A 69,429-nucleotide genomic window follows, 5' to 3' on the forward strand; every position below is an offset into this window, starting at 1 on the left:
ATTCCCTCCAATGTGGACATCAAATACCCTCCAGTCCTTTGCCTCTGAACTGCACTCAATTCGCATCCTCATACGTACCTCACGTACAGACCTGTTGGAGAGTGGAGAAATTGGGTTGTCAGGCATCCTTCTCTTTAATTCCTCCGAGAATGCCAGACTGCTCTCCAGCAGGGATGCCCCTATTTATACCTGTGCCAGATGACCTGTTCTTTCATATACTTCTCCAGAACTCGATGTTCCAAGACCACCTAATTTTGGCCAATCTAGTGAATGTGAAAAATTTGCTTTATGTACCGATGTAGATTAGTTTAGCTTCCCTGGGCGTCTTTATTCTTCCTTTCCACCCAGAATTATTACAAACACGTGCAGCCGTGTGTGTGTGTGTGTGTGTGTGTGTGTGTGTGTGTGTGTGTGTGAGGCTTTGAATACTAACCCATTCAAGCATTAAAACTTTAGTTCCTGTCACAGTCAAAAAGGGATCATAATAGTACCTCTCTCTTAGATTGTTAAAGGGATTTGACGATATGATAATCACCATGGTTATTTGGTGTTTCCTCTCTGGCAGGCATTGTGCTAGGAGATTTACATGTAGTAACCTATTCATTCCTCCCCAAAAAAATCCCTACGAGGCCCATCTGCTGTTATCATCCCCATTTTACAGATAAGAAACCTGAGACGTGGGAGAAGTAGACTGTAAGAAGCAGAGCTGGGATTCAAACCCAGGCAGACAAGCTCATTAACCACCTCACAGCCTCTCACTGAGACATAAAGGAAAAGCACCTACAGCTTAATGATTTCTCTATGTAATCAGCTGTAATAACCAGCAGGACAATCCAGGGCGGCTTGGGCTACGTTTGCTGATGACCTCAGTCAATCTGATCATGGGTTTATCTAGTGGGACAATTTATTTTTATTTTTTTTTAAGATTTTATTTATTTATTTGACAGAGAGAGATCACAAGTAGACAGAGAGGTAGGCAGAGAGAGAGAGAGAGAGAGGGAAACAGGTTCCCTGTTGAGCAGAGAGCCTGATGCGGGGCTTGATTCCAGGACCCTGAGATCATGACCTGAGCCAAAGGCAGAGGCTTTAACCCACTGAGCCACCCAGGCGCCCCTCTATTGGGGACATTTTATGAGCATAATAATTATAGCACCTCACATTAAAAAAAAATCATGTTAGAAGCTTCTGGGTGGCTCAGTGGGTTAAGCATCTGTCTGTGGCTCAGGTTGTGATCTCAGGGTCTTGGGATCGAGTCCTACATGGGGCTCCCTGCTCAGCAGGGAACCTGCTTCTCCCCTTCCCTCTGCCTGCCACTCCCCCTGCTTGTGCTCTTTCTCTCTCTCTCAATCTCTTTCTGTCAAATAAATAAACAAAATCTTTTAAAAAATTTAAAAAATATCATGTTAAGGTGTGGGAAACCTGGACCTGCCTGGGCCTCTGTTTCCCTATCTGTAAACAGATAGGACTGAACAAGACCCTGGTCCCTGTCCTTTTCATAGCCCTTCTATTTCCCAAATCAAAGCACTTCTAGCCATTAAGTTGTCCTCCTTTCTAGCACTCCCTGGGCACCAGGTCTCGTTCCCAGCTTTTATGTGAATGAGACCAGTGGGCAGTTCTTACCCAGCTCTCTGCCTACTCTGTGCCTGCACCGGCTCAATGTGGCTGGACACAAACACACGCTATGTGATCACCTGCCTAGGGATGGCCTGGAAGCCCTCATCTTGTCCATTCACTCTCTCACGTTCCTGGAATAACTACACTCCTTATTCTCACCCTAGACCCTGCTTCATTCTCAGAGAGAGAAGAGAAGCCATCAAACTGTTCCCAGGACAGCTACCTCCTACCTGCACCTGAGACCCTATTCTCTGCCTTCCTTCCTATTAGATACAGAGACACTCTCAGTGGACACTAGATCCCATCCTCTCTTGTCTGCTCAGGGACATAAATTAACCAATTCTTCTCTCTCTCCTGCACCATCCGTTGTCTGCTCTCTTCTAGATTGCTCTCATTGGCATAAAACACGTGTTATTACAAATATGCTTTATTAACCTCATCTAACTATAGCTCCAGTGTTTTGCTGTTCTTTATGGAATTATAGCAAAACCCTAAAAGAGAGAGCGAGAGAGAGAGAGAGAGATCTGTACTAATATCTCACCCCAGCCAGGATTTGGCTTCACAACTTGGCCAAATCAACTCTCGAGGTTACCAGTGACCTCCATGTGGCTCAACCCGACAGTCCAGTGACCTGCCCTCATGCCGCTTGTCTTCTCACTGATAACCACACCCTCTTCCTAGGTTTATTTTCTTCCCTTGGTTCCCAAGACCCTACACATTCATGATTTCCATCCTATCTCAGTGTCTGCTCCTTCTCTGTGGTTTCTTTGTGAGCTGGGGGTGGGGAGGGAGAGAGAGAGGAGGAAGGAGACAAAGAATGCCAAGCAGGCTTCACACCTAGCACAGATCCCCACGTCGGGCTCGATCTCACGACCTGGAGACCATTACCTGATCCGAGCCAAAGTCAAGAGTCAGATGCCTAACCAACTGAGCCACCCAAGTGCCCCGTCTTTAAACACTGGGGCTCAGCACTTGGTCTTCTTCTCTTGTTCTCCCAAATTTATAGATCTCTCTAGGCTGGACCTCACCCCAGAATTCAGACTCATATATTCACTTAGCTTCTCAACACTTCCACTTGGAAGTCCGTGGGGTACTCCATCGCGTCCAAAACCAAACTCCTGATCCCTTTCTCCCTGCCCCCCACCTGCTAGTCATCCAATCTCAATAAATGGAAACTTCATCTTCGCAGCTCCTCAGATCAAAAAGCCTCACAGTCATTTTGACTCGTTTCTTTATCTCCCTCCTGACACCCAATCCATCAGCGAATTCTGTCAGCTCTACCTCCGGAACATGTGCAGATTCTAACCACATCTCCCACCTCCACTGCTACCACCCTCATAAAAGCCACCATCATCTCTCATTTGAATGTTTTTTTTTAATCTTTTGTTTAAAAATATTAACCATTTTAAAGGGCACAAGCCAGAGGCATCTAGTACATTCACAGTGTTGTGAAAGCATTATCTCCATTTAGTTCCAAAACACTTTCATCATCCCCAAAGGAGACCTCACACCCATCAAACAGTGACTCCCCCATTCCCACCCCTACCCCCACCCCCAGTTCTTGGCTCCACTAATCTGCTTTTGTCTCTACGGATTTGCCTACTCTGGACATTTCATATGAACAGAGTCACGCAATGTGTGACCTTTGTGTCTGGCTTCTTTCACTCAGCATGTTTTCCAGGTTCCTCCATGTGGTAGTATGGACCAATACTCCATTCCTTTTTATGGCTGAATAATATTCCATGCCATAGATATATCATACCTTGTTTATCCACTCATCTATGGATAGACATTTGAGTTGTTGCCACCTTTTAGCTATTTTGAATGGGATGCTGCGAACATTCATGTCAAATATTTGTTTGAACACTGGTGTTCCATACTCTGAGGTCAACATCAAGGAGTCGAATTGCTGGGTCAGACGGTAACCCTATGTTTAACTTTTTGAGGAACTGCCAAAATATTTTCCATAGGTGGCACTATTTTATTTCACTCTAATTGTTCTAATAGCTGATTCTTTTTTTTTTTTTTTAAGATTTTATTTATTTATTTACTTGACAGAGAGAGAGCACAAGCAGGCAGAGAGGCAGGCAGAGGCAGAGAGAGAAGCAGGCTCCCCACTGAGCAAGGAGCCTGATGCGGGGCTTGATCCCAGGACCCTGAGATCGTGACCCGAGCCGAAGGCAGCAGCTTAACCCACTGAGCCACCCAGGCACCCCTGATTCTTTTTTTAACAAAAGATTTATTGATTTATTTGAGAGAGAGTGAGAGAGATAGGAGGAGGGGCAGAGGAAGAGGGAGAGAGAAACTCAGGCAGGCTCCATGCTGAGAGCAGAGCCCAATTCAGGGCTCAATCTCATGACCCATGAGATCATGACCTGAGCCACAACCAAGAGTTGGACGCTCAACCGACTGTGCCACCCAGGTGCCCCTTCACAGCCTATTCTTAACACAGCCACCAGCCTCACCAATTAACACATGAGTAAAAAAGTGTCCCTGCTGCCCTCAACCTTCAGTGGGTCCCATTTCAGAACAAAACCCAGAGACCTCACGGTGGCTTCCAACATCCTACATGACTTGGCCCCTGGCTCCCTCCCAGGTGTCTTATTCCACACTCCCATTCAGTATTGACTTCCTCCCTGATTTTTTTTTTTCTTAAGTAAACTCAACCCCCAACATGGGGCTCAAACTCATGACCCCGAGATCAAGAGCCACATGCTCTACCAAAAAGCCAGCCAGGTGCCCCTCCTCACTGTTCTTGAAATGCATCAGGCAGGCTCCAACCTCCAGGCTTTTGCACTCACTGTTTGCTTTTCTTGGAATGTTCTACCCCTGTACCCGCAAGGCTGGTTCCTTAGCTTTCTCCAGGTCTCTCTTCTAAGTCACCTTCTCTGGGGCACCTCTGGCTGCCTTATCCCCTTCACTCTGCTTTATTTTCTCCATAACATCTACCACAATCTGACATATATATACATTTGTTTATATTTTAATTCTTTGTTTCCCTTTCATGAAGCATGGACTTTTTCTCCTTATTCACTGATGTACCTACCCCCAACACCCAGAAAAGTGCCCGGAGCATAGGAGATGCTCAGTAAATGCTTGATGAATGAAGGAATGAATCGAACTCCATTTATGAATGAAGAAAGCAAAGCTTGAGGAAGAGGCGTGACTTATGGAAGCTTCCACAGCTGGTGAGAGGATGTTTTGGGATTCCTTTTTTTTTTTTCTTCCCCAATGTGTCTTGGATTCTAATCCAAGGTGGGGGGGTTGGCGCACAACCAGTTGGTGGCAATGGCAGGATTGGCCCTTAAGCTTTGGGGCAAGATGTTTTGTAATAGCCTTTGGCACACAATGGACACTTAAGTGCACGATGACGTGTTCAGGACGCGTTGATAGCCAAGCTCATGCCAGCTTCAGGGCCCTGATTTGCAAAGATCCTTCAGTGTGTTCCTAAGGTCCGAGGTCTTCATCACATTTGCAAAAGGAGGATATTTTAAATGCAATTGGTGAAGACTACTGTCTTTGCAATTTTACTTCCCCCCTCTTGCACTTCTCTTTACCGTGGGTGGTGGCAGAGTAGCATTTGTGGGATCTAGCGGAGGGGAAAGTGAGTTGAGGATACATTTAGGTTGGGTTTCATGGGATATGGGGACTTTCAGATATACTTAAATGGCCTAACTAGCAGTCCTGCTTTAGGAATGGATTCCAGGAATGCTCCTACTGTGACTGGAGTAGGTACAAGGCCCATAGTCTATTGTGGCATGACCCTATGCTCCATAGGCCTACTCCACAAGCACCTGTGGAGGTGAGTTAGTAATTAAAAGGACTGAGTGAGGGGTGCCTGGATGGCTCAGTTGGTTGTCTGCCTTTGACTCAGGTGATGATCCTATGATCCTAGGGTCCTCGGATCAAGTCCCACATTGGGCTCTCTGCTCAGCAGGTGAGTCTGCTTTTCTCTCTGCCTGTGCCCCTCCTGCCCGCCCCCCCACCCCGCCCCCACGCTCATTCTCTCTCTCTCTCAAATAAATAAAATCTTAAAAAAAAAAAAAAAGATTGAGCCAGAAGCTAGTCCACAAAAAACATTTTCCAAAACATAGCTAATGTGAGCTAAGCTTTGTGAAAGCTTTTACCAGTTTCCAAAATGTTTTGATGACATCACCAATTCTGACTTGTGAGGGTGAAACTTCTTCTAAACTATGGGGACTAAAAAAAAAAGTTCCACCAAGCGCATACTAGAGGAAAGTTCATTTACTTTTCTCTTCTCTCTGCAGACTAGGACATTATGAAATAAGTATATCCAGCCAAAAAAGTAGGCGACTACCACAAGAGGTGTGTCAGGCAGTAAATTAATAAAAACATTACGTTATCTTTGGGGATTTTGCAATGCTTGTGGTATTTGTCAGCTCTCTTAAATATGTAATTTGTTATTATTTCATATTCTAAGTTTTCACGTTCATACCCAACATTTTTTTTTAAGGTTTTATTTATTTATTAGAGAGAGCGCGAGCACTAGCACAAGCAGAGGTAAGGGCAGAGGGAGAAGCGGACTCCCACGTGATCAGGGAGCCCGATGGGGGGGTTAGAACTCAAGATCCTGGGACCATGACCTGAGCTGAAGGGAGACGCTTAACCTACTGAACCACCCAGGCACCCCTCGTACCCCAATTTTGTGCTAGTAATTTTGTGTTTCTTTTCTTCAGGAACGCCCCCTTCCCCTACTCTTCCACCAAACTCCGCAAGTTCTATCAGCCCCGTTAATGACTCATTGGCTCAGAATAGAAATACGTTCCCAAACTGTGCGATCCCTGGGCAGTGGCTGTACCTCTTTGCGATTGTTTCCTTAATAGCAAAATGGGGATGACAGCAGCCCCTACACCGCAGTTGTTGTTAAGTTTCAATAAGCCAAGGCCTGCAAAGCGCTTAATGCTGGCTTGGAACGGAGTGAGCAACGATAAACCCCTGCCCCACTTTACGCAAAGAATTCTCCGCAGCTCCCCGACGACCCGCCTCGGAGACCCTCCAGTGCGCCTGTGCTCCCAACTCTCCTCCAGCCCGCCCCTCCTCGTGGGCGCGTCTAGACCGCGCAGGGGGTGATGGGCGGAGTCAAGGGCCTACTTCCTGGATTTCCTGCCCCCTCCGAGGAACAACCCTCTTTGCATGACTGGCAGTAGGAATTAGCCAGTAATGATTGGAGCGAAGACCGAGGACTGGGCCCATTTAGGAATCTCTCATCCGAGTTGACCAATGGCAAACTTTGGAGGGTGGGTTCGTCTCTGAGGCGGGACACGGAGTGACGGGCGTTTGTTTTGACTAATGAGAACTCGGCTGCGAGTGAGCCAGGGCCAGTCAGAAGCGAGAAGGCCGGATCCTGGGGCGGGGCTGGAGCTTCGGCAGTTGGGCCGCTCGCGAGGAGGGGTGTCTGTGGAGAAGGTGAGAGGCGGCGAGAGTGGCGGGTGCGCGGGCCAGGGTGGCGATCCTGGGGGGAGGGGATGCTTTGGGGGAGGGTGGGCTGCGGCGGGCAGCTTGACCCCGCAGTGTAGGAATCGGGAGGGGGTGACGTTTAACACGGGTAGGCGCTTTGACGAGGGTTTGTGAGGCAGAGGGCAGCGCCTGAGTTGGGGGGGGTCATGTTTTGTTTCTCACAGGAGGGTATTTAATGGGAAAGGTGTAAAGCTGGAGACAGCAGGTGGTCAAATACAGAAATTCTCTTATAATATAGCCTTGTGATTTAATGGGGGTGGGGGGGTTTGAGGCGAGGGGTTATTTTACCGCGGTGTGGAGGAGCGGAGGTCCTTGAGATGAGTTACAAGCCTTGATTTGGGTGCAGGGCAGGTGAAGCTACGCGGAGGGAGAGGATGAACGAGGACTTCGAGGATGGAGGTGTGCTTTGGCGAGGTGTGAAGTCATATGATACATGGAGCGTTTATCTAGGGCTTAGTATATGCCAGGTTTTGTATGAATGACTCTTAAACTTCCTAACACCCCTGCCGGTGGGATCTGGAGTTGGGTTGCCTGAGTTTAAATGCTGGCTTTGCCACTGGCCCTGCCGCTGAATGTCAGGGTGGCTTCGGGCAAATTCTTTAACCCTATGTGCCTCAGCTTTAGCATCGTTAGAATGACTTCATCTCTTCTCTGTACCACTCACCTACTGTCCTCACCCAGTCTCTTGGCCTCACATGCTGTTTATATAATGATAACTCCCAGGTGCCTGTCTGCAGTCTGGATCTCTCCTCTGAACTCCAGACTCATTTGTCCAATGGCGACTCTTCTCTACTTGGAAGTCCAACTGACATCCATGCTTTAAAAAACCTTGTCCCAAACCAAACCTGTAGCTTCCCCTTTCAACCTCCAAACCCTGCTGATGGCACTTCCATTCTTCCAGGTACTCAGGGCAAAAACCTTGGAGTTGTCCTTGACTCTGTTTTTCCCTTGCCTGCGTGTCATCTGCCAATCAGCAAATCTCATGCGTCTATCTTCAGAACACTTCCAGAATCCAGCCCTATCTCACCACCTCCCTTGCTACTGCTCTGATTCATGCCATCACCTGCCCTTACCTGGTCTGTTGCAGTGGCCTCCTCGCTGGGCTCCTTGCCTCTCACCTGGAGCCCACAGTCGGGGGTTCCTGTTGAAACAAAAATCAGATCATGTTGCTCCCTGGTCCAGGCACTGCCACACTTGCTTCTACTTTGCACAGTACAAGACCTTGCCAAGCCCACAGGACACCACCTGATTCGGCTCTCCTTCCAGCCTGCCCTCAGACGACTGCCATTCTCCCTCATTGACACTGCTTCAGCTACCCTGGCCTCCTTGTTCTTCTGACATAGCAAATACATTCCCAGCTGGGGAATGTCCTTGCTGTGCCCTCTGTCTGGACAGTGTTCCGTCTAGATGTCTACATGGCTTCTTCCTCACTTCCTTCAGGTCTCTGTTCAAATGTCGTATCCACAGACCGGCCCTCGCTGACCACCCAAGCTAAAATAGCTCCTGTTACTCCCTGGCCTCTTACCACCTGGTTTTGGTTTTCTTCAGTTAAACACCACTTACCCAACTTATATTAGGGTTTGTTTATATCCCCTGGCTTCTTAGATTCCCAACCCCCACTAGAGTGTTGACTCAATGAGAATATAGTCCCTGGAAGGGCCCATAGGGCCCTAAAAAAGTGTTACTTGTATTATATCATCATCATCACCATTTCTTGGTGGGGAGGAGAGACTCCCTGTGGTATAGGGCAGGGTTGTTGAGCTGGGAGAGTCTTGTGTGGGGTGGTGGGGTCAGGATGGGATAATAAACTGGGCAGACTGTGGTATCCAGGGGCAGAAGCTCTCAGATCTCAGTGCTGGGGGAGCTTGTAGAAAATGCAGATTCCTACCCCCCCCCCCGAAGTTCTACTTCTGTAGATTTGGGATCATGCCCAAGATCCTGCATTTTTAAATTTTTTTTTTTAAGATTTTATTTATTTATTTGACAGAGAGAGATCACAAGTAGGCAGAGAGGCAGGCAGAGAGAGAGAGAGAGAGGAGGAAGCAGGCTCCCCGCCGAGCAGAGAGCCCGATGCGGGGCTCGATCCCAAGACCCTGGAATCATGACCTGAGCCGAAGGCAGAGGCTTTAACCCACTGAGCCACCCAGGCGCCCCTGCATTTTTTAATTTTTAATTTTTATCAAGCACCCGCGTTCATGCTGAACGTCTGCAGTCCTCACTTGAAGTAACAGACCAGTTTGGAGCTTGGACTGGAGCTCTTTCATCATTAAACTCCCCCTCTGGGGCTACCCCTCCACTGGGCAGTGCTGGGGACACTGGTGATTGAGACAGTTCCTTACCTAGCCTGGGAGTCAGAGAGGGCATGTGACAGGAATGGACATTGGAGCTGGGACCTGGTGACACAGCAATGAACTGAGGGCAGAGGCCCTTGTCTGTATATCCAGTGCCTAGAACCCCATTTCTTGGCCTGTCGCATAAATTCACAAGTAGTCCTCAATCTGTGCCAGGCCCAGGGTGCTGAAGGTACAAGAACGATCACAATGGCTCTGCCTTTTTGGGCTTCTGGTCTGTCAACTAATCGTCAGCTAGTTGCACAGATGGTGGACAGTTGACCGGGTGCCAGGCACTGTTTGAAACTCCGTCCATGTATTAATTACTCTAATCCCCACAATCATCCTATGTGAGATGGGAGCTCTTATCATCTCCACTTTACTGATGGGAGAAGGCCCAGAGAGGCGAAGTGCCTTGCCCTGGTCCATATTGTGGGTAAGTGGAGGAGCAGGAGCTGAACTCAGGAGTCCCTCTCCTGCAGTGTGTGTCATGCTTAAGGTACCAGGCCACACGTAAGGATTGGTGCCTGGAGGGAAAGGAGCAGAGAATTATGGGAGGAAACAGAAGCGTAGCTGGGTGATGGGGAGGGGAACCAATGTGCCAGCCCCAGAAGCGTAGCTGGGTGATGGGGAGGGGAACCAATGTGCCAGCCCCTCACTGCAGGGTTCTAGGCAAACTTCAGTTTCATCCTTTGTGAAATGGAGGATGGTTACAGCATCTACCTGAGAGCAGAATTAAGGACTAGTCACTGATGGGTGCGTGTAGTCCTCATCTAAGGCAAAAAGCGTTTGAGGAATAGTAGGGGAGCGTATTTGGATATTCAGGGGGCAGGGGGAGGAGTGGGCTGCAGAGTGCACTATGGAGGGGCAGGTTGTGGGGAGTTCTTAAAGGCTTTCGTGTTTATATATTCCAGGGGGACAGGGTGGAAGGCTCTTGTCTGTATTCTGGGGGAGTGCAGGGTGAAGGGAGGGGGATTCTAGCCAGCTAAAACTCACCTGGCGGGGAGTGGTCACTCAGGCCAAGCCAGTGTGTGTATGAGAGGTGTTGGGGGGCATATACTGTATAGGACAGGCCAGCTAGGTCCTGGGCAGGCCGGAATATGTGATGTTGGCAGAAGACGGTGCTGCAGACAGTGCGAAATAGCCATCGGGATTGGGGGCTAACAGAGGTGGGGATTTGTCCGTGTTCTGTGTGGGAGATGGTGATGTGGATTTGTTTTGGGGGAACCCAGCTTGGAAGATTCTCAGCTTCCACCCTAGGGCGACGACTGTGAACTGTGAAATCGGAGATATCCCGGGAGCGCTATTGGGTGGAGGAGGAGCCAGGGACAGTGATGTAACCCTGGAAACCGAGAGGGGAGTCACCTTAGTGAAAGATGAGAGGGAAAGGCCCCAGGGTCGGAAAGCTGAGTGTGCTTGTGCGTGTGTGCTTGCGTGCGTGTGCGTACGTGTATGCGCGTGTGCGCTGAAGCCATGATGTCACGAGGCCCGAGAAATGGGGTCAGGTGTGTGGGCCAGAGTGGGGTGCTGGGGTGTGCACGCAGAACGCTCAAGGTTGAAGGGCTGACGTCACGGGTTGGCGAGGGCGGGGCCTCGAATGCAGGGTCTGGAAGCTGAGGCGAAGAGCTAGGAGAGTCTTGGGACTGGAACCAAACCAGCAACCAGGATGGGCCACTGGTCACAGAGCAAGGACGGAGGATGCAGGTAGAAGGACACGGTGGGGAGATTGGAAGGGGAGAGGGGAGCGGGGCCTGGGGAACCCCCCCAAATTGGGGGGGGAGCGGGGAGGGGTGTTCTGGGAAGGCTCTCCAGGGAAGAGAGGTGGAAAATATTAGGGAGGGGGAAGGGTTTACATAGAATTGGGGAGGGAACAGAATCCAGGTGAAATGTGGGGATAATCTAAGACAGGCTGAAAATGGAGTAGGTCCCCACTGTGGAGTAGGACATTGGGCAAATATGCAGAATCCAGGTGGAAAAATAGGAGGGAGCAAAATTTAGGTAGAATATGGGGAAACCCCTGGAGAACATGGGGGCTGGTGTACGGAGAAGGGGAATGCCCCCCCCCCCCCCAATCTGGGAGAGCAGAATGGCAGTAAGGGACTTGGGGAAGGGAGTGGAGAGGGCTGGTTTCACGAATGTGGTAGAAGGGGTGAGGCTGAGATATGGAGGGAAGGAGGGAGGTTCTGCAGCGGGGAGGGGAGGGAAGTCAGCATCTCCAGGCCCTCTGGGGCATGAGCGACGGGGAGCTGGCAGGGGTGTGGGTTTATTTCATCAGCAATTGTTGGGCGCTCACAAGCAGCAGAGAAGAACGGATGAGGGGAGGGGAGCGGGCGAAGTTTGTGGAAGTGTGGGAGGCAGGTGTGTGTAAGGGGATAGTGGAATTCAGCGAAAATATTCAGGGGCTTAATATCTGGGGACTGAGGTGGAGGCGGATGACATCAGGGCAGTTGGATACGGAAGGGCCCTGTGGTTTAGTGAAGGGCTGCTATTCTCTGGAAGAGAATGGGGAGCTTATGCGGGGGAGTGGGGAAGGAGGAGAGCAGGGGTGGGTTGGTGGTGGAGATGGGGTGGGACGGGCCCCTTTATCCCTCTGTCACCCCCCGGAGTTGGGTACCACGAGTTGGGTGGTGAATTGGGAAAGTGAAGCTGTGCGGCTTCTCAGGCGTTCTGCGGGTACCTCCAACGCCTTGGTAACCAGAACGGCGCAACCATTGATTGGCCCTCGGAGCTGGAGGGGCGGGGTCGGGGGGCGAGGTCTAGGACACCCGGTGGGGCGGGGTCAGCGCTGCCTGGCACCCGCACTGAGGACCAGGGGATGCAGGATGTATTGAAACGTGTAGCCATTTGTTGGCCCATAGGTCAGAGATTATTAACCCCACCTCTACGCCTCCAGGGAATGTGAGAGTGGCTAATTGGGAGAATGGCTTATTGTGAGAGTGGATTTGCAAGGGGAAGAGGTCTCTTCCAAAGAGGAGAGACCCCTCCCCCGAATAAATTTAAGAGCTTAGGCCTAGAGACAGAGGAGCCTACCAGAATGTCTGGGGCTTTGTTGGTTGTCCTTGGGCTTTTGAGAAAGGGTATCTGTAGATGGGCCTCGGGGTGGTGTTCTGGGAGCCCCTGAAATTACTTGCAAAGTGTTATGGGTCTATTCATTTATCTGGGGAGGGTTCAGAGATCTCATTAGACTATCAAAGGTGCAAATACTCTTAAAAGGTTAAAAACCACTGATTTATTAGAGTTTTGGGGCTCATCGTTTTCTGGCCTCACAATATTATATTTTCTGTATCAGCCTTTAGGAGGAGTTCTTGGGGAAAGTGTGAGGAGCAAAGGATGTGGGGGAGAGAAGGAGACCAGGCTTTGGAGAGATCCCCATGATCTGGGTTGGGGCAGCCCTGGGGAGCTCTGTTCTGGGGGCAGCTGTGGGACTCCGCTGAGCCTCAATTTCCCCATCTGTCCACCAGCAAGAAAAATGGGCTTGCCTTGTTTCTGTACTGCCTTTCAAGACACAACAGCAACAAATAATGATGATGATGATGCCAGTATGTGTATGAGTGATTGCTTTGTGTCGGACATTGCTCAGTTTGTCCAAGGATTTTAACTTGATTAACTCTTTTAATCCTTACACCAGCCCAAGGAGATGAGCACTGTCCTCCTTCTGTGGGTTTGCAAAGGCCTGTGTGAGCGCCATCTGGCCCATTAGATCTCATCTCTGTCCCTCCCTCATGCTGACCTCGCTGTTCTTGGAATATATCAGGAACATCCCACCTTGGAGCTCTTGCCTGGCTGTTCCCTTTGCCTGATACTCTTCTCCGAGATAATAACCGATCGCCTTACCCCTCTCCAGGCCTCTGCTCAGAGAGGCCTTCCCTGGCTACCTTAGCTAAAAGAACAACCCTCACCCCCAGCATCTCCTTTTTCCACTACTTCCCCTCCCTTTTTCAGACATCTTTATACCTCTGACTGTTGCTGCCCTCTTGAGAGTGGGGCATAATCTGGTTTGTCATCATATCCCCAGCACCCAGGATGGCATGTACTTTAAAGATAAGGAATCTGGCACCAAGAGAGTTAAGGTAACTTGCCTGCTTATGTGCACATAGCTGAAGCTACACGTGAACTCAGGCAGCCCGGGCCTCTCATTCTGCACCAGCCCCTAAAATCCAGCCTGAAGGCAGAGATCTGCCTCTCTCTTCTACCTCATAGAACTAACAGCGAGTGGTAACCCATTGGCTAAGAGAAGGGACTTAGGCTTAGAACAGACCAATTAATAAAGTTGATTATGAGTTCACTAGACATGATTTAAGTGTGTCATTGATAATATACAGTCCTGCTGTTCTCTCGACTTGAACCACTTTTCGCTAGATAGCCCTATGCCCATAGGTTACCTCCTCAGGGAGGCCGGCCCTGACGCCTGACTTAAAATCTGCCCTTCCTGACCTCAGTACTCTCTGTCCCCCTTTGCAGCTTGATTTTTCTCCATAAATGTTTGAATGAATGAATGACTAATATATAATGAGTATGAGGATTAATAAATTAATAATAGTATTAATCATGGTTCTCTTGTCAGAAACCATGTATTCTGTTAGCTAGCACGTGTTGGGTATGGACACAGTTCTACATGCTTTTATGTGTATTGTCCAGTTTAATCCTCATGACGGCTCTATGAGGTCGATGCCATTATTATACCCATTTTCCAGATGAGGACAATGAGGCACAGAGAGGGAGTCTTTTTCCTAAGGTGCCGAAGCTCGTGAATGGCAGAGCCAGGATATGAATTCTGGCCTTCCAGCTTCGGAGCCCCTCTGGGTCTCTGTCTCATCCCTCTCCCCAGTGACACTGGCCATGGACCAGCCAGCTGGCCTGCAGGTGGACTACATCTTCCGGGGTGTGGAGCATGCCGTGCGGGTGGTGGTGTCTGGGCAGGTGCTGGAGCTGGAAGTGGAGGACCGGATGACGGCTGACCAGTGGCGGGGCGAGTTCGATGCCAGCTGTGAGTGTGCCTGCCTGGGGTGGGTTCACCTGTCCTTCCTCAGGATCACCTTCTCCCTGAAGATGAGGCCAACCAGGAGCCTGCCCATCTGCCTCTTCTACCTGACCAGAGACTCTCTAACGTGGGGAGGGGGTGGAGGGCTCATCCCTCCGGCCAGAGGCACGGGAGGTGGAGAAAGTTGAAAAGCTTGGATGTATTGCTCTTGGGCTGGGCAAGTGGTCAGACTTCAGGAAGGACTTTTCTCTCTACCCAGTCATCGAAGATCTGACTCACAAGACGGGGAACTTCAAACAGTTCAACATCTTCTGTAACATGCTAGAGTCGGCTCTCACCCAGGTAGGGGCCAGGGCTGGGGGCCAGGGGAGGTTTCTATTTTCTCTTTCCCTGGGGAGGTAGATACCCAACTGGTATACGCAAGACCCTCTACCTTGTCTTGCCTTAAAGGGAGAGGGCTATCTTTTTCATTCCCAAATGTAAGTTATAGATACTGTAATGTAGAAAATTCATGTCACAGAGAAATGTAAAGAAGAAAGTAAAAATCATGTCACAAAGAAATGTAAGGAAGAAAGTAAAAATCACTTTACTCCAAATACTCATTCCTGATGATATTTTATTAATATTTTGGTGAAAATCATTCCAGCCATTTCTCTGTTTTTTTGTTTACTTGTGAAAGTGTGTGTATGTGTGTGTATTTGTAGATGTATAATTTTATATAGTGGATATACTTCCCAAAGTATTCTTTAACCTGTTTTTAAAAGTTTCAACAATATTTCATAAACATTTGGTCATATCAGTGAATATAAGTATTCATTCATGTCATTTTTACTGAGTATCTATAGTGTGCCAGGCACTGTGATAGACATTGGGATATAGCAGTGAACAGAAGAGACAAAATTCCTGTCCTTATGAAGCTGACATTCTAGTGGGAGAAACAAAAAGTTGAAAAAATATATAATGACAAATAGTTAAAAGTATTAATAGGAAAAAAAAAGCGGGCTGGAAGTTAGAGTGGTAGGGATGCTACATAGACATCATTTTAAAACTATGAGCTACATTATTTCTCTGATTATAGAGAGAATTTGCACTCGTAAAATTATGACAGTGAAATAGTGTGTGAGTTAGAAAGTGACAGTCTCTTATAATCCCGTCTATCCCCTACTTTAGACTGTTAACATTTTAGCATGTGTAGGCAGTGTAGCATAATGGCCAAACATGAATTCTGAACTCATACTCATCACTGATACTTACTAGCTGGGAGCCTTGGGCCAGTTACTTCCCCTCCAAGCCTTAGTTTTCTTTTTTCTTTTCTTTTTCCTTTCTTTACCTTTCCTTCCCTTTCCTTTCCTTTCCTTTCCTTTCCTTTCCTTTCCTTTCCTTTTCTTTTTTTCCCCTTTTTCTTTTTTTTTTCCGAGAGAGAGAGAGAGAGAGAGTGTGTACAAACGGGCAGGGGGGTGGGCAGTGGGAGAGAAAGGATTGTAAGCAGGCTCCACACTCAGTGCGGAGCCCAATGTAGGGCTCAATTCAGATCATGACCTGAGCTGAAGTCAAGAGTCAGATGCTTAACTGACTGAGCTGCCTGGGCACCCCATGCCTTAATTTTCTTAACTATAATGTGGGGATAACAGTAGTCCCTATTTCACAATGTGGTGAAGATTAAATGACCTCTTTATAAAAAGCTTAGAATGGTGTCTGGCTCGTAAGTGTTTTACAGATACTGTCTTTTTATTTTATTTTATTTTATTTTAAAGATTTTATTTATTTCTTTGACAGAGATCACAGGTAGCAGAGAGGGAGGGGGAAGCAGGCTCCCTGCTGAGCAGAGAGCCTGATGTGGGGTTTGATCCCAGGACTCTGGGATCATGACCTGAGCCGAAGGCAGAGGCTTAACCCACTGAGCCACCCAGGCACTCTGATACTGTTTTTATTATTGTCATCAATTTCTGAGTTTGTTATCCTTATTAGTGGTTGCTTAGTATTCCATTATACCTAGGTGGCATGATTTATTTAACCCAATGGTTCTCAAGATTTTTGGTGTCATGATCTCTTTATGCTCTTAAAAATTGTTGAGGGGCGCCTGGGTGGCTCAGTCATTAAGCATCTGCCTTCAGCTCAGGTCATAATCCCAGGGTCCTGGGATCAAGTTACATGTTGGGCTCCTTGCTCCATGGGAAGCCTGCTTCTCCCTCTCCTGCTCCCCCTGCTGTGTCTCTCTCTCTCAAATAAATAAATAAAATCTTTAAAAAAAATTATTGAGGGGACGCCTGGGTGGCTCAGTGGGTTAAGCCGCTGCCTTTGGCTCAGGTCATGATCCCAGGGTCCTGGGATCGAGTCCCACATCGGGCTCCTTGCTCGGCAGGGAGCCTGCTTCTCCCTCTGCCTCTGCCTGCCTCTCTGTCTGCCTGTGCTCGCTCGCTCTCTCTCCCTCTGTCCCTGACAAATAAATAAATAAAATCTTTAAAAAAAATAAAAATAAAATAAAAAAAATAAAAAAAATTATTGAGGACATCAAAGAGCTTTTGTTTATGCAGGCTTTACCTATTAATATTTGCTATATTATAGATTAAGTTGTCTTATAAATTAAAACTGAGAATAACTTAAAGATATTTATGAATTCACTTAAAAATCACCAAATAAACCAGTTATATATTAAAGAACATTGTAATGAAAAATACATTTTCTTTTTTTTTTTTTTTAAGATTTTATTGATTTATTTGACAGATCACAAGGAGGCAGAGAGGCAGGCAGAGAGAGTGGGGGGAAGCCAGCTCCCCACCAAGCAGAGAGCTTGACGTGGGGCTTGATCCCAGGACCCTGAGGTCATGACCTGAGCCGAAGGCAGAAGCTTAACCCACTGAGCTACCCAGGCGCCCCAGAAAAATACATTATTTTTTAAAATATTTTATTTATTTGAGAGAGAAAGAGTGAGGGAACATGAGAGGGGGAAGGTCAGAGGGAGAAGCAGACCCCCTGCTGAGCAGGGTGTCTGATGTGGGACTCGATTCCTGGACTCCAGGATCATGACCTGAGCCGAAGGCAGTCGCTCAACCAACTGAGCCACCCAGGCACCCCCAAAATACATTTTCTAAAACAAAATAAATTAGTGGGAAATACAGCATTATTTTACATTTCTGCAAATATCTTTAATGTCTTGCTTAATAGAAAACTAGATCCTTTTTTTTTTAAAAAGATTTTTACTTATTTGACATGCGCGTGTGGACACGCGCGCACACACACACACACACACACACACACAGATGAGAGTACAAGCAAGGGGAGCCACAGGGCGAGGGAGAGGGAGGAAGCAGGCAGGGAGCCTGAGGTGGGGCTCAATCCCAGGACTCAGAGATTATGACCTGAGCCAAAACCAGACACTTACCCGACTGAGCCACTCAGGCACCTCCAAAACTTCTTATATGTGCTTTTGCATTCAGTCTGTTGTGATTTGTTTTGGTTGAAGTATATGCAGAAAAATCTCCATCACATAGCTATGTAGTTGGAAAAGGGAGCCCCTTAATCAGGGAATTGTGCAAATCCTTCTTTGCTAACATACTAAAAGTGGGCAGGTGGTAATTTCTTAAAGATTTGTTGCAGTGTGGAGTCTAAAAGCCTATCCATGAACATGACCATGTTACATTAAAATCTATGGATGTATCTTGAACTTTACTTGGCTCTTTTACCCATCTTATGATGTCATGCGATGGTCATTTAGAAACTGTGGTTCACTGAGTTATATAGATCTTCCAAATGTTGACACATTTTTTTATACAGTATCAGGAAGTCACATTTGTTAATATCCTCCCTGATCTCACCAGGGAAGTCTTTCAACATCAAGAAGCTATCAAGCACCCAGTGTCAGATCCAAGTTTTCCAAAATTCTAATTTTTGCTGTGAAGTTTGAATTTTACCATTGGCAACAAATACCGGTAGCTGTTTTTCTTGAAGTGACAAGCTGACTTTGTTCATTTTTGAGAAAATGCCTGCCAGACACCGAAGTCTGAATAACCGTAGTTATGTCTGTCAGTCGTTGTTTCAAATAAAAATAGTTTTCCATGAAAAAGTGGCTAATTTAGACCCAGGCTCGATTACAGAAGTATTCTTCCTGACACAACTGTCATACTTTGGAATGCCACAGAATGTGTGCTTCCCATCGTGTTACAGAGTAGTAAAATGCCATGTTCTCCAGGATGGAGATTCAATAAAATTAATGATTTTTACTGCTTCACCAAGAACATTCTAGATTTGGGGCGCCAGGGTGGCTCAGTTGGTTAAGTGTCTGCCTTCAGCTCAGATCATGATCCCGGGGTCCTGGGATCGAGCTCCACATTGGGCTCCAGCCCCACATTGGGCTCTCTGCTCAGCGGGGAACCTGCCTCTCCCTCGCTATCTGCCTGCTGCTCCCCGTGCTTGTGCAGTCTCTCTCTGTGTCAAATAAATAAACAAAATCTTAAAACAAAAAAAGAAGAACATTCTAGGTTTGATTTCCTGTGTTATGTTCGTTCCTTTCTTCTTCCTTCCTGGCCCCCCACTGGGACTACGGGGCAACAGAGAATACAGTGACTATTACTACATTGATGCCGTTGGCTTGATTTGTGCTGATGGGCACCATTGCTTTTACCCACGATTTGTTTTGCACCATTGGTATAAATGTCAGAAAAGCAAAAAAAGGTACATGACATCTTAGTATTATTATGGAAATTGTTTTGACCTCATCGATTCCCTGAAAGGGTCTTAGGGACCCCCAGGGGTCTTCAGGCAGTGCTTGGAGAGCCACAGCACTAAGCTGTCTCCCATGGGTGAGCATTTAGGTTCTTTCCTGTTTCTCCCTCTGACATCCTTGTGCCAGCCCTAAGGCAGGGCCATCTTGATCATCCTCCTCAGTGTAGGAAAAGCCCAGCGAGCCCAAAGAATGGATGGGGTGTGGCCCGGGTAGGTGGGTTGTGTGCTCTGGGTATGGCCCTGTCGGGTCTCCCAGCATTTCCTCCCGTCCTCGTCCTCTTCCAACAGAGCAGTGAGTCGGTCACCCTTGACCTACTGACCTACACAGATCTGGAGTCCCTGCGGAATCGCAAGATGGGGGGCCGCCCAGGCCCCTTGGCCTCCAGATCTGCCCAGCTCAACTCCAAGCGCTACCTGATCCTCATCTACTCTGTGGAGTTTGACAGGTGGGGATAAGGGACTGGCTCTAGGCTCAGGCTGGCGGGCAGGTGGGGATGTGGTTAGAACTCAGGAACCCCTGAGGGCAAGGGCGGGGGGGGGTGTTGCCTTTGGAATCTTCAGGGTTGAGATTTGTATCATTTAATATTGTGTTGGGCTATAAATAGCAGAATAACTATTATTAGTGCTTGAAACAAAAAGTTTCATTAGGGACTCAGGCTCCCACTGTTTTGTTTTGTTTCCTTTTGTCATCCCTGATGTGTTGACTTTTTGACCTCCAGACTTACCTCTTCATGGTCACAAAATGGCTGCTGGCCCTCCAGGCACTTATTCTATATCAAAGCAAGAGGAAGAGAATGGGGCTGTACTTGTTATGGCATCTACCATTTTTATCAGGAAAGCAAAAGTGTTTTTAGAAGATGCCCAACAGATTTCCTATAATATTTGGCCAGAAATGGTCTTGAATACCTGGCCACAAGCCGTCACATGCAGGGGATGCTAGAATAATAAGCTTGCTTTTTTAGCCTGTATATTGGGAGGAAGCAAGGCAGAAGGGTGCCAGAAATGGCCCTTGGGAGCCAGGGGATGGTGTCTGCTGCATCTGATAATAGCTTCTGGATTTTCTAGCGGGAGGTTGTCAGTCCCAGATGCATAGCATCTGGTGGGGCAGTAGATTGAGGTGACTTACCTTTCCTCAGCCAAGAGGTGATGCAGGTGGGGCCATTTAGAATCTACCCCTGTGGAATCTGAATTAGGACTGTGCTTGGTGGCAGGTTCACCCCATCAGCAGTGAATGACAGGGAAGTCAGCTCAGACTCCACAGGCCTGTCGGTGCCAGTGGTTCCAAGACTGCTAGATAAGGGAGTCTGCTGCCCGGCAGGTGGGCGCGGGAGCAGGGAGCGGCCTTGAAGCTGCATTGGGAACTTAAGCCTCTAGGAATGTGAGGTTTTTGCAATTGGGGGTTTTCATACTCGAAGGCTCTCGGGTTCTGGTAGTTGCCCTCAGGTGGGTTCTTGGCCTCTGAGCTGCCACGGTTCTAATCCTCCCCAGGATTCACTACCCGCTGCCCCTCCCGTACCAGGGCAAGCCAGACCCTGTGGTCCTGCAGGGCATCATCCGCTCACTGAAGGAGGAGCTGGGCCGCCTTCGAGGGCTGGACGGCCCGGATACTCGGGACACGCGGGAGACGGAGATCTGGCACCTGAGGGAGCAGTGAGTCTGGGAGGGGAGGGTGGCTGGGGCTGGGTGGGCGCCGCAGGGCCCTGTGCTCCGTGCTACCGGGAGGGTGGTGGGCCCTCATTCACCAGGTACTTATTCTGAGCCCCTCCTCTGTGCCTGCCTCGTGCCGGGTGGTGCTGGGAACACAGCAATGACAGAGACAGTCCTGGCCCTGCCCTCCTGGGACTCCCAGTCCAGTGAGGGGAGATAGCTCTGTCTGCAGACAGTTATGATTCACAGTGGGTGGAACGTGGGAAGACCAGAGGGGAGACTGGAGCCTGCCCAGTAAGGGAAGGGTGTTCTAGGCAGAAGGAACAGCATGTGCAAAGGCATTGTATTTGGTGGGATGTGGTGAGAACGAGGGGACTAGGAGAGTAAAGTGAAGAAAGCGAAGTCTTTTGGGCATGTTTACTGAGTACCTACTGTGTGCCGTGCCTTGTGGGATGCTGAATCAGGGACTCCATCCCCACTTGGGGGGGCCCCATCCATTGGGTAGGGCAAATAATATATTTATGTGTTTATCTTTTTTATTTTTTAAAGTCAGGCCCCACACGCAGCATGGAGCCCAACACGGGGCTTGAACTCACAAGTCTGAGATTAAGACCCGAGCTGAGATCAAGAGTCGGACATGGCACTGAATGAGCCGCCCAGGCGCCCCCATATTTTTAGAAATAACAATAATTATTACAGCAGCTAACGTTTATGGAGGGTTTCACTGTGTGCCAGGGATTCTGCTCAGTGGTTTCTGCCTTCATTCCTTTAATCCTTGCTTTGCTGTTATCCCTGTCTTTCTGGGGAGGAACGTGGAGGCCCAGAGAGGTCAGAGAATTTGCCCCAGTCGCAGTGAGTAGTATGGCCAGGCTAGACCTTGAATCCGGGCAGCCAGCACCAAGCCCCCTTTGTTTCCTTTAGCTGCTGCTCTCTGTTCTCTTGGCAGCTGCTAGCCGCTCGGCCAGGACTGAGTGTTGGGGCTCACGGGGGACGAGTGGGAGCTCACGGAGCTGGAGAGCCTTGTGGGTCCTCCTGGACGAGATTGGCTGTGCGTCGCTGGGAAGCAGCACAAGCTTTGTCCTCGGTTCAGCTTCAGGACTCTGGTTTGTGTGGATGTGTGTGTTTCCCAGACTGGCCACAGCGTGGTGCCCTTTGCCCTTCAGAACCAGCCAGAACTAGCGAGGGTGGCTTGAGATCCCAGAGCTGGTCAAAGGCTTCTTATCTTCCTCTTCCCAACTTCCTCTTCCTAACTGGAGGGAGGGAGTTCGGGAAGACTCCAGATTCATTCATTCATCCGTCAGACATTTTCCCGGTTCGTGTTGTGTGCCAGGCATGCTGCCCCGCCCTAGTTAATGCTTCTTGAGTCCTTACTCAGTGTCAGACATGGTCCCAAGCACTCTTCATAGATTCTTACAACCTTCTAGGTGGGAATTATTATTTTTATCATCCCACTTTGCAGAGATGTGAGGTCAAACTGCCTAAGGTCACCCAGCTTGTAATAAGTGGGGTAGAGTCAAACATAGTGAGCCTGGCGGCAGAACTCGGGTCCCTCACGGTGACCAGACGGCTGGAGTGAGGATCCAGACAGAAAACAGATAATCACACTGATAAATGTCAGCTTTCGGAAGGAAATGTACAGAGAACCACAAAAGCAGAGAAGAGAGGGACGTGACCTAGCCTGGCCACGGGCAGGGGATGTGACGTTTGAAGGTGAGAGAGTGTTCCAGAAGGAAGACTTGTATCTGCAAAGAGAAGCTAGGCTGGAGGGGAAGGTGGGGGGAGAGGAAGGGAAGGGGGACGTCATATAGGGGAGGCTGAATGGGAAGCTCCTTGGAGAATATAGGGGAGCCACAAATTTTAAGAACTTTTTTGTTTTTTTAAGATTTTTATTTATTTATTTGACACAGAGAGAGAGCACAAGTGGGGAAGCAGCAGGCAGAGGGAGAAGCGGGCTCCCTGAGGCAGGACTGGATCCCAGGACCCTGGGATCATGACCTGAGCTGAAGGCATTCGCTTAACTGACAGAGCCACCCAGGCACCAAGAAGCGTTTTATTAGGAAAAATTCCAAGAACACACAAAAGTAAACAATAGTATGATGCCCACATCCTTTGCCTCCGATTCAATGGTTATCTACATTTTGCCCATCTCGTTTGATCTGTGTACTCCCCTTTCCCTCAGAAGCAAATCCCAGACATCATATCTCCTCTGTAAATACTTCATTCTGTCTCTGTTGTTAATGCATTCCCCATCCCTTGTATTTCCTGTGAAGTAGTTGTTAAACCTATAGGCTCGTCAGATTTAGGTTTCTGGCAAGATGCCTTCCGTGGTGGTGCTCTGTGCTTGCCAGCTGTCAGGTGGTGTTGGGGCTGATGAGTTTGGATGCGGAGACTTGGTTCCTTCTTATTAAGTTTCCATCAGACTAGCATCTCTTGGTACTTTTCATTTGCTAATTACCAGTGAGATTGAACAGTTTTCATATATTTAGTAGCCGTTTGGACTTCCTCTTTTGTGAGCTGCCTGTTTTTCTGCTGTCATCTATTTCTTCTTGATTTCCAGGAACTCTTTATATAGTCAGGATATGAGCCCTTTGTTAATTTTATGTATTTCAGAAACCTTCTTGCCCTCTGTAGCTGGCCTTTTCACTCTCTTAATAATGCCTTTTGATAAACAGGCACCTTTATGTAGTTCTTAATTTTATGTAGACTAGTTTATAAATTTTTTCTCTGAAGTTAGTAATTTTTATGTCTGTTTTTAGAATCCTTTTCTCTCAGTATCATGAAGCTATTGTCCTGTATCATCTTCTATAATTCTTTGTCTTTTGCTTTTCACATTTATGTCTACAATCTACCTGAAATTGATTTTGGGGGAGGTAGGAGTCCTTTCATGGTTTTTTTCACATGACCAATCAGCCCAATGACATTTATTGAAAAGAGTATCCTTTCCTTACTCCCTAGCCATTTTCACCTTTATCACCAATAATGTTTATATATGTATCACACATCAGGTGAGGTTCTGTGCTCTGTGGTCCATTGTTTTGTCTGTCCTTGTGCCACCACCACACTGTTAAAATTATTGTAGCTTTATAATTAGGCTGATACTGGGTAGAGGAAGTCTTCTGACTTTTGTTTTTCCATTTTAAGAATTTTTCATGGTTATTTTTGGAAATTTACATTTTTTAAAAAAGATTTTATTTATTTGTCAGAGAGAGAAAGAGAGCATAGACAGCAGAGGTAAAGAAAGAAGCAAGCTTCTAGCTGAGCAAGGAGCCCAATGTGGGGCTCCATCCCAGGACCCTGGGATCACGACCTGAGCTAAAGGCAGACGCTCAACCGAGCCACCCAGCCTTCCCAGAAATTTACATTTCTCTCTCTTGTTTTTTTTTTCTTTTCTTTTCTTGATAAACTCCCTTTTTTTTTTTTTTTTAAAGATTTTATTTATTTGGGGTGCCTGGGTGGCCCAGTGGGTTAAAGCCTCTTCCTTCAGCTCAGGTCATGATCCCAGGGTCCTGGAATCGAGCCCCACATTGGGCTCTCTGCTCAGCAGGGAGCCTGCTTTCCCCCTCTCTCTCTGCCTACTTGTGATCTCTGTCTGTCAAATAAATAAATAAAATCTTTAAAAAAAAAAGATTTATTTATTTGACAGAGAGAGAGAGACAGTGAAAGTGGGAATATAAGCAGGGGGAATGCGAGAGGGAGAAGCAGACTTCCTGGCCACCCAGGCGCCCTGGAAATTTACATTTCTTTATGAATTTTAGAATCAATAGGTTTTTCAATACAAAAACATAAAACTTGTTGGAATTTTCTTTTAATAATAGGCTTAAGATATTATTCTTTTTAAATAATCTCTACACCCATGGGGCTTGAACTCATGGCCCTAAGACCAAGAGTTGGATGCTTCACTGACTGAGCCAGCCGGGTGCCCCAAAACTTGTTGGGATTTTTATTGGTATTACATTGAATCTATAGAATAATTTAGGGGAAGCTGAAAAGCTGAAATCTGTATAAATAGTGTGTATTCTTTTTTTTTTTTTTTTAGATTTGATTTATTTATTTGAGAGAGAGACAGTGAGAGAGCATGAGAGGAGAGAAGGTCTGAGGGAGAAGCAGAATCCCCATGGAGCAGGGAGCCTGATGCGGGACTCAATCCCAGCACTCTGTGATCATGACTTGAGCTGAAGGCAGTCACTTAACCAACTGAGCCACCCAGGTGCCCCAATAGTATGTATTCTAATATGTAAACAGTATACCTATGTGTTTATGTAGGTCTATATTTTGTTAGATTTTTCCATCTTTGGATGATTTTGCTAATGGTTTCTTTACTTTAAATATAAACCATGTTGATGTTATTTGAGAGACAGAGAGAGAGCAGGAGTGGGGGGGAGTGGGAAAGGGAGAAGTAGACTCCCTGCTGAGCAGGGAACCCTGGGGCTGGATCCCAGGACCCTGAGATCTTGACTTGAGCTGATGGCAGGTGCTCAGTTGGTTAACGGAGCCACCTAGATATCCCATAGTTGTATTTATATGTTGATTTTGTATCTAGTAACTTTGGTCAGTTTTCTTATTATCTTATAATTTATAGATTTCCTTTGATTTTCAATACTTATAATCATTTCATCTGCAAATGACTGTTTTCTTCATTCTTCCTTAATCCTTCCCTTTGATTTCTTTTTCTTGCCTTATTGCACTGGCTAGGACATTGAGTGGATATACGGTAGAAATTCAGCTTATTTTCTGTTGGTGTACATTTTGGTTATTTCTACTCTTTTTGCTATTACAAAGAGTTCTGCAATGAATAGCCTTGGGTGTATGTCTTTTTCTCAAGGAAAGTTTTGAGCATAGTAATGACCTGATTGGATTTGCATCTTTAAGGTTTTATTTTTGGGAGCATGGGTGGTTCAGTGGGTTAAGCCTCTGCCTTCGGCTCAGGTCATGATCTCAGGGTCCTGGGATTGAGTTCCGCATCAGGCTCTCTGCTTGGCAGGGAGCCTGCTTCCTCCTCTCTCTCTGCCTGCCTCTCTGTTTACTTGTGATCTCTGTCAAATAAATAAATAAAATCTTTAAGATTAAAAATAAATAAATAAATAAACTTTTATGTATTTGTTTTAGAGAGAGAGAGATTGTGTGAGAGAGTGCAAGCAGGGGAGGGAGAAGGACAAACAGACCCTAGGCTGAGCGTGGAGCCAGATGAGGGGCTCCATGCAGGGCTCAGTCTCAGGACCCTGGATCATGACCTGAGCCGAAATCAAGAATCGCAAGCCCAGCCAACTGAGCCACCCAGGTGCCCCACTGGATTTGCATTTTAGAAAGAGTCTTCTGGTGAGTAGGAGGCAGTGTGAGCTGACTGAGAGGCTTGGAGGAAGTCCAAGGTCAGGACCTACCTCAGGGCTAGGCTTTCAGGGTACAGAGAAGGACAGATCAATGACTTATTTTGGCACTGGAACTCACAGGGCTGTGTCCTCCCGGTGGGGTGAGTGGGAGTGATGTGGCGGTGTTCCTCATGTGGGAGGAGGAGGAGAGATGATGGGATCCTGGGGGCAGCTGGAGTGGTGGGGGTGCCTGCCTACCTTCGTGGAGCAGGTGAAATGGTTCGTGCCCAGCCTCATGGAGAAATGACAATGATGGGATCCTGCGAGTCCCCCTCCCTACTCTTGTCTTCCCTCTTGTCTTCCCCAGGGTTTCACGCCTGGCATCTGAGAAGCGAGAACTGGAGGCCCAGCTGGGCCAGTCCCGCGAGGAGGCTCTGGCCGGGAGGGCGGCGCGCCAGGAGGCTGAGGCCCTGCGAGGGCTCGTCCGGGGCCTGGAGCTGGAGCTGCGGCAGGAGCGGGGCCTCGGACACCGCGGGGTCGGCCGCCGCAGCCAGGATTGCCGGCGCCTGGCCAAGGAGGTGAGGGGGTGTGGCGGGCGGCAGGGGTGACCGGTGGCGTTTGGACCTTGGCTTCAGTGTGGTTCTCTACGCCCCTGTTCACTCCTGGCAGCTCGAGGAGGTGAAGGCTTCGGAGCGGAGCCTGCGCGCCCGGCTTAGGACGGTGAACACCGAGCTGGCTGTGTACAAGAGGGGGTGAGAGAGGAGGTCTGGAGGGGCGGGGCCAGGGACTGGATGGGTGGGGCCTGGGGAGCAGGCATGGAGTCTGTGGGTGGGAGCACGGGGCCCAGGCGGTAGGGTTGGGGCCTGAGTGAAACTAAGGCTTAAAGTAGAGGGGGATAGAGTGTTGGAAGGAATCTGATAGACTGCATGGGGCGGAAAGTTGGATACGGCAGGACGAGTCTGTGAAGAGATGGACAGGGCTTGAAGGGTCAGTCAGGAGACTGGGGCTGGAGATAAGGGGGGGAGGGGTGGGACCTATGGATCTTGTGGAGCGAAAGGGCGTGGCCCAGCTGGTGGGGATCTGGTTGATGTCCGATGTTATTTATTGGGATGGGTGGTGGAGTATTGGAAAGGATTTCTAGGGAGCTGTGGGAGACCTCAGGAAGAAAGGTCCGGTGAAGGGAGTTGTTTGGATGTAGGGAAGTGATAAGTTCTTTTGGGAGGGGGGGGGTTCTCTGTGGCTCCGAGAGGGGCGGAGCCTGGGACAAGGTATCTGTGAGGGTCTGTGCAAGGGCGTGAGTTGATGGGGATGGACCTGAAGGTTCGGAGATTTTGTGATCCGAGAAGAGGCTTGAGATAGGAGTTGACATAGGAGCTGGTGGGTGGGAAACGGACGCTTGGCCCTGTGCCCGCAGGAGACGGACTCCGCCGGTGCCGCCGCCCCGGACGCGGGAGGATCGGGCTTCATCGTCGCGGGAGCGCTCCACATCGCGTGGTCGCGGTGCGACCCGCTCTTCTTCCCGGGAGAGTGGCCGGGGGGGCCGGGGTAGAGGCCGCCCTGCCCGTCCCTCACCCTCGCCCACAGGTCTCTGCCCTGCCCTGCCTGTGGGAGGGTGGGGGGGTGGACTGGCGCTGTGGAGGCGTGGTCCTGTGACCCCATCCTCTTCTCTCCACGCTCTCCCACCCCATCCTAGGTAGTCGCGCGCCACGTTTCGACCCTACAGCCTTTGTGAAAGCCAAAGAGAAGAAGCAGAGAGAGATCAAAATGAAGTTAGCGCCCATTTCCTCTTTACCTGTCCCTTTACCTGGCCTCCGGGCCTGTGCGCTTGTCCATCCCGGTCTCCCATCTGTCGCCATCATCTGTCACCCGCTCCATCTCTCCCCTTCCCTTTACCTGCTCCTGCTTTCCACCTGACCTCCACCTCCTCTCCTGACCCCCGCCACCAGGTCTGTGTGTCCACATGCCTTTTCCTTCCCTTTCCTGTGTGACCTCAGCTGGGATAACTGGCCCTGGCTGTGACCCAGAGGGTCCCAGCGACGCCATTCCTAGCATCAGTTGGGCGCACAAGGTGGTGTCTCCTCCTCCGCTCCCTAGGCAGCAGCAGCAGCGGAACCGACTGGGCAGCGGAGGAAGCGGGGACGGTCCGTCACTCTCCTGGTCTCGCCAGACTCGGCCCCCCGCTGCCGTGAGCGGCCGAGGGGACGCGGCTCACCGCTCTCGAAACCGCAGCTCCTCGGGTAACTGGGCTGCAGTGCGCGGGGCGGGCCGGCGGGCTGGGCGCCCCAGGCGGGCGAGCGCGGGAGGCTCACTCTCCGCTCCCCGCTCTAGTGGACAGTTTCCGCAGCCGCTGCTCGTCCGCCAGCTCCTGCAGCGAGTTGGAGGATTTCTCCGAATCCCTTCCTAGAGGGTAAAACTTGGGCCTAGGGAAAGGACCGCCTCCAAACGGAATTTGGGGAGTCTGGAAACAGCCTTTTGCGGGGAGATTGGGTGATGGGGACGGGAGCCTTGAAACCACCCAGGCGGGCAAGGTGGGAGGTGCCCAAGGCTCCTCCTGCTGTTCCTGAATGCTCTCTTCCTGTCAAGCGTGCGCCGCCGCGGGAAGCCTCCCAGCCCCACAACCTGGGGTGGGCCCAACATGGTGAGTGTCTTTCCCCAGCTCTTGAAGGAGGTGGGGGTAGCAGGAAACCACCAGAAGCCCATCATTCCCATTCTGGGGCAGTCAGGTTGCCGAGGGATCTTTTGAAATGCGTCTGGAGGCAGAAGTTTTGAGACCATTGGATTGGAGGGGAGTGTGGAGTTGGGGTGGGGGAGATGATACCCGCTGATGGCACCTGGCCTCAAGTGACCAGCTCTTAAAACATGGCCCCGCCTTCCTGTCATCTGTGTGACTCCTGGTAGTTCTTATCATCAGTTTCTTTTCTTTTTTTTAATTTAAGATTTTATATATTTATTTGACAGACACAGATCACAAGTAGGCAGAGAGGCAGGTGGGGGTGGGGGAAGCAGGTTCCCCCCTGAGCAGAGAGCCCAATGCGGGGCTTGATCCCAGGACCCTGGGATCATGACCTGAGAAGGCAGAGGCATTAACCCACTGAGCCACCCAAGTGCCCCTTAGCCTCAGTTTCGTAAACTGTTCAAAGGGGATGGTAGTAGTTTTCATCCCAGGGGGCTCCGGTGGAGATACCAGGAGGTGATTTTGAATATAGTAAGTATATAGTAAAATTTTGAATATAATAAGTGCCCAGTCGGTTCTTCGAGGCCCTTAGGTTCAAAATTTCCAGTGGGATCTGGGGGATGGGAATGGAGGGAGGATACCAATCCCTCCTTCCCTTCTCCCCCAGCAGCAGAAGTCCACCCCTCTGGAACGCGGCCACCATCAGAGACGCCTGACCAGTTCAGGAGGCTGGGTCCCTATGAAAGGTGAGCCCGGGACCCCACATCTCTCCCTCCCCAGCCCCCTGGGCCCAAGGGAAGCGTGCTGGGCCCTCACAGCCGCTGCACCCACACCCGCTCTCACAGAATACAGCTCCGACCACCAGGCGGCGGACATGGCCGAAATAGACGCGCGCCTGAAGGCCTTGCAGGAATATATGAACCGACTGGACACACGGTCGTGACCCCCACAGGGAGTACAGCCCCTCCATCCCCCACCCCCCGCTGGATTCCTAGTGGGGGCGCCGGTGGGCGTGTCCTTCCAGCCCCGCTCAGGCTCCTCCCCTGCTAGTGCTCACAGGGGGTTTCAGGTGTGTGAAGCCTTAATTCCCCCCCCCCACGCACTGCATGCTGGGAGGGAGGATATGTGCATTTTGTAAATAAACGTATTTGCCTTTGGGATCCTTCAGCTTATGACTGAAGGGTGGGGCTGGAGTGGGGAAGACATGAGGATTGGGTGGTGGCTGTAAATGGGGCCTGGTGTCTTTCTGGGAGGCACTTTGGGTTCAGAGTCAGGAAAAACTTGCTGACTCTCTAAAGTAACGAAGGGTGGTAGTGAGCAGCTCATCCCCAAAGGGGTCCAAGCAGAGATGTTGCACAGTGTATCTTTGGCTGAGTGCTAGAGGAGGGGTGTCGTGGAGCATGGTTCGCGGTCCCACGGGACCCCTGAGCTGCCGTCAGTGACATCTGGGCCAACTTGGTGCTGATTCCTGGGCTCTGACCTGAGACCTCTGGGTTCTGAGCTGTGATGTTCCTTCCAAGCTGGGATCTCTGGGGTCTTGGTTCAGGGTCGGGGCCTCTGGGTTCTGAGCACCAGCGAGGACAGAGTGCTGGGCCCTGGGGCGGGTGGGAATGGCTGGGGGTCTTGTGGGAGGTCGAGAGGGAGGGGAGACATATGGTGGGACGCAGGAACGCAGTTTGAGCTGCACCTTTATTGGAGGGTTGGTGGTGGGGTTTCTGGGTGTGGAGGAGGTAGACAGGGTCTCACTCGTGGTAGTGTGGCCAAGTCCGGATGATCTCATAGAGTTGGTCACCTGGAGAGAGTGTCCGCTGCACATCACGGTGTCCTTTGACCTCATAGCTGGGGCTCAGCTTTCCCTGAGCCACACCACAAGCCAGCAGACTCTGGGCCGCCCTGAGGGCCCGGGGTGGAGGTGACCGCTCTGGGGGAGACAGAAGCAGGAGTTAGGCTGGGACTTCCTTGAGGGGCAGAGGTAGTGTGGGGCGGTGATTCCAATTGTGCACCCTGCCCCGCTAGCCCAGAACGGGGTCTGCCAGTCCCTTAGCAGGAACTTAATCCTGCCGTGCCTCAGTTTCCTCATCGGTGAAAGGAGAGAATGATGGCATGTGCCCATGGGGCTGTGGGACAAGAAAATTAGTTTTTTTAATGTAAAGCCCTCACAGAACAGTGCCTGGTACAGGTTAAACCCTCAACAAGGATCAAGATGAGAGCTTATCCTCCCTCCTCTGTCCCCAGACCTCTGGGTCCTCCCCATGACGGTGGCTGTTTCTCAGGCTCATATTCTATGAGCCACAGACTGGCCGAAGAACTTTTATACAGATTAACTCGTCCTGGCCCAGACCATGCAGTTGCAAAGAAACGGTCATTCTCTGAAAGAAATGGTGAGGCTTGGAGAAGCCGACTCACTTCCCGAGGTCACAGAGCTTGGAGGTGGCAGAACTTTCCAAGGACCACATCCCCCAGATCCCAGGCTGGCCCGCCGTGCCAGCAGCTAGACACTCACCCATATAGTTACCCATGAAGGAGATGCCAATGGAGATAGGGTTCCAGATCTTGCCTGTGTGGTCGCCCTTGGTGTCCCAGCCCCGGCCTTCATACACGAGTCCATCTTCTCCAATCAGGAAGCTGTGTGGGTGGCAGGGGGGTGGACTTGATGAGTAAGGGAGGGCCTCCTCCCCCCCTCCTCCCCTGCCCCATGCTACTCACACACGATTCCCCCCGACACCTCCCTCTTCTCCTGAAATCCAATGCCTCTGGCCCCTGCCACATGCTAGGCACTACACTACACCCTCACAGCCACCCATGAGCCAGTACTGCCCCCATTCTGCAGGTGGAGAATCAGAGAGGTAGGGACATCTGCCTGCAATCACACAGCCAGAGAGGGGAGTCCAGATTCTCATCCGGGTCCCTGAGACTCCCCCCCCCCCCCCAGGTGATTCCTTGCTTCCTCCAGCCCCCCAGGAGGATTTGTTGAGCTCTTGATTTGCTGAGTCCTCTCATGCAGTCCTCTGAGGCAGATAAACTGTACACTGTCAACCCCAAGGTCATGCCCCGTAGACCCCTGCCTCTCAGAACTCTCCTCCGAGAAGCTCTTCCCTTGGCCCAGCCTGCTTCCTGCTTTCTGTTCCCTGCTGGGGTACACTGAGTAACAGGATCTGAGACTCAAGGATTGGCATCAAAACCAGATACAGACCCTGGAGTCCTGGCATCTGGCTCTTGGAAGTTTCCAGTCCTGGCATCAGATCCTCAAGACTCATCTGACACATCTTGATGGAACGAGTCTGATTTTGGCACATTGGGATTAGCTAGAAGATCAGCATTTTGGAGTTGCGAGATCGCTGCCTCCGACCTCTAGCTCTCACAGTCACCAATGATGTAAAGAACGTTGGATGTTCAGAATCTTTGGGTCCTGAGCCTCCCATGCAGGAAGCCAGATGCAGAAGAATCTGGCTCCAGAGAGACTAGAAATTCCAGGGTGATGATGGCCTCCAGGACTGGGCTGCTTTTGGCCTTGCCACAGCCTCAGCACCTGGCAGGGGCAATTGGGACTCCCTGTGTGTTTGTGAAATGGAAGCGTCTAGTTTAAACCTCCAGCACCACCACCAGCTGGGTCGAGTAAGGAGCCCTTTTTCTCAGTAAAGACACTGAGACCCAAAAAATGTGAAGTGACAAGAAGAGAGATCCAGAATGTTGGGATCAGACTCTAAATCTTAAAATCTGAGAAACAGACTTCAGTCTGCTTTTCTGTGAGGCGATTTTGGCCAGAGGCTAGGGAGCCAAGCTTTCACTACCTCATGGAAACACTTAGGATGGGAGCCCCTGAGTCTTGGAGACAAATCCTGGAAGATGGAGCCTTGGGATTGTAAAAGCTTGAGCCGAGTTGCTGGGGATACACTCGTCGGCTAGAATTCCAGTGATGTCAGGTTTCCCCAGCCCTATTGGAAGCCAGGAACCTGGATTTCCAGTACCGTGACTGCTGCTTACCAAGGTCTGAGAACCTGTAGGGTTCAAAGTTATTTGCCACAGTGCGGGGGGGAGGGGGGGGGCGGGGGGAGCACGGCACCCAGACGGAGATCTTAGCAGTCTGTTTCTGCAGTCACCCACCTGCAGTCTGTTCTCCCCACAGCCGCCAGAGGGAGCTCTTAACACCCAGCGGGCTCACGCCCCTCCCCTGGCTCCAGTCTTAGGGTGGTCCACAAGGCGCTGTCCACCCGGTCTTCCCCGTTCGTTTCATGTCATTCCTCCCAGCTCCCTCCAGCCATCCTGACCTCTGTCCTCCAGGCATGACCCTCTCACTTGTCCTCTTAGCCTTTACCCCTGCTGGACCTTGCAGCTTACCACTCTTCCTGCCGTACCCCATCCCAGATCCACCTCAGTCTCCCCCCACAACTCCCGTCCTGCCTTATTGCTTCCATCACCAGCTGAATTCATCTGGTTGCCTTTGCTTGTTTCCCACTTGTTCCTCCCTGTTGGTCTTTAAATCCCATTGGGCCAGATTCGCACTGTGTATGTGTCCCCTGTCCCAGCACCTGGGCAGGGCCTGGCACATAGTAAGTGCCTAAGGGCAAGAGCCCATGAACTTGGGGGTTCGTACTGCATGTCAGGTGGTGTCCTAAGGGCTTTGCACGTATGTATTGGCTGATTGAGTGGCCCAGTGGAGGCCACAAGCTGACTTTGCAGAGGAGGGAGATGAAACCAAAAAGGGGAAAGCGTTGGTGACGCCGCCGTCCCCTGTCCTCTGGGCTGAACCATCCTGCTTATCTGCCTCCCAGCAGAGGCGGCGGACTTTATGAAATGACTGCAGTGTAGAGGACAGTTTCTTTTGTGCTGGCAAAGGCTGTCCCTCCCAAAGGGGGAGCAGAGCATGGACTTCAGCCCTTTGCCCTCTTAGCACCTGCGTGCAGCGCGCACATGTGCAGTCTTATGTGCCCGCCCTGGGGAGAAAGCAAGCCTGACCATCAGCCAGGGGGAGTCTAGAACCGCCTGCCAGGGCGGGTCCCTCGGGCCTGCACCCCTTTCCCTCCATCCGGCCTGGCTCAGGCCTTTGCCCCTGCTCCGCACTCACTTGTAGCCCACGTCACACCAGTTCAGCATCCCCGCGTGGTAGTTGTGCACGTTCTGGACCTGGTTCAGGCACAAGGCCGGGCTGTCGCAGGGGCTGCCGGCTGTGTGCGACACCACCACGTAGCGTGCAGGCAGTTTCAACTTATCCACGCACTTGGATGCCGGGGCCTTCCACTCTCTCCGGGGCACTATGGGGCAGCAGGAGCATGGGAGGTCTTCTCCAGGCACCCCGAGCCCGAGGCCGAAGAGAGCCAGGAGGGCCCAGGTGAGCAGTGCACCGGGGGCGGACATGGCAGGTGAGGCACGCAGGCACGGCTAGGAGCTCGCGGCTGGCCCAGGCCACCTTTATCTGCTGGGGCTGGGCAGCGGGGAGGGCCTTGCTTCACACCCTGGCGGAACAGGCGGGTCTGTCTACACCCCAGATTCCGCTACCTTCTCTGGCCGCAACAGGATGTCTTGTGGTGAGGTGGGGGAAGTGGGGAGCCCGTGGCAAAGCCAAGGGGCCTGTCTCCTGGCTGAGAGGCAGCGTGGGGAGGGGTGCACAGGCCTCTGGTCACCTCGCTCTGTGGTTTCTGGAAGAGCAAGGGCCTGGCGCCCTGCCCAGCTTGGTTTCCCTTCTCAGCAGGGCTTTGAATAACTCACCCGGAACATTATTAACACAGGAGCTGGAGGCCTGTGTGTGCCTTTGTCTTCTTCCTGGAGGGTCCTGGGTAACAAAGGCTCCCTCCCCTCTTTTTTTTAAATTGAGGTGCAATTAACATACATGTTAGTTTCAGGTGTACAACATAGTGATTGGACAGTTCTGAACCTTACTCAGTGCTCCCGGTGATAAGTGTGGCCCCCATCTGTCCCCAAACCATGCAGTGACAATCTTGACCATATTCCCTAAGCTGTACTTTTCACCCCTGTGACTTATTTTATAACTAGAAGTTTGTATCTCTTAATCCCTCTTGTCTGTTTCACCCACATCCCACCCCCCAACCTTCTCTTGCCCATTTAATCTCTGTATTTAAGAATCAAAAGCTCCCCTTTTATTTTATTTAAAGATTTTATTTATTTATTTAACAGAGATCACAAGTAGGCAGAGAGGCAGGTGGGGCGAGAGGGGAGCAGGTGGGAAGCAGGCTCCCTGACAGCCTGATGTGGGGCTCGATCCCAGGACCCTGAGATCATGACCCGAGCGAAGGCAGAGGCTTAACCCACTGAGCCACCCAGGTACCCCCAAAGCTCCCATTTTAAAAAACACTTCTCCTAAGCCCAACCCCATGGTCATTTAACCCTTGCAATGAACTGAAGACGTTGAGTGTTGAGAAGCCCATTTTGCAGCTGAGTAAACTGAGGCTGGGAGAGGGGGACATAGGAGGGCTTGGTGTTCCACAGGCTGGATTCAGAACCTGCATTTGAATTCTGGCCACATTTCAGTGTGTGAGTTCCTGCAAGTGAGCTTTCTGTGCCTCAGTTTCCCCCACCTACGAAATGGGGATACTGTAAAATACCTGACTCAGAAGGTTGATATGAACTAAGAAAGCAAGTGGGTGGATAAGAGTGGAGCCCTTACAAGAGGTCCGGCTCCTAGTGTCACATAAGGGCCACTGGGACTCAAACTCAAGCCTGTCCTTGGTAGTCAGCAGCATGTTTTGCATTGGGTGACGCTGGCAGCTCCATTCTGCCCAGAAGGGACTTTTGAAGTCGAGAGAGGAACAGCCATTTGCCCAGGGCCACTCGGTGGCTTAAGATCACCTGTTGGGGTGTCGTGGGGCCTCTGCCCTGCCCAAGCCCCCTTTCCCACCACTTCTCAGAGAGCTGGTAAATTCAGGGCTGACTCCCTCCTTTGCTCTTCCTCCTTTCCTTCCACTTTAGTGGATTTTAAAAAAAATTACACAAGTAACCCATGCTGGCTGTAACCAGTCAAACTGATACAAAATGTTAATCCCCTGTGTGCCACTCCCCTCCTGCTCTGTCCGCCAGAGCTCACTCACAGTGTGGTAGGATTTCCTCCATGGTGGTGTCGGTGGTCCGGAGAGCATGCTTACCTCTGTGATCTGGACTGGCCCACCAGGCGTCGCTAAGCATTTTTTTTCCACTTCACTTTCTTCCAGCGGATCTGGGAGATAGATATTATAATTAACACCTTTTACAGTCAAGAAAACTGAGGCCCAGAGAGGTTATCACGTATGGGGAGAAGACAGGAATGCTGGGGTTTAGCCACAGGCTTCTAGGACCCCAGAGATGGAGTTCTAGACCATGGTCTGCTTCCTACAAACATATAAGACCGTGTGTGTGTGTGTGTGTGTGTGTGTGTATTTTAGTTTTTAAGTATTTTATTAACTTTTTCAAGATTTTTTTATTTTTAAGGAATCCCTACACCCAACATGGGGCTCGAACCCACAACCCCAAGATCAAGAGCCTCATGTCCTATCGACTGAACCAGCCAGGTGCCCCTATATGTATTTTTTTAAATAACAAAATCAAGGGGCGCCTGGGTGGCTCAGTGGGTTAAGGCTCTGCCTTCGGCTCAGGTCATGATCTCAGGGGCCTGGGATCCAGCCCCGCTCTGGGCTCTCTGCTCAGCAAGGAGCCTGCTTCCCCCTCTCTCCCTCTGCCTGCCTCTCTGCCTACTTGTGATCTCTGTCAAATAAATAAATAAAGCCTTAAAAAAAAATAACAAAATCAAATCACGCACATCACTTTGCCTTTTGTGACCTCCTATCCCATGTCCCTCTCTCTAGTTGAATACAGCTAATTCTAATGGAATCTTCCTAATAGTCTCATAGTATTTCATGGTATAGGCTTGCCATTTGGAGAGAATCGTTGCTTTTTTTTTTTTTTAAAGCTTTGCTGTTCTTCATTCCACACACCCCCCATGCACAAAATATTATCAGACATCCAGCCATACATACTGATAACTGATAAAATGTAGGCTTTCTAGGTCAAAGACTCTACATATTTAATAGTTATTACCCAATGGTTTTCCCCTAGAGGCTGTTAACAATTCCTATTTCTACCAGTACAGTATTGGAACCCCCTTGTACCCCAAAGTGGATGTTATCAATTATTAAATTTATGAGTGTAAAGCAATAGAGATCTCTTTTTAACTTTAAATGGTATTTTTATGACCACTCAGGACATTTTGTTCCCTGTGTTTTCTGCCTGCTGGGAATCGTCTTCTGTCGATTGGCTGTCATGTCCATTGTCCATTTTTGAAATACATTGGGCTGCGGGCACCTGGTTGGCTCAGTCAGTAGAACACACGCCTCTAGATCTCAGAGTTGTGAGTTCAAGCCCCACGTTGGGTGTAGAGATGCCTTAAGGAAAAAAATCTTAAAAAAATAAAATAAATTGGGTTGTTCATCTTTTGGTTATCAATTTGCAAATCGAAGGAAAGAATCCCATAACTGGGATTGTTGAGTCGTTGGGTGTGTACGTTTTGCGTCTGCGGTCTTTTTGAAAGCATCAAGGAATAACATACATATAGAAAACTGTACTTTTAAAATAGGGTTATTAGAATTAATAGAGTGAAGAACTATGTTAATTTCACGCCACGAATACGCCATGTATCCAGCACCCAGATCAGGAAATAGAGCTACATTAAAAAAATTTTTTAAAGATTTTATTTATTTATTTGGCAGACAGAGATCACAAGTAGGCAGAGAGGCAGGCAGAGAGAGAGAGGGGGAAGCAGGCTCCCCGCTGAACAGAGAGCCCAACTCGGGGCTCAATCCAAGGACTCTGGGATCATGACCTGAGCCAAAGGCAGAGGTTTTAACCCACTGAGCCAGGTGCCCCTACATTAAAATTTTTAATAAATATTGCCAAATATCATCCTAAAAAAGTTTTCGTATTTCTTTTCCCCAGTAATGGGATCAGCTTTAAAATGCTTTACCAATCCAAGGAATGGTGTCTCGTTACTGTTTTATTTGCGCTTCTTCAAGCATCAGAGAGGTGGTTATCTATGGCTGTTTGCATCCATTTTCTGCGAACTGTCTGTTCATCTCTTTAAGTCTCTCAGTTTTGCTGTTGGGTCGTTGTATATGGAGAGTATTAATGCTGCCAAATGTGCTACAAATATTTCCCTCTAGTTTATTACAAAGAAAAATCTGTTTCTTTTACGGTTGCTGTGTTTCCTGTCCTGCCTTTAGAAGACCTTAACACACCAAGATTGTAAGACTTTTTCTGTTTAAAAAAAATTGTTATCTTGTGTTTTTACTTTTAGACTTTTACCTTGGCAAGAATTTGTAATTGCATACAGTGTGAGGTAGGGGGTTAATTTTGTTTCCAAATGGCTAGCCATTTGGCCTGGCGCTGCTTATTAAATAGCTAGACCTGATTTTAAATTTCAGTCCTGCCACACCTTAGGGGGATTGCCTTGGGCAATTAGGCAGCATTTGACATAGTCGACCACATCCCCTTTTGAAACGTTCACTTTCCTCAGCCTCTGTGGCACAAGACTGTCTTGATTTTCCTTCTGCTTCTCTAGCTGGTCTTTTTCTCTCCCTTTTTGACTCAGTCTTCCTTCCTTGACCATCTTACTATACTTGTTCTACTGTGCGATTTCATCCATGCGATGGCTTCAGCTGCCCCTGAAATGTCCATTTATGTCCATTCTGGAGCTTTCAGATGACGTCTGCATCTGGATATCCACCTGCCTACTTGACATCGCTAATTGGATGTCCCAGAGGGAACTCAAATGCAAGGTTCCCAGAATGGTTTAGGATGTGCTCCTCCGTAATCAGCCCTCTTCCAAGAGTCCCCGTCTAAAGGAATGCTGTGATGGTCTTCCTGTTACAAAAGCCATGCATGAGCTTACCATCCTTGACCAACCTCTACTCTGTCTCCTCTTGTTTCCAGCAGCCCCCCAGAACAACAGCCGGCACATAGCAGGTGCTCAATAAATCCTGAATGACTGATAAATATCCAGTCACCCCCAGGTCATGTTGCTGTTATCTCCTAAATGTCCTATGAATTAGGCTGGTCCTGGCTACTGCCCCTCTCCCCACCTTGGTCCAGTCACCATAGTCTTGCCCCTGGATTTTGCTCCCACCTCCTCGGTGACTTCCCAGCATGCACCTTGGCTCCCGTGAGACCACAGCTCAGAATCTGATCAGGTCACTCTCAAAAGTGAGTCAGTTTTCTGTGGCTTCTCATGACCCTTAGGATGAGTCCCAAGCACCTCACCATGACCTGACATCAGCCTAACCTCGCTTGGCTCACTCCGGAGACATCAAGCTTTCCTGCCCTTCTTGCTGCCTTTAAGGATACTTTGATAACCTGTCCCCAGGGGACTTTCTTCACACTGTGTACAAGTTTTAAATAGAGGAACCTTAAAAAATTCGGGAACTTTGTACCTTACCTTTAAAGATGACAAAACATTCAGCTTGCCTTTTGTAACAAGACAGGGATATTTACACATCGGACTGCTTGCCGGTACTATGAACAGCATTGTTAGCCAGGTGGTGTGAAGTCTTCCCTTGTTAGAATTTTATTTATTCTGTCTCTTGTCAGCCTAAAATTGAGACATACCCTTGTGAGCATTTACAAGAGTTTCAATGGGTAATTGTTGTATTAACTTTAATCCTGACACTGTATTACTGGTGTATTTTTCTAAATAGAGAATTAGATCTACTCCCTGTATGTTTTAGGAAGTTGGATTTTTTTCAATATTTAATTCGTCAACTGCTTTTCTTTGATCTTGTTATAATTAAGTCAGCCATTATAAAAACTCCTCAGATTCTCTTGCAGTTAGCAAAAAACACTGGTTTTCTTTGTCGTCTCAACAATGAGAGAAAGTCAAACTAAATGCTGATTGTAGCAAAAACAAAGTTAAAACACAATGCAGAATCTTATTTTTTTTCCTTGACATTCCCAAGCCTGGAATGTTTACCCCCCTCACTTGTCCCATCCTGTCACTCTTCTTTCCGTGTCACTTCCTCAGAGGTGACGAATTCCCCCAGTTCCTTTCCCCACATCATTTCCTTTCCTTCATGTTTATCACAAGCATAGTTATTAACTTACCTGGGCAATATTTTGATGAATTTCTGTCTCTCGTATACAGTGGGGTCTATAAGTAGTCCAGACCGTGGCGCTTGAGAGAGAAAGAGGGATCTACTGATAGTTTTGCTGGGTCAGCAGGCAAACATGGACTGTCCCAAACAACTGAGGATGTGTCATCACCCGACTTAAAGATAAGGAAGGGGCTATCATTTCCCCCCCCCTTTTGCATACTGTTATATCCCCAGTTCCTTGCATACAGCTGGTGGCAGATACATGTGACGATCACATTGGAAGCTGCCCTCAGTTTCTCCATCTGTGAATGTGTTTAAAGACAGTTCTGCCCTCAGAGAGCTGTCGTAAGCATCAGGACTGCCCCTCAGATGAATGTTCCTGGATAAAAGTACAGATAGAGGCCCAGGGCACCTAGGTGGCTCAGTGGGTTAAGCTCTGCCTTTGGCTCAGGTCATGGTCTCAGGGTCCTGGGTTCTGGGGTCCTGGGATCGAGCCCAGCCTTGGTTTCCATGCTCAGCAGAGTCTGCTCCTCCCTCTCTCTGCCCTTCCCCTGACTTGTGCTCTTTTAAAAAAAGTACAGATAGACGTCTACATACCCTACTGCTAAATACTGAAAAGTTATACATTAAGCAAACAGCTGCTAGGCAAAATACGGTCTTGCCTCTTCGCAAAAACACCTTCAGAAAGACAACATAGAAAGCTATGTGCAAAGCAACAGTCCACACCAAGTGTGACTGTGCACTTTCAAAATGGATTTTTTTTCCCCTGCCAGAGACCGTGGTTCACTCAGGGCCATTGGAGGGGAGGAGGCGAGGAGGGGAAAGGGAACAGTTTTCTCGCACATTTGTTGAATTTCTCAGTCAGTTGACATTAAGTCATGCAATTAATACCTTTTTTTGTTGTTCCTCTTTTTAAAAAAAGATTTATTTATTTTTATTTAAAAAATTTTTATTTGGCGCGCCTGGGTGGCTCAGTGGGTTAAGCCTCTGCCTTCGGCTCAGGTCATGGTCTCAGGGTCCTGGGATTGAGCCCCACATTGGGCTCTCTGCTCAGCAGGGAGCCTGCCCATCACCGCCCCCCCCCCCCCTGTCTAGTTGTGATCTCTGTCAAATAAATAAATAAAATTTTTTTATTTATTTACTTATTTGCCAGAGAGAGAGAGAGAGAAAGCATAGGAGAGAGCAAGAGAACACGAGAGTACAAGCAGGGGGACCGGCAGGCGGAGGGAGAAGCAGGCTCCCTGCTCTACCTATTGCAGGTCCTGGGGATTCAATGGTAAATAAAACAGGAGTCCCAGGGTGCCTGGGTGGCTCAGTTGGTTGAGCGTCTGTCTTTTGCTGGGGTCGTGATCCCATGGTCCTGGGATCAAGCCCTGCGTCAGCTTCCCCGCTGGGCTGGAAGCCTGCTTCTCCCTCTGCCTCTGCCTGCCGCTCCCCAGCTTCCCCTCTCTCTGTCAAATGAATAAATAAAATCTTAAAAAAAACAAAAAACAAAACCAAAACAAAACAACAAAACCAGGCGTCCCTTTACGCACTTTCTAGTGGGGAAGACACACAGAAACAAAGAAACTCCTAACTATTTAAAATAACTCCAGATATACTATATTTCACATGGGTGGCGCGGCTAGCATTAGGCCTGGCAGGTAGCAGGCCCCTAAAGAACGTCATCATCAACTCTGACCTTGGGCTTGGTTTCGGCGAGGGGGAAAAGCATCCTTCTCCGCGGTTCCCTCCTTCCACCGCCAGAGGGCGCGTGGTCCTCAGCTGTCCCTGCCCTCCCTGGCGCGCTTTTCCCCAATCTTTATTTAATTAATTAATTAATTAATTAATTTATTTATTAAAAGATTTTATTTATTTATTTGACAGATATATCACAAGTAGGCAGAGAGGCAGGCAGAGAGAAGAAGGGAAGCAGGCTCTCTGCTGAGCAAAGAGCCCTATGCGGGGCTCGATTCCAGGACTCTGGGATCATGACCTGAGCCAAAGGCAAAGGCTTTAACCCACTGAGCCACCCAGGCACCCCTTCCCCAATCTTAATAGTAAGGAGACAGCCTCAGCCTCTCAAGGGTCCTGTTCTGTGATTTTCCTGGGGGTCTGTCTGTCCCAGGGAGTGGTTTGCTCCTAATAAGAGCAATGGCAACCATGCCATGAAGAACTAGAGCCCAGAGTTACTGAGTTTCGTGTTGATCACACAGCACCTATAGGCACAATCAGCCAGGGTCCAGAGAGAGAGCTTTTGTGTCAGAGGGACCAGCCGGAGTAGAGGTGTGGAGAAGAGAAGCTGCAGGGTAATGTTCTGGAGCTATAAGAAGGTTGCTGTTGCTGGACTGGAAAGGACCAGAGTGTGTGGGGAGCCAGCTCAGTAGAACCAGATTCTCCTGGGGCTTGTCTGGCTTGGTAAGGGCCTGGATTTGTGCTGTGAGCACTGGGAAGCCATGGAAGAGCATGTAAGGAGTGATGCTAACCAACTTTGCATTTTTATTTTTAATTAAATTTTTTTTTTAATTTTTAAATAATCTCCACACCCACCGTGGGGCTAGAACTCACAACCCTAAGATCAAGAGTTTCAACCTCTGCTCCAGCGACTGAGCCAGCTGGGCACTGCCCACCACTTTGCATTTTTAAGAGGTCATTCTGAGGAGCAGAGAGGGAGAGGGAGTGAAAGATAGCAGACCCTCTTGGAGGTCTATAACTATACCCACGGAAACTTCTGGAAACCTGACTTCAACCATGAGGGAAGCCACAATTAGTGTGGTCAGCTCTTCGGAAGGCAGAGAAGATACAGAGAATCTGTATCTGTGATAATATTGCTGAGCCTCACCTAAGATCAGCCCTCTTACCAAATTCTTCTGCCCTTTGATGCCCCATAAATTAGAGAGATTTTTACTAATACCTTGTTTCAACCTCTCGATTAGGGCAGTTGTGTTTATTGTGTCTTTGAAAGGTTGTGTAATATAATGGCTGTGGTAGGCTGAAAAGTGGTCCTCCTCAAAGAAACCCACATCCTAATGCTGGAACCTGTGAGTGTTACTTTACTTGGCAAAAAGACCCCCTCCCCGTAAATCTTTGCAGGTGTGATTATACTCAGGGTCTTGAGATGGGGAGATTATCCGGGATTACCCAGGTAGGCTCTAAATACAATCACACTTAGAAGGGGGAAAGAGAGGGATGTTTGACTAGAGACAGAAGGGAAAGCCGTGCAGAGACAGAGGCAGAGATTAGAACAATGCAGGCACAGCCAAAGTTACCAGCTTCCACCAGAAGCTGAAAGAACGAATAGAACACATAGAAAGAATTCTCCTTTTGAGCCCCCAGAGAGAGGCAATCCACAGAAGGAACTGAGCATCCCTGAACATTCTTGTTGGGTGAGAAAGGAATCCAAGCTCAGATGGCTGTTTATGTATTTCTTAAGATCGTGGTTACAGCCAGCAGCCCCAAAGGGTAAGGTAACATTTCATCCCAGATAAAGAGGAGACTTGCTTACTGCTCAGATTCCTGAAGCTCCGTGTTGTGATGTGACCGCAGGCAAGCAGGCCAGGCTCTGACTCCCCCTGCGTGCCCCATGGTACTTGCAGAGGTGGTGGCCGGGGGGGAGGGGAGATCCATCAATATGGACACGCTAATACTCTTCCTTTTGATACTCTCTGAATATCAAAGTCCTTTGTCTCTGACCCAGGTGTTTTGAGCTTTCTGCCAATTTTTATGCAACAATTACGGAATATATTGTCGACCTGTGAAGGAGAGTGAAATCCCAGAGCCTGACAGTTCTACTGGTGGATTCAAACATTCAAGGAATAAAGGACAGTTTCCTACAAACTCTTTCTGAAAATCAAAGAAAGAAGTACTCCCTAACTCATTTATGACATCAGTGTAATCCTGATATCAAAGCCAGAAAGAAAGATATTCCGAAAAAGAAAAATCACAGACCGATATCCCTCATGAAAATGGAGGCAATGGGACGCCTAGGGGGGCGCTCAGTCGGTTAAGCGACTGTCTTGGGCTCAGGTCATGATCCCGGGGTCCTGGGTTAGGGTTCCGCTCAGAGGGGAGCCTGCTTCTCCCTCTACCCCCTGCTCCCCCTTGCTCTCTCTGTCTGACAAATAAAGAAAATCTTTAAAAAATACACAAACAAAAACAGAACATGGATACAAAAATGCTTTAACAAAGTACAAGCAGACAGAATCCAACAAATAATTAACGAGAGCAAATGAGGTTTAACCCAGCAGCTCTGCGTGTGCTTAACATTCAAAACCCAGTCGGTGAAGCACGAGCCATGTGTCTGGGGCAGCCCGAAGCAGAGTGGAGGGGAAGGGCAAGTTGTGAATTTCCCCATTGGCCATCAGGGAGTCGGTGACTTAAAGCTTAAAGCTGCTTCGAGGCAGGATTCTTGTTCCTACAGAGATTGAGGTTGTAGATCTGGCAGAGGACAGAAGTCACCTGGCCATCATAATTTTGCATAATTGTGCAACCAGAGCTGATAGTTCATCAGTTCCTAAGCAGATGCATGACAAAGAGTGTGCTGCTTGAGAGGGAGAGGCACTCACAGGGGTAGAGACCCAGGGCGAGGTGGGAATGTGGCCACAGCACAAAACATTTTGAAACAACTGGGATCCAGCTGTTTTAAGGACGAGACAGCAACTGTAAGGAAAGTTCAGGAAACTGTTAAGAAGAGTGTGTCATGCAGCGCCTGGCTGGCTCAGTCAGCAGAACACGTGACTCTTGATCTCAGGGTTGTGAGTTTGAACCCCCATGTTGGGTGTAGAGATAACTTTTTAAAAAAAGGAGGAGGGAGGAGGAAGGAGGGAGAGAAGGAGGAGGAGGAAGGAGAAAGGGGAGGAGAAGGAGGAGGAGAAGGAGAAGGAAGGAGGAGGAGGAGGAGGGAAAGGAGGAGAGAAAGAGGGAGGAGGAGGGAGGTGGTGGGTGGGGAGAAGGAGCAGGAGGAGGAGAGGCAGCAGGTGGAGGAGAAAAAGAAGGAGGAGGAGGAAGGGAATGGGCCATTAGGTTTTGGCCTTCCAGATGGTTTCTGTGGTTGATTGGCATCTCCACAAATTTGGCTTTTTCCCATCAGTTTCCTGAATTAGGTGACAGAGACACGTAGCAAGAAAGTACCAGGGCATGGCAAGAGGATGCGAGCTGGCCTGGCCGGCAGATGTTCTGAGGCAGCAGAAAATAGCAAAGGGAGAAAAGAGAGCAAGAGAACAACAAAGAACATGGAAAAGGAAGCCCAGCCGCTCAGAGAGAAGGAACAAACCAGAATTAACGTGCAACTTCCATCACACATGTTTCCTCAGATGTCAAAGTTCCAGTGAGAGAGATCTGAGCTCCATGTCCGTGGTGTGCGTATGTATTTGAGAGCATTTTCAGAGTGCAAAACTTGATTTAAAAAATAAATATTTTTAAGTAATCTCTACAACCAATGTGGGGCTCAAACTTAGAACCCCAAGATTGAGCCTCACGCTCCACGGGCGGAGCCAAGCAGGTGCCCCTGCAAATTTGATTTTTGACGCATTCAGCAAGCCACCCAACCCATCAGGATTCTCCCAAAGTACCTGGGAGTCTTAGTGGTTCAGACTCAAAAGAAAAGAAAAGACTTACAAGATGACAGTTTTTTCAATATACTGCAAATATGAGACAATTGTTGTTGGGAGAAAAATTATTATAACTGGAATGTGCCAGGACCTCTTCAAGTTAGTGCTTCTAGAAATAAAGGGGAAGACGTGACCTTGTGATACAAGAGAACACTGCTGTCTTTCCTGCCCTCCTTCAATGTGCAGAACGATAAAATATACTCTGGAATTTTTCCATGATTTCCTGACCTCAAGTAGCCAGACTTCGGGACTTGAAACATCCTTAGTTTTATTGTCAGAAGCTGGTATTCGCATGTATTTCCTCTAATTTGAACGGATATTGTTGGTGTTTGATACAACACTAAGGAATATGATGATTTGGTTTCTAAGAAAATAACGTTAAGTGCAATGACTTTACTTATCATTAAAAAAAAAAAAAAAAGATCTGTATAGTTTGCCATGGCGTCAGAGTAAGGAAGAACCTGTATGGTCATTTCAATAGACACAGAAAGGTACTTGACAAAGTTCGCTATATATTAAGAAAAAAATCATCAGAAAACAAAGGAAAATTCCTCAAGTGGTGAGTGACCAATGGGTCCACCATGCTTGTGGTTAGGGTACCAGGAATTATGGAACACAGACCCTTCCTCCCCTACCAAAAAAGCCCAAAAGACAAAACCCAAGGAAAATTATATTCAAATGATCCTATCCAAACTTCTGCCTTCAGAAAATGTTTAATAATTCTTTTTTTTTTCTTTTTTTAAAGGTAGGCTCCACGCCCAGCATGGAGCCTAGTGTGGGGCTTGAACTTACAACCCTAAGATTAAGAGCTGGACGCTTCAGCAGCTGAGCCATCCAGGCACCCCTCTGGGAAGGTAATTTTATTTTTTTAAAGATTTTATTTATTTATTTGGCAGAGGGAGAATCACAAGTAGGCAGAGAGGCAGGCAGAGAGAGAGGGGAAAGCAGGCTCCCTGCCGAGCAGAGAGTCCGATGTGGGGCTTGATCCCAGGACCCTGAGATCATGACCTGAGACGAAGGCAGAGGCTTAACAACTGAGACACCCAGGAGCCCTCAAATATACATTTTAAGGATGCCAGCAATTTTCAGATGAGCGAGCTAGGAAAATCTTATAATCAACCAAGCTGTCACCTGAATATAAATTTTTTTTGGTTAAATTAGATAAAATCCTGACACCATAACCGTCGGCGGGGGGGCTTCCCCTCCATATTGTGCAACAGAATCCCTGAGGGGGAGTTGGGGTTCCTTCTTACAAGCAGGTGAAATGAAACTCTTGGTTCTTTGCTTAGCCTTTGCTCCTTGGGTAGGGGCAGGGCCCCAGTTCTTTGGCCAAAAGTATGTGACTCTTTTCATTGTTATTTCTGTGTTGCTGGCTTCTTCAGTAACCTCTCTGGGGCATATGATGCTTGAAGGAAGCCCGGAGAATTTATGATTGTGTTGTGCCTTCTCTCTGCCTTTTGGAGTCTTCTTGTGTTTGCTTTCTGTATATTGTCTGGGACTGTTAGCTTTATCTGGCAAGAACAATAGAGAAAAGTGTGTCTACTCCATTTTTCTTGAAGCAGAAGTTCCTCTTTGGTGTTTAATAATTAATGAAATAATTTTAAAGGAAAAACCTTTATTTTAGTACTTTTTTCCCCCTGAAATTTTATTTATTTATTTGACACAGAAAGACACAGTGATAGAGGGAACATAAGCAGGCTTCCCGCTGACCGGGGAGCCCTGTGTGGCGCTTGATCCCAGGACCCTGCGATCATGACCCCAGCTGAAGACAGACGCTTAACAGACTGAGCCACCCAGGCGCCCCGTCAGCCTGGGCCTGAGACCCCAAGGACTCAGGACCCCAGAGCTCAAAGCAGGGCCAGAAGCTGCAGTTGGGGCCACAGAGGTGGGTCTGGTTCAAGGCAGGATGGTCCCCTCATCGCAGCACTGCTGCAAGGGGTTGTAGATCTATCTGGTCCCCACACGTGGGCGCTGGCCGGCACAGCCAAAGTCCTACGTCTGGGGGAGTCACAGCAGAATGGGCTCCAAGGTCGAGAGTAGGATCTCTGCAGCCCCCACTGTAAGGGCCTGGTTAGCCAGAGGGAGTCATTTCGTGTTTACGCAGTGAACTTAATTGACCTCGCCCCTGCGAGAGGAACTTACTTGCAAAGCCTAGTATCTAATACAAGGGCGGGTCAGGCCAGGGGAAGACATCCAATCAGTGGGGCGCGCATATATCTACTAGGGTAAGTTGAAATTCAATTGGCCACGCGTGTGTTACCTAGCAGTTTTTTGTGTGTGTGGCAGACCTAGCATGACTGTGCAGTTTTCTCTGTGTGTTGCAATCTCATTGGCCACCTGTGTATAACCTGGCTAAACTACCTCTATAAAAGTTAGTCTGTGAGGCTGGGAGGGGTCGCCTCTTTGCAAGAGACGGCCCTGACCGGTCAGTTTGATTCTCGATGCTTGGCGCGAAATAAATCTTTGCTTGACCTTCGCTTTTTATCAGTCTCGCTCCTTTGATTATAGACCCTAACACCCACCTCCATCCACGGTACCATCCCCTCCCTCCACACTCCACCTGCTCTCACCTGCGATTCTTTCCGAGCCTGAGCCCAGAGTTCAGAATGGGAGGCAGCAGCTGAGGAGCAGAGGGACAGGAGACGATGGAGAGAGCGTAAGCATCCGGTCAGCACCGGGGTACAGCGGATGACGTCACTGAGCTGCCTTCAGCGTGGGCCGCAACTCAGAGTGGATGTTGACACGGACTCAGGGTGGCAGGAAGGGCTCCGGGAAGGGTCGGGTCTAATAGTTGCTGATCAGGGGGAGACTGAGCTGCAGCCAGAGCTGGCCTGGGGGTGATGACCAAGCAGGAAGCCAAGAATCGAGCAGGCGAGAGAGCATTACCTTTGAGGTTCAGGGGTCCATTCGGGATGCGACAAGACAGAAGCTTGGGGGGACTGCCCCGTGGATCCTTACCAAAGATCCTGGGCACCATGGTTCTCGAATCTCGGCTCCAGAGCAGTTGTGGGCAGAGCTGGGGTTGGGACTTTATCCTGGGACTCTGATAGACACACTTGCCAAACCTCAGGGTCAGCATGACCACGGATACTTTCAAAGTGGTGACTCTGGCAAGTGCCTTTCTCTGAAGGCCTCCAGGGAAAGCCCACCTGGAAATGATCGCTTGTCAAGTCACCGGCCAGAGGCCCAACTTTTTCTAGACTTTCCGTGTTCCCCTGCCCTGGAGGCTTCAAGGGGTCCCCGTTCTCACCTCCCCTGGAAGGCACCTCCAGACCCACCCTGTGTGTCTTCTTCAAACTCGTTTGTGGGAAATGATGGAGCTGCAGAATGATCTAGAAGAAGAGTGGGGGCTGCAGAAACTCCACTGGAGTGAACCAGAAAGAATAGGCAACCACAGGATAGGCTTCCGGAGTTCATAAAACAGACTGCAAGGCGGCAGGCTACAGAGTGCCTTGTCCAAAGGAACATTCCATCCATGCTCCTTCCTAGGATTCTACTGTCACCATGAACATTAATTGTGTGAAGAGATAAGTATGTGGGATATTACTAGTTGTGCCCCTCTGTCCCCTGGTGGCTTCTTTCCCATGGCACAAGAAAAAGATGCGAGGGACGCCTGGGTGGCTCAGTTGGTTAAGCAGCTGCCTTTGGCTCAGGTCATGATCCCAGCGTCCTGGGATCGAGTCCCACATCGGGCTCCTTGCTTGGCAGGGAGCCTGCTTCTCCCTCTGCCTCTGCCTGCCATTCTGTCTGCCTGTGCTCGCTCTCTCTCCCTCTCTCTCTGACAAATAAATAAAATCTTAAAAAAAAAAATATTAAAAAAAAAAAAAGAAAGAAAAAGATGCGAAAGGCGTGAGAAAGAGAAAGCAGAGTCTTTATTCACATCCTTGTAAAAGTGCATTGTTGGTGGGAGGGACTCCTCCCTCTCCTCTCTCAGTGCCTGAGTAATTCTGAATAGGAGTGGTCTTGTTTCTAAAAGCCAAGTTCAGCAGCCTTTCCCTGGAAAGGTCAGTACTCAAGAGATGAGTTTTGACTGGGGAGAGGAGCTTTACTCAGGAGGCTGGCCACCTGGGGAGAGGGTGGGCTTTTGTCCAAAGGCCAACTCCAAAGTTTCTGCCTGGCCTGGAGATTTTTCAAAGGGGTTGAATCCGTTAAGGAAGTGCTGGGATCAGTGACCTTTCTGGCTGGTGCCAGCTCCTGAGTTATCTCTGTGCTGGGAGATTGATTGTACCAGAAATTCCAGTTCCTTGGTGCCCTGGGTTTGGGTGGGGTGCACAAAAAGGTCTGATATTTTCATACTCCGTCGTTGTGCAAGAGTATTCTTTCTGCCAAGGAGGACAAGTTTTACAGATGTGCAAAGGGGGGTTGGTAATGTGGTGCATGACCTTAGACTCATTTGCTAAAAGGGTTTTGAGAGAGTCAGAAAGCCCAGGGGACTTCAAGTGGACCTGCCCGCCTCTGTGGCCTGCGGAAGTTCTGATCCCATATTGCCCAAGGCCAGTTGTCTGTACATTTCAAAGAAGGCAAGTTAATTCTGTTAGAGACCAAAGGCATTAAGTCAGCAAACAATGCATGTGTTACTTGAAGCAAGTTAAGACAGCCTGGAGGGCTGTTAGAGTCTGAGGATGCTCACATATATATGAGCCCTCCTCCCCTAATTTGGCAGAAGTCTGTGTGGTTTGGTGTATATTTCTGCTTTTGTTTGTTTATTTTAAAAGGGAGCGCTTTGCAGATTTGCGTGTCCTCCTTGTACAGGGGCCGTCCTAATTTCTGTATCCTTCCAGTTTTACTGTATGTGCTGTCTCAGCAGGCCCTGTGTGGGTTGGTATTGGCATAGCAGATTTCCACACTGTCTCCTCATGCCCAAGGCATCCCAACAGGAGACCCAACCTTGGAGACATACCCACCCCTCCCCCGATGGGATCACAGACCTGAAGAACTGCGTTCTTGTCTTCTAAATTAATTAGCTTATGAATGAATTAATAATTCAGTCATAATTCTGAACCTACAACGGAGGAATTCCTGGCCTCGGGAAGGAGAACGCTGTAGATAAACAGTATAACCAACTATAAAGCCAAATCGTAAACGTTACTAGTAGAAGGATTAATTTCCGTATAATTAAGTTATCTTCATAGAAACTTCAAGAAACCTCTTGTCAAGCAAGAAGCAAGGCTGGTAGATTCACCCAGTAGAAACCCCCCCAAAAGCTGCAGCGCCCAACTGGTTCAGTCCGGGCAGCATGCGAGTCTTGATCTTGTAAGGTTGTAAGTTCAAGTCCCACATTTTGAGCCCAATGCGAGGCTTGAACACAGGACTCGGAGATCAAGACCTGAGCTGAGGTCAAAGTTGGACATTCCACTGACTCAGCCACCGAGCCAGCTCCCCCCCCCAAAAAAAAATCTTAAAAAAAAAATAGAGTCCAGGGGCGCCTGGGTGGCTCAGTGGGTTAAAGCCTCTGCCTTTCGCTCAGGTCATAATCCCAAGGTCCTGGGATCGAGCCCCGCATCGGGCTCTCTGCTCAGCAGGGAGCCTGCTTCCCTTCCTCTCTCTTTGCCTACTTGTGATCTCTGTCTGTCAAATAAATAAATAAAATCTTAAAAAAAAAATAGAGTCCAAATTCTTATGTCCTGAAACATGTCTATCCAAAATGTTTCCAGAAATGGACTCAATTTGGATCATAAGGAGTATGCTGGAGTCTCCAGTGTCCGTGAGAATTACAACGGCATTTGCTTTATATCGTACCTAAGTACCAGCCAGGGGAAGTGTGGTTATTTCATTGTATGTGAAGAGCACACCGAAGGTCTGAAACGTTAAGTCACTGGACAAAAAAAATCCCACTGCTTGGAGATGGTAGAGTCGGGTCCCTAAAATCATCAAAGAGAATTGCAAGCATATTATTTAAAACCACAAAGGGGCTAATGCCAGAAACTGGTAAAAGTGTGGGACTCAGGAGTGCTGATGGGGAGGAAGGTCAAAGGAAGGGAGTGTGATTTTAATTTTTAATTTTTAAAAAAGCATGAGCTGGAAGTTTTACCCTATCTACGCATGCCTTTGAAAATTTAAAAGGAGCCTGGGTTGGACAGTCTCCACATGGCCCATAAGCCAGTGATAGTGTTAATAAGCATGGGCGCTATGGGGGACAGAAAGAATGGGTTCTTTTATTTATGTTTTTTTTTTTAAGAGAGAGCAAGTGACTGCCTGCCCAGTGCTCCAGAGCTGGGGTGGGAAGGGCCGGGGCAGAAGGAGAAGAGAAAGAATCTTAAGCAGGCTCCATACCCCCTGCCTGGGGCCCCATCTCAGATTCCTGAGATCCTGGCCTGAACCTAAATCAAGAGTTGGTTGCTGGGCACCTGGGTGGCTCAGTGGGTTAAGCCTCTGCCTTTAGCTCAGGTCATGATCTCAGGGTCCTGGGATCGAGCCCCACATCAGGCTCTCTGTTTGGCGGGGAGCCTGCTTCCTCCTCTCTCTCTGCCTGCCTCTCTGCCTGCTTGTGATCTCTGTCAAATAAATAAATAAAATCTCAATAAAATAAAAGAGTTGGTTGCTTAACCCACTGAGCCACCATGCACCCCATTATCAGTGGGTGGAATTGGCAGTGCTGGGAGGGTGGGGAGGAGGGGTGGCCTGAGCCAAGCCCTGCAAGAAAATTGAATGACTCCTGTGAAGGGCCAGGAGGACGATCCACAGAGACCCACAGGTGAACCAGGTGAACCAGGTTTGGGAGTCTGTTTGGGGAACCACGGGGAGCGAGTGTTAGGGTGTATCGCAGAGGCCAGCAGTGCTGGAGGAGAAGGTGCTATAGAACAAGCAGGGCAGATCAGGAAGGACCTTGCTGGACGTGCTGGGCAGACTGGGTTGGGTTTCATCCTAGAGATGGTGGGGAGTCGCTCCCTGATTTTAAGCAACCTTGAAGATGGAAACCAGGTCACGTTTCTGTGATCCTAGTGTCTTCCCTCCTGCTCAGGGCTGTCACAACCATCTTAGCAAAGAAAACAGCTTCCCAGACCACACGCCTGCTCCCTATTCTTAATTCATTTATTTACAGCAGTCCCCGCTTTACCTGCCATGGGGGGGAGGCAGATAATCCTCATTCTGAAGGATTGTCTCCAGGTCGATAGTAGCCTAATGCTGTGTCCTAATGCCTGTCACTCCGCTCACTCCATCTCATCACGTCCTCCCGGGTCATCCCCAGAAGGATGAGTGCACTACACTACACCAAGATATTTTGAGAGAGAGAGTCCACACTCATATAGCTTTTAGTACAGCGTATTATTATAATTCTCCTTTTATTATTAGTTATTGCTGTTAATCTATTACTATGCCTGATTTATAAATTGCACTTTGTCATAGGTATTTGTGGACACCTATGGTATCCTATAGGAAAAAACATAGTATTTCTGGGATCGGATACTATCCACGGTTTCAGGCATCCACTGGGGATTTTGGAAATAGCCCACCATGGATAAGGGAAGGTGGGGGACTACTGTAGGTGTTTCTTTGTTTTAATATTGTTTGTTGGTGTTGGTGACCATTCTCTGTGCGTCTCTTGTGTTTTTGCCTGTCTTGCCAGGAGGTATTGACTGTTCTTTCTTCCAAGTTCCTTTCAAGTAGTGTGAAAACTTCTTAAAAAAAAAAAGAGGGGTGCCTGGGTGGCTCAGTGGGTTAAACCTCTGCCTTTGGCTCAGGTCATGATCTCAGGGTCCTGGGATTGAGCCCCACATCGGGCTTTCTGCTCAGCAGGGAGCCTGCTTCCCCCCCTCTCTCTGCCTGCCTCTCTCCCTACTTGTGATCTCTCCCTCTGCCAAATAAATAAATAAAATCTTAAAAAATAAAGAATATTTGTAGTGTGAAGAGCCTTGAAAGATAAGACAGAGTATCTCCCTCCAGGGGGAGGATGGATTTGTTTAGTGTCCTGTGTAATAGTGGTAAGATCTTCCGGGACAAAAGCCAGGCAGGCTTACCACCCATTATGAAAAATTCAGATTTCCTTACTTAAGATACAAGTACATCTCCTGTAATGCAACCCACTGTGTGCGCTGCTGTCCCCCGGACCTCCTCCCTTGCCCTGTAGGTGCTGTGGCTCAGGGGACAGGTGCAAATGCTGATCCCTGGTTACTCTCTACTGCTGGGAGCAAATCTGTCCTTTGTCTCTGACCCAGAAGTCTTGTGTCTTCTGAGAGGAACCGTAGGATGTGGCAGGATGCAGTGAGGTTAACATCTCGGTCCCTTCCCAGTTTCTGACAAGTGGTTTTTTCATGTTTGTCTTTATTTTTACCTCGCCATTTCTGAAGAGCCTTATATGTACTGTGCTGCTGTTGGCCATCACGGGGAAAGATAGACAGACTCAGGGCTCCTGGCTCAGTCTGTTGAGCATCTGCCTTGGGCTCAGATCATGACCCCAGGGCCCTGGGATCGAGCCCCACATCAGTCTTCCTGCTCAGCGGGGAGCCTGCTTCTCCCTCTGCCCCTCCCCGATACTCGTGTGCACTCTCTCTCTATCTCAAAGAAATAAATAAAATAAAATCTTTAAAAACAAAAAAGAAAGACAAACTCTACATAAGTGATTTTGTCTTTTGCACAGAATTTATTCTACTTTGGAACCACTTTATTGGGATCTAGTTTACACGTCATGAAGTTTACCAGTTGCAAGTGTACATGATTCGGTGACGTTTTTGCAGACTTCATGTTGAGATTTTCCATTTTGTGTCTAAGGGCACCGTCAGAGACTTTCCAGGAACATGTTCTGGGAGAAGACAATTCCCACCAGGCAGTGGGAAGTCGCCCAGGCAACCCAACCACAGCAGGTTACATTGTGGGAGAAAACCCACAAGTGTTAGGAAACTGGAATCTCTCTTCATTTTGCTGGTTTTATACACTTCATCACTGAGAGGCTCTTTGAATTCTACTCTCAAAGCATTTCGTTCAGCACCGTCCAACAGAACTTTCTGCCATGGCGAACACGTTCTCCATTGCACTGGAAATCGAGGAACTAAACCCAACATTTTATTTAATTTTAATTGATTAAGAAAGCTGCTGTGACCAGTGGCTCCCATATTGGAGATCATAGTTCTTGAAAAAGAAATGTCAACACTGTGGCTTGGGAGGGACCCTCAAGATTTGTGACCAGGCTCCAATGTTCTCCAGGATTTCCTCACCTGGAAGACATCTGAGATATCACCTGACATCATCAGGTCCTGGGAAAGCTTGGGTTCCAGGAGTTCACCCCAGGCTGCTGTCTCTCTGGCTACATGAAGGCTGCAGCTGACCCTCTTTCTGGTGGGTGAGCAGAGCACTCTGGGGCCAGAAAACACAGTGTTTCTGGTGGGGGGTGGGCGGTAGCAACTGCAGTGAGACCCCCGTTTCAGGCACATACATTGGGGGTAGCAGTCATTCCCAGGTTTTGATCCATAGCTTGTTGGGTTTTTTTTTAAGATTTTTATTTATTTATTTGACAGACAGAGATCACAAGTAGGAGGAAGCAGGCTCCCTGCTGAGTAGGGAGCCCGATGCAGGGCTCGATCCCAGGACCCTGAGATCATGACCTGAGCCAAAGGCAGAGGCTTAACCCACTGAGCCACCCAGGTGCCCCCATAGCTTGGTTTTGAAAAGAGCTGGGACAGCTAGGCTCTGCGCCCATTTTTCCAGCCTCCCAGTTGATTCTTAGGGTTCCCTTGTACCCTTTCGATAAATTCCTTTTCTAACTGAATTAGTCCGAGTGTGTTTATCCTGATTGAAATCTGGACTCCTCACTGATGTAGAGGATATATAAAGTTATATCCCTGAGAGGATTGCTTTCCAATGTTTTGCAAACACTTGGATATTTACCAGGAGGCATTATTCTGAGTGTCTCACAAATTAGACACATTCGTCATGCTATGTGCTTGTGGATACAAATACCGGTATCATTGAATGTATATATATATACACAATAGTGGTTTGCTGGGGTGAAACGGAGACAGTTGAGCAGACTTGATCCCTGGAACATTTGGTTGGAACAGTTGTTTGGACCAGCTGTAGCTTGATGGGGTGGACCATCCCAGCCCCTCCCACCCTCCAGAGAGCTCACATGAGCTTTCCCCATGTCCAATCTGGTTCCCTTCAGACGGACTTGGGAGTTGGGAATTCTTTCAGGATCCCAGGGAGCCCAAGGCCAGCTCTGGGGACACAGCCCACTTCCTGCCAGAACCAGATCCCAAAGAATCTGCTTCAAACTAACACTAGCCAGAAGCCGAACTCTCCGCAGAGCCTACCCCAGGCAGGAAACGACAATAGATCGGCTCCATTGCCAACCCGGTTCCTGCCCCGAGTTGGTCCCGTCCTCTTGCACTTGTGCTGAGACTCGGAGTCTAGGTGAGGATAAGGAGGCAGGAGGAAGCAATTCACGGGGCGGTGGGGTGGGCGTCTATATGACCCCAACTGGGAACCAGGTTTAGTGCTTCCCGGGGCCCCCGGCTGCTCAGGCTGAGGCTTTCCCTCGAACTCTGGGCCTGGGCCATGCCAGAGAGACAGGTATGGGAACTAGATCCATGCCACCACGGACAACGGCTGTATCAAAGAGACTCCAGTGCCCTTTGTCTCAAATACTGGTCCTGTTTCTGGCCTCATGCCTTGAGATCGTTGCTTTCTTGGGGAAGGTGACTTTGAGGTAAAGGGTGCCAAGTGGGACCTCTGACTATGTCTGTTCCTGCCACCAAGAAATGACAGGTGCCTCTGGGCTGGAGGCAGGAGTGGAGAGAGCAGGGGAGGGAATTTCCATGCGTGGGTCTTCTGATAGGGGACCCTGGTTCATCCTCCCTCTCTCCACCTCTTATCCTAGATGCTTGTCATCCCTGGTCTCAAACGCGCCTTTCTTCCTCTTTCCAGCTGAAGAGCGGCTTGCCAGAGGAACTGGAGCTGATGTTTCCTGCAGCAGCTGAAAGTGGAGCGTGGGGTCAGCCTAGCCTGGGATAACCCGGCGTGCAGGGCACACCAAAGGCTTTGGAGACCACAGCCCTCCACGCGCTCTCTCATTGTGATACCACCCCAAATCAAGGCTGAACACGAACGTCATGCTGAATCATGTCCGGAATTGCAAAGAACCCTTCTTGCTAGATTTTTTGTTGTTGTTTTTTTTTTGCTTGCCACGTTTGGAATAAGGTAACCAGATCCGAACTCTCTCCTTAATTGTTCTCCTGCTTTGCTGGTTTTTGGAACAAGGGTGTGTGGTGCATTTTAGGGGGCGGAGGGCTGCCTCTGCATGGCCTGTCTTGCCTATGGCTTTCTCCTGGGAGACTGTTGGGAAGACTCCAGACAAACAGTCTAGTTCTTTGTGACTGTGGTTAGAGGCAGTGTGTGTTGTAAGAGGAAGGCTTTCCATCGGCTCAGGCATCCCCGGACCCAGCCGGCCTCAGGGCCCATCAGGGTGGTGCTCGGGAAGGCCCGTCAACTCTGAGCTCTGGGGACCTACATCGTTTTGTCCGACTGACTTAAGGGCCCACTCAAGCTAGGTGGGTCCTCATCTAGGGACAGTTTCACTAGTGATTAGGATGGAAGGACCTAGCTTCCCTCCGTTCCTGGATTCTGGCTGAGGGTCATGCTGGGTTCCAGCTCCACGACAGCAGGCAGCAAATGCAAGGCCGTCCGGTCAGCTCTGCATAGAGCAGGTGATCAGGGGCAACAGGCTTCTGGACTGAGAATATCTATTCTTATTACTGACTGTCCCCAGCAAGGAGTGGGGACAGAGAGCTTTGTTCCAGGGCCCACCCCAGAGGCCAGGCCAGCCACTGCCGATGCTAAAAATGAAAGCTCCTGTCTCTTCTCCCCCCACCCCCCACCTTTCTCTCCATCCGGATTTTTCATTGCTTTCTCTCTTTCCATCCTCTGTGACTCTTCTCTCCTGCCACTCCATCCTTCCCTTCCTCCCTTCCTTCCTTCCTTCCTCCCTCAGTTAAGCATAGGACTCTTGATTTTGGCTCGGCCTGTCACCTCAAGGTCATGATCTCAGGGTCGCGATCTCGAGGCCCGCGTCAGACTTCACTCTCTGTGCAGAATCTGCCTGAGATCCTCTCCCTCTGTCCTCCCCCCACCCACCCCCAACACACTCGTGCTCTCTCTCTCTCTCTCTTTTACAAATAAATGAAATAAATCCTTAAGAGTTGCAAGCTCTACAGACTGAACCAGCCAGGTGCCCCTCTTTGCCTATCTTTCTTGAGCTTTTTTTGTTGTTGTTAAAGATTTTATTTATTTATTTGACAGAGAGAGACACAGCGAGAGAGGGAACACAAGCAGGGGGAGGGGGGAGAGGGAGAAGCAGGCTTCCCGCAGAGCAAGGAGCCTGATGCAGGGCTTGATCCCAGGACCCTGGGATCACGACCTGAGCTGAAGGCAGACACTTAATGACTGAGCCACCCAGGTGCCCTCTTTCTTAATCTTGAAATATCGCTTAAACTAACAATATGGAAAATAGGAATATATTTTATTGAAAAATGTTCCATTTGTTGAGAACTAGAAATTATACAGTGAGAGATGATAACCTTCTTCATCACACCCCTTCCCCTCCCACATGGTAATGGCATTTACAATGTACTGTTTGTGTTTTTCTATAAGTTTACGTATATATTATACACACATACCTGTAAATATGTGCACATATATACCACACTTTTCCATTTATAAAATAGGACAATATTATACATACACCCTTTAAAATCCCAAAAGCACACAAGGTATCCTTTTTATGGCTGCCTAGATTTTCATTCTACAAATAAATTATAATTTATTTCATCTGTCTCTTTTTGAAAGTTACCTAAGGTTTCCCCAATTTCTCAGTCTTACCCTAAAAATGTGGCAATAAATATTCTTATACTTAAGTCTTTGTGCACATAGTAAAGTATTTTGCTGGTAACAGCATTAGAAGGAGAAGTTCTTTTTTTTAAAGATTTTATTTGTTTATTTGACACAGAGAGAGAGATCACAAGTAGGCAGAGAGGCAGGCAGAGGGAGAGGGAGAAGTAGGCTCCCCACTGAGCACAGAGCCCAATGCAGGGCTTGATCCCAGGACCCTGAGATCATGACCTGAGCTGAAGGCAGAGACTCAACCGACTGAGACACCCAGGCGCCCCTAGAACAAGAAATTCTAAAGCAAGTTGGGTATGACGCACTGAGTCATATGTAATGGGAACAAAAACAACATACCAATTGATTACGTCCCACATAACAAGAAGTACGACTAGGCTGGACCCACGGTTTAGTTCCAAGTGTTTAAGCATGGTTTTTTTGGTTTTTTTTTTTTTTTTGATTGCCTCCAACATAATTTGCACCAATTCCAAGCCCTCTGAACAGGAGATAGTCATGTTTGTTAGAGATTTTATTTCTGGAGATGTCACTCATTGTTGTGCAATTGTGCAGGTCGCAGAGAACTTCTGATATAACTATCCCACACCCGGGTCAAAATTCCCAATCCTTTCCTAGGGAGCTAGGCTTTATTCTGTAGAGTTTGTCATGGAGAAGCATCCTTCCTAACTCCCATCAGAGATCACATCCTTCGGCTTACCAGCTCACCTGCATTTTATTAAAATGAAGTTCCTCTCAAAAATTGAGACCTACTTTAGTGAACTAGACAGTCCTCCTTCTACTTCCTCTCTTCCATGGCTGAGCCTAAAGTATTCTTTATCAAGGTGGTGGGCTTGGATTTATTCTGGGTATGTAGTTTGCATCGAAGTTGTTATTTTTTCTTCATGTCATTGTATCTTGGGAAGAAACAAGTCCTCTTCAATGGGTTCAATTGCCTAAATCTCCCATGTGGTCCCCAGGTGATGGCATTACCCTGTACTCCCCTGAGTCTGTGATACCTGCCCAACAAAGTAGAGCCCCCACCAGGCCTGCAGCCCTCAATCCACTCTGCTCCTTACAGATCCATCTCTGCGATCTGTTCCCAAATGGAGAATCCAGGGACCCAAGCATGGGATCTGGTTCTTTCTCTGCCCATGTCTGTGAGTTCATTTCTTCCCAGTTTGCTTTCCCTCACTCCAGTGGTGCACAAAGAAGTTGGCCAGCTCAGGGTTTCTGTATGAATTGAACTATGGCACCAGTCACATTTATCTCTCCTTTGCACCATCTGTGAAGGAAGGGACATTATCGTTACTCTGGAAGAATGATATTCTTTTGCCCCCAAACCACCCCCTTTCTGGTTTCCAGTTCCCTCTTATCTGTCTAGTTGGTTCAGCTTCTTTGCCACCTAGAGACCCAGGGGAGTTTCACACCGAATAAAGAGACATGAAATAAATAAAGAAATGATCTGTATTGAATGGGGATGGGGCAGTGGAAGAGGAAGATAATAGTGATTTGCATGAGAGAAGGCAACAAATCAGGAGTCCTGGTGGTGCAAGCCTGGTCTATTGACCAAGCACAGGAACGGAACTAATTAGGGGTTTCCCAGTGAACCAGAGAAGTGACAAAATAGCATTTTTAAAGAGGTAAAAGAAATTAACAATGAATCTACTCTTGGTTTTGGTTCAGGTTATGATCTCATGGTTGTGAGACTGAGACCCATGTTGGGCCCTGTGTTGAGCTGAGCGTGGAGCCTTCTTGGGGTTCTCTCTCTCTCCTCTCCCTCTGCCTCCCCCACTGCTCACACTCTCTCTCTTTCTCAAAAAAGAAAAAAAAATTAAAAAGAAAATAACAGTCAGTCAAAAATTGTATACCTTGCTAAAATGCCTTCTGAAATGAATGTGAGGGTTCTCCCACTTACAGTCATGAGGGTGCTAACTGACACCAGGCTAGTTTTTCTGATAACAAGTATAAAACTGAAGCCAGTGATTTCGTGTAGTGGATAAAGGCAGCATAAGGCTTTGACTTCTGAAAGAAAGGAAACTCACAATGTAAGTACCTAGCTAATTACCTTTTCTGCTCAGGGACATTTTCACTGACTTAGTTGTGCAAGCAGCAGGGATCTGAGTAGAGCACAGTCATCCTTTAGAAATGAGTTTGTTCTGGAAACTGGATGGAACTGGAACCTCAGGCGTTTGGTGTCAAAGAGAAAGGGCAGAGAGTGAGCCCCAGAAATCCACGTGGGCAGAGAGGACCAGGCTGTGCATACATAGGCAAGACCTCCCAAAGCTGACCAGAGAGGGAAAGTTTAAGGAAGAAAGTATCTGACTCATTTGTACCCAATGTATGAAGGTTATTGAGTGATGACACAGGCTAATGCCATTGGAAAGAGTTTAATGTTACTGACAGTTTCCCTAGAAATGAGACATGCCATGCAGGGTCACATGAGGAAGGACCAGGTTTGGTCATGAGGAAGAAGCAGGAGAGAAGGGAAATCATAGGCCAGAGACTTACTGTGTTTTCCAAGGGAAAGGCAAAACAGGGCACGGCAAACAGTTTGGCATTGTCTAGTTAGATGATGCTGCTGGGCTTTGGGCTTTCACGGTGATCTCTACTTGTCTGGTACCTTCCTCTGGGTTGATTTAGGGCAGAGACAATATTGGCTTTGTGTGCAAGAGTAGACAAATGGTGTGGGCCAGAGCATGAACACAGATCACAGGGAAGATAAGACGTTTGGTTTGGTAGTTTGGTCCTACAATGGATGCTAAATTAAATAGATAAATACAGACTCTAAGAAAACACAGAATATTATTCCAGATGGAAGGGCACAAAGGAGTCACATCGATCAAATTGTAATGTGGGATTCCGGATTGGATCCTGAGCAGGTAGTGGACATCAGGGAAAATTAAAATAAGGTCTGTAGAGTAGTTAATAGTATCATGTCAGTGTTAGTTTCCTGGTTTCAATAATTGTATTAGAATCATGTAAAATGTCAATGTTATGAGAGATAACTATTGTCTTTGCAACTTTTTTGTAAGTCTAAAATTTTCAATATAGTAAGTTAGAAAATATTTTACATATTTACATAATTACACAATTATGCAATATTTTACATAATTACATAATTATATTTTGCATATTTGCATAATTAAAAGTTACATAATTTATATATCATTTTACATAATGATACATACAAAAATATTATTATCATCGTGAAATCCATCTCTGCTAAACCAGGAAGATAACCCATCTTTGGGAGAACTAGAGGAATGAGATGTTGTTGATTCCGGTGGACATGTCTGCTAAAACTTTGGATACATTGGTAGAGTATTTTGGGATACATATACAACATTTAGTTTCAGTATTAGCATAATAAGTCCCCCCTTTGACTTGCAGTCAGGATTAGGTTTTGGAGGGTCACTTTTTGAATTTGTGGGTGACTCCGTGTTGGGTTGGGTTAAAAGGTGGCTGTTGTATGCTTGGCTAAAGCCTCTATTTGTAATCTTACAACTATAGAGGTGGGTCTCAGGACAAATAAGGCTAAGGGGTAAAACCATAAAGAAGCCCTCTCTGCAGGCTGTCTGGGTGGCATAGTGAGTTAAGTGTCCCAACTCTTGGTTTCAGCTCAGGTCGTGATCTAAGGTCTTGAGATGGAGCCCCATGCCAGGCTCTGTGCTTAGTTGAGTCTGCTTGAGACCCTCTTTTTCTCTAAAATAAACAAATATCTCTCTCTTTTTTTTTTTAAAGCCCTCTTTGCCTGTTGTCTAGCCATAACAATATCCTAATTATGAGGAATCACTGTCAAGTGGGAGATGACTTGTCCTGGGAGCTAAGGGCATCCCCAAGTGCATTCTCCAATCCAATTATAAAGATGGTGGGGCCAATCCTTTAGCTCCGCAAATTCAGTTAGTCTCAAGGAGTGGGGGGTACGCTCTGACTTTCGAGGAGCAATTTTGTTATCCCAACCACATCGAATTGATCAAGGTGACAATTCCAACCCCAGGGTTTACCCCTTTCAGCTGAGCTGCCTGTTTTGGGCGCTGGAAAGCACCACATAAATGGTTCCCAGCCATCCCAATAAAGATATGTGTGATGCTGTCATGGTGCATGTTGGGTTTCCCTCCCATGTCTTTTTAACTCTGCTACCCCAAGTTACAGCCCTATTGTGGCTTGCATATGTGAATGTCAACCTGAACTGAAGAAATCTGCTACTCATCATACATGGTGGTTATAAACAGAAAACAGACATAGAATAGGGAAACTCACAAGTGTTATGCTCAGAAACAAGAAACTTCACTCAGGAAAACCAAGGCTTAGCTCTTAAACTGTACTTTGTAGCCCAGATGATGAAATCCTCTGTCTGGCTCTGTGCCATTTGTTACCCGAAACTGGGTTCACCTCTTGGCCTCTTGGTGTGTGTTGAACCAAAAGACACAACCAAGTGAAAGAATAGGAAAAGAAAGGGTTTTATTTGGAACAAATAAAGGAGAACACAATTGAACAAAATTGGAGAAATTTTAAGCCAAGGGTACATCCATAGTCATGAAGGGGCTTGCTCAATGGGGAATACAGAATGGACTTGGGGCAAAAATCATCTTGAAGTGACTGAGTCCATGTCAAAGTCAGCAGGGTTGGCAAGGGTCAGCATCATGAATTCTCTGACTCCTTTTGGTCCAGTATCTGAGCGCTCAAAGGGGGTTTAGATCCTGCCAAGATAACTTACTAGTGTGTGTAAGGCTGTCTGCACTTATGAATGAGCACTGGGAGTTTTAATACTGATTCATCATTCTGATATGATTAGTCAACCTCCTGGCCGTATGTTCTTACGTTCTTTCACGAGATGGGGGGCAGGGGCAGCTAAAGTAACTTTCTTATAACAAGAAAACTTTGTCTTTCTTTTTCCAAGGATCTCTAACTCTTTCTGGTCACACATTCACAGTTTTTTTTGAGTCCAGATCAGGCATCCTCTTAATGATAAACAATGTTGCCTGATAACACAGTTGACACTCCACATTTATCTTAACCCAGGATGGTTCCAAAGAAACTGTATGGAGAGAAGATCGCCTGAGGTCAGCTTCCCAGAAAGAAGGGGCTAAAACTTATCCTGAACCTTTTTTCACTCACCGCCCTCCCCCTGCAACCACGAGCCTGCAAGAACAAGTTTAACATAGACCACCAGGACCTCGCAATCCAAAAGAGGCATTAATGGACTCTTCACCCCCTAAAGGATTGGTCTGGTTTTTGATCATTTTTATAGGGGTTATAACATCATCTAATATGGGATCAAAGACGGGTTTAAAATGTACCAAACATAGCAGCATATGGCATTTACACTGTCACTTAAAAGGCGTGCAGGCCACTCTCTCCTGGATCTCCCAGCCAGCAGCCCCAACCTTCCTACCACGTGGTAGGAGACAGCGGTAGCGGTGTGGAACAGCTGTGCAGTGCGCAGGCGCCTCTAGCAGAGCTTGCGCATGCGCACTGCTGCGGCGGAGGGGCCGCCATGTTTCCAGCGACGTAGGTGTGTTGTGGTCACCATGCCGTGGTTTTAGTGGTGCCTGGAGCGTCCCGAACTCGGGACGTCTCTGAGTTCGTGGCTAGAACCACCCCTGCATGGGACTGCGATCCTCCTTAATGCTTTCTTTTGGCGGCCCCGGGACTCTGTCAGGTCTCCGCCGCCTTTGGGGCGTCAAGGCCTTCAAGTTCCTTGTCTGTGGAATGGAGTCCGAGAGTTGTGCCTCGCGCAGCGCACCTGGGCAGGTTACACAGGTGCATCTTCCACGGCGCGGGAGCCAGCGTGCACCCCTTTATCCAGACCGAGATCCTAAGTCACACTTGGGGCCCGGACCCCCATAACCCGCGTCTGCCCCGTCGAGGCCCCAGTGTCCCCAGGCAGTAGCCCGCGCTCTGGAAAAGCCGTGGCCCCTCCGTGGCTGGCGGGGGGCCCACCTGCTGCAGCTGCATGGACATGTGCGTGACGCCCGCCAGCCTGGCTGCGGCTGGGTTAGGGTTGCTGACTTCTCGAGGTCGATAAGGAACGTAGATACTCCAACGGAACTGAGACGCTTGCCCTCCGCAAAGGAAGGTCAGGTGAGAGAGATGTGTTTCTGTGCGGAAGCCAAAATGCACCCCCAGGGGAAAGAAGCAGCTTTAAATATTTGCAGAGCCCAGGGGGTGTCAGTGCTGGGTCACCCTGATGGTCGGGGTGGAGGAGGAACTTCAGCGCCCCCGTGTCGGAACTCCCTGAGCCATACTGTCACCCCTCCCAAAGCTCCTTCAGCGTTGGGCTCAGAAACTAAGTCAGCAGACGGGGAGAAGATTCATAAAAGTGTGCAGGGGAGAGTAAAAGTAAAATAAAAGGTGCCCTTATTCCTTCCTCGGGTTCAGGCTTCCACTCTTCCTGCGGGCCAGAGCTAGAAAGGAGAAAAGGTAACTTTCAATCAAGGTGGTTGGTTTTAGGGACGCCCAGGTCGCTTGGTTAACCGTCTGCCTTTGGCTCAGGTCACGATCCCGGGGTCCTGGGATGGAACCCCAGGTCGGGCTCTCTGCACAGCCAGGAGCCTGCTTCTCCCGCTGCCCCTCCTGCTCTTGTTCTTTCGCTCTCTCAAATAAATAAGTAGAATCTTAAAAAAAAAAAAAAAATGGTGGTTTTCACTTTTATATATTTCTGGACAGTTTACTTTTTTTTTTTTTTTAAAGATTTTATTTATTTGCGAGAGAGAACAAGCAGGGTGAGGGGACATTTTACTTTTTTTTTTGGAGAGAGAGCCTGTGGTGGGGCAGAGTGGGGTTGAGGGGCAGAGGGAGAGGGAGAGAGAGAATCCTAAGCAGGCTCCATGCCCTAAGCAGGCTCACAACCCTGAGATCATGGCCCTGAGCCGAAAGCAAGAGTTGGATGCTTAACCAGCTGAGCCACCCAGGTACCCCTGGACATTTTAGATTGGTCAGAGGATATTTATTAAATAAAAGCGACCAGGAAATATTATGGGATTTGATCTTTTTATCCAGGGGCAGGGGAAGAACTAGCAATACAGAAAAATATGTAAAAGGAAAGAGGTGTGAAGACGAAAGCTGCTTTGTAATTATATTCTTTTTTTTAAAAGATTTTATTTATTTAGTTGACAGAGATCACAAGTAGGCAGAGAGGCCGGGCAGGGAGAGACGGGAGGAAGCAGGCTCCCTGCTGAGCAGAGAGCCCGTTGTAATTATATTCTATAAGTCATGATTGGTTCATTGAAATGATCCCATTTAAGGTTTTTATCAGCTTTATTGAGGGGTAATTGACAGAAGTAACTGTGATGTTTATTCAATGTGAGGAGTTCACATGCATTTATTTTGTGGAATTATTACCGAGATCAAGATAATGAAAGCATTCATCACCTTATGAAATTAACTTTTTTTGTGTTGTTGACGTGGGAAACAAAAGTAAAAGAAAAAATGAAATTTCCTTACTGCCCTCCCCCACCAAGATGCCTGTTGGCAATTATACTCCCAAGCATTGGCCTCCTATATGCCTCAGAAGGGTCTCAAAACTGAATTTACCAAACAGTAATAAATGACCTTTTCCTAACAATAGTTAGCCCCCTCAGGGTCCTGGAAACTTTGTTTACAAAATACCTTGGAAGTTTGTGCTGTGGGAAACCCCCTTCCAACTGCTTATAATCAGTTTCCCGTCACAACCCCAGTGAAGCTCTTTCTGCCCACGGGTTCTGTCCTTGTGTTTTAGAATTTTCTCTGCCTGCCTCCGTGCCTACTTGTGATCTCTTTCTCTGTGTGTCAAATAAATAAATAAAATCTTAAAAAAAAAAAAGATTTTATTTATTCAAGAGAAAAAGCAAAAGAGCACTCACTAGTGGGGCAAAGGGCAGAGGGAGAGGGAGAAGCAGGCTCCCCGCTGAGCAGGGACCCCCCCCCCCCCCCAATGTGGGGCTCAATCCCAGGACCTCAGGAAGTCAGACGCTTAACCAAGTGAGCCACCTGGAGCCCCAGAACTTAACAGCAGGCAGTGTGTGGTCTTTGACCTCTCCATTTCAAACCTCCTCCCAGCCCATGGCACCCACCATTCTACCTATGTGCTGTTCCTATGAAATCAGCTTTGTGTTGTATATTCTACATATAAGCGATATTATACACTATCTTTTTCCGTTTGGCTTCCTTCACTTAGCATAATGCCTTCCTGGTTCACCAGTGTTGTCACAAATGGCAAGATTCCTCTTACAGCTGAACAACAGTCCGTTGTATTTATAATGTCTCCCACATTTTCTTTATCTGCTCTTCCGTCCATGAGCATTTAGGTTGTTGGGTATGCGTGTCTTGGCTACTGTGAATAATACCACAGCAAACTGTTGGGTCGGTGGCTCCGGGAATGCAGGAGGAACAATAGAAATGACCGCCGGCCGCCATCTTCCAGCCCCCTCCCCCACCTCCCTCAACTCTGCCACCAAAAGGATGTACGCCCTGGTCACATCACCATAACCGATACCTATGCAGGAAACAGAAGTATCAGGACCCCCCACCCCATACCCTCCGATCACCAAATACCCTACCATATGTGGATATGAGCCCATGCCCTGCCTTGGCCCCATAAAAGACCTCCACGACTCCCTCCCAGTGCAACTTCCCTGACTGCGCTTTCCAGAGTCGGGGAACCCCGCCCGAGGGTGCCCACCTCCTCCTGGGGTGACTTTCCTGGCTCCCCTTCTCCTGAGCCCTGAAACTTCGCCAGAGAGTGACTTTAATAAATCTTGACTTGTGCCTACCTTGCCTGCTGTGTGTTTATCTCGCCTTTAAAACCTTACGCAAACAAGGGTGTGCCACCGCTTCTTCCAGATAGTGATTTCATCTCATTTGGGTATATAGTGTCAACGTTAGCAATAGAAATGTTCTTTTACAAGCACCTCCCCGCCCTCGAATTTTTTTTTTTTTTTTTTTTTTTAAGGAATAGCAGAGAATTGGAATCGGACACACACAAGCCCTGGCAAAACCACAGGCAAGTCCAGAAAACAAAGAGTACCTCTCATGTGGGGAAGGAAGCAGCTTTCCTCATCCCTCCAGGCAGCAACAGCTCCCTCAGAAGCCACCACACTTGCAATTCCAACTTGCCTGTATTTCGGTCATAACTTGTTTGTCTGCCATTGTCAGTTCTCTTGTATTCCTCCAAGAAACCCCCCTTTTACAGAGGAACGCAGGGAGGTGGGGATTGTTATAAAGGTGTTGGGTCCCCCCAAAATTGGGTACCCCAATAATGGGTCCATGATTAAAGGAGTGAGACTGATACAAAGCGAAGGTCAAGCAAAGCTTTGTTTCGCGCCAAGCATCAGGAATCATACGGACCGTCTAACAGACCGGTCGGGGTCGCCCCCATAGAGAGGACAACCTCTTCCTGCTTTCCAGACTAACTTTTTTTTTTTTTATTATTCATTTCAGAGCTAGAGAGAGTAGGAGCAAGGGGAGCAGCAGAGGGAGAGGCAGATTGCTGGCTGGGCAGGGAGCCGGACATGGGGCTCGATCTCAGGACCCTGAGATGGAGACCTGAGCCAAAGGCATATGCTTAACCATCTGAGCTACCCAGGTGCCCCCAGACTAACTTTTATAGAGCAAAGTCCATGTGGTTGGGCCTGGCCATACACAGGTGGCCAGTGGGATTGTAACACACACAGCAAACGCCACAGTGCTGCTAGGTGACCAATTGAATTACAATTTACCCTAGTAGACATTTGAACCAGCCTATCACACCTTGGTTGGGATTGGCGCCAAAAGGCTCCCAAAGGGCAGGGCCCATCCTCCTTGGTAGCTAGGAGACAGTGTGCGCCCTCATTGATTGAATACCTCCACGTGGCCTGACCCACCCTTGTACTTGGACTTTGTTACCTGGGACTACTTTCCCAGACTTGCTTTTAAATAAGTTCCCCTGGCGGGGGGCAAGGTCAATTTAAGTTTTACAACAAAACGGCAGTTCAAACGGGATGGGGCTGCTCTGGCTGGATAGGTCCTTATAAAGGAAAAGCCCATGGCGTACGCTGGGAGTTCTGCGTGTAATGGCTTCTCGTTGTAATGGCTTCTTCTTGCCAAGGACAGAATCTTCCTCTTGCTGAGGTAGTCATGTAGGCTTCTTCTGGTTGGTTCTGCAAAGGGTTGTATGTGTTATACCGCGAAAGCTTCCCCTTCTGGGCTTCTGACTCCATTTTAAGTGAGGTTTGCTTTATGCAGTTTCAGAGGAGATTAAGACAATAAGAAAATGAAAAGAGAAGTTTCGATTTTATAAATTCATTTAACATGAAGCCATCAGGTAGATCTTCTAGAAGCTGCTTTCTCAATTTCACACGTCTTTGGTTGATGTACATTCTTTATTTACTTGTTTGTTTACATTTTAAAAGACCCATGCACAGTTTTCAAGAAAAGGGTTTTCATCTCATTCTGCTCCCCCCTAATACTCAAATCCTGAGAATCTTCCTTACAGTGCCTCAGTGGCTCAGGGAAATGGGTATTACCCCTGTTTTACAGATGAGGGACTGAGGCACAAGGAGATGAAGGTCATGGGAGAGTCTCTGAGTGTCCCAAGATGGGCAACACAGGGCCCAGCACAGGGTCAACTTCTCTGTTTTCCTGCCTGCCCCACAGAAACTGGGTGGGGTTGGGGGGGAAGCTAGTGATATAGGTTGGGGTCTTTCCTGGCATGTGGAAAATACCACATTTTCATAAGGAGCTTGTCTAGAAAGGTTTCCTTCGGCCACAGAGAAAAATTAGGAAATTATGAGACACAGGCGAGGAGGAGTGGGAAGTTTCCAGAAATGGCCAGAGATAAAACAGTAGGACATGGTGGGAGGTGTCTGACTGGCTCAGTCATTACAGCGTGCAGCTCTTGATCTGAGAATCATGAGTTTGAACCCTGCGTTGTATGTAGAGATTGCTTAAATAAAGTTAAAATTAAAGAACAACAACATGACAGGGGATCCTCTTGTGACCCTCTGTGTCCCTCCTCCCTCCTTCCTTCCCTCAGCCATGAGCAGTTAGAGGCCCTTACCTGGGGCAGTTTCTGGAGATCGGGGACGAGAAGCACCGGGACTTGACGCCCAGGACCTTCAACTTCACGACAGACTTCTGGGGGCCAAAGGACTCAGGACAGCAGAGTTCAAAGCAGGGCCAGAAGGTGCAGTTGGGGCCGCAAAGGCGAGTCCGATTCAGAGGCAGGATGGTGTCGTCATCACAGCATTGCTCCA

The 69,429-nt window shown here is 48.4% G+C and overlaps 3 protein-coding genes and 1 pseudogene across 6 annotated transcripts in view; 1 reads left to right on the forward strand and 3 right to left on the reverse strand.

Annotated features, from left to right (window-relative positions):
- Positions 1-6,994: 6,994 nt before the first annotated feature.
- On the forward strand, positions 6,995-29,910 carry CCDC61 (coiled-coil domain containing 61). Of its 4 annotated transcripts, none has more exons than XM_032839502.1 (14): positions 6,995-7,041; positions 14,251-14,409; positions 14,663-14,745; positions 19,414-19,571; positions 20,614-20,775; positions 26,446-26,656; positions 26,748-26,830; positions 27,493-27,662; positions 27,772-27,847; positions 28,173-28,315; positions 28,407-28,485; positions 28,662-28,716; positions 29,420-29,498; positions 29,598-29,910. In XM_032839502.1, exons 2-14 carry the CDS (start codon positions 14,262-14,264, stop codon positions 29,693-29,695), a joined length of 1,545 nt encoding a protein of 514 aa, XP_032695393.1. In that variant the 5' UTR covers positions 6,995-7,041; positions 14,251-14,261; the 3' UTR covers positions 29,696-29,910. The 4 variants fall into 4 exon arrangements, with proteins under 4 accessions (XP_032695393.1, XP_032695395.1, XP_032695396.1 ...); XM_032839504.1 differs by having other exon boundaries at positions 27,772-27,848; positions 28,177-28,315; positions 29,598-29,821; XM_032839505.1 differs by having other exon boundaries at positions 29,423-29,498; positions 29,598-29,821.
- A 512-nt stretch (positions 29,911-30,422) lies between these two features.
- Positions 30,423-34,161, reverse strand: PGLYRP1 (peptidoglycan recognition protein 1). The gene is made up of 3 exons (XM_032839506.1): positions 33,818-34,161; positions 31,256-31,377; positions 30,423-30,673 (listed from the first exon to the last, which is right to left on the reverse strand). The coding sequence occupies exons 1-3, from the start codon at positions 34,105-34,107 to the stop codon at positions 30,495-30,497; spliced, it is 591 nt and encodes a 196-aa protein (XP_032695397.1). The 5' UTR covers positions 34,108-34,161; the 3' UTR covers positions 30,423-30,494.
- Positions 34,162-50,113: 15,952 nt separating this feature from the next.
- On the reverse strand, positions 50,114-50,213 carry LOC116856194 (annotated as a pseudogene).
- Positions 50,214-68,279: 18,066 nt separating this feature from the next.
- The window catches only part of LOC116856086 (insulin growth factor-like family member 3), a 2,410-nt gene continuing 1,260 nt past the window's right edge, over positions 68,280-69,429 (reverse strand). The window contains exons 3-4 of the mRNA XM_032839305.1: positions 69,234-69,429; positions 68,280-68,334 (exon numbers count right to left, since the gene is read on the reverse strand). The exon at positions 69,234-69,429 is cut by the window's right edge and continues 72 nt beyond it. Coding sequence (XP_032695196.1) covers positions 68,310-68,334; positions 69,234-69,429 — 221 coding nt within the window. The 3' untranslated portion in view covers positions 68,280-68,309. The remainder of the gene's footprint in view (positions 68,335-69,233) is intronic.

The sequence above is a fragment of the Lontra canadensis genome, unplaced genomic scaffold, assembly GCF_010015895.1.
Source record: "Lontra canadensis isolate GAN:19392208 unplaced genomic scaffold, GSC_riverotter_1.0 scaffold107, whole genome shotgun sequence".
NCBI classification, from domain to species: Eukaryota; Metazoa; Chordata; class Mammalia; order Carnivora; family Mustelidae; genus Lontra; species Lontra canadensis.

What these genes read in the sequence shown, in the direction of transcription:
- CCDC61 (XM_032839502.1), top strand. Translation starts at nt 14,262, where the DNA reads ATGGACCAGCCAGCTGGCCTGCAGGTGGACTACATCTTCCGGGGTGTG. An exon ending in TACTCTGTGGAGTTTGACAG is followed by an intron (nt 19,572 to 20,613) that starts GTGGGGATAAGG and finishes AATCCTCCCCAG; the next exon opens with GATTCACTACCCGCTGCCCC. An exon ending in TCCCTCACCCTCGCCCACAG is followed by an intron (nt 27,663 to 27,771) that starts GTCTCTGCCCTG and finishes ACCCCATCCTAG; the next exon opens with GTAGTCGCGCGCCACGTTTC.
- PGLYRP1 (XM_032839506.1), bottom strand. Translation starts at nt 34,107, where the DNA reads ATGTCCGCCCCCGGTGCACTGCTCACCTGGGCCCTCCTGGCTCTCTTC. An exon ending in TGGTGTGACGTGGGCTACAA is followed by an intron (nt 31,378 to 33,817) that starts GTGAGTGCGGAG and finishes CCACCCACACAG; the next exon opens with CTTCCTGATTGGAGAAGATG. An exon ending in CTTCATGGGTAACTATATGG is followed by an intron (nt 30,674 to 31,255) that starts GTGAGTGTCTAG and finishes TGTCTCCCCCAG; the next exon opens with AGCGGTCACCTCCACCCCGG.